Source organism: Ambystoma mexicanum, chromosome 2p, assembly GCF_040938575.1.
Source record: "Ambystoma mexicanum isolate Mex_15411 chromosome 2p, UKY_AmexF1_1, whole genome shotgun sequence".
Lineage (NCBI taxonomy): Eukaryota > Metazoa > Chordata > Amphibia > Caudata > Ambystomatidae > Ambystoma > Ambystoma mexicanum.
The window spans coordinates 1,508,181,370-1,508,253,458 of NC_090923.1; positions in this window are offsets into that span (position 1 = coordinate 1,508,181,370).

The window sequence follows — 72,089 nt, forward strand, 5'->3', positions numbered from 1 at the left end:
CCCATTCCAATCCTGAGACCCTTCCTATAGCATGAGATGTGATGTCTCAATTCTTCTAATACCAAACCTGAGATCCTTCCTATAACATGAGATGTGATATCCAACTCCTTCCCATTCCAATCCTGAGACCCTTATGATAGCATGAGATGTGATATCTCAATGCCTCTAATACCAAACCTGAGATACTTCTGATAGCATGAGATGTGATATCTCAATGCTTCTAATACCAAACCTGAGATCCTTCCTATAACATGAGATGTGATTTCCAAATCCTTCCACTTCCAAACCTGAGACTCTCCCTTTAGCATGAGATGTGATATCCAACTCCTTCCCATTCCAATCCTGAGACCCTTCTGATAGCATGAGATGTGATATTTCAATGCCTCTAATACCAAACCTAAGATCCTACCTCTAACATGAAATGTGATATCCATCTCCTTCCCTTTCCAAACCTTTACTAGCCTTTATGGTCAAGTGGGCTTTCCGAAGAGCCTGGAGCACAATCCCGAGGTGTTTCACATGGTCTTCCCAGGTGGCACTGAAAACTGCTATATCGTCCAGATATGCAAGACAGAATTCGTCCAACCCATTCAACACATGATTCACAAGCCTCTGGAAAGTGGCAGGTGCATTCTTCAACCCGAACGGCATTACCCGGAATTGGTAAAGGCCGTCTGGAGTAGAAAATGCTGTCTTCTCCTTGGCATGTTCTGCTAAAGCTATTTGCCAATAGCCAGCAGTGAGGTCAAACGTGCTGAGGTACTTGGAGGCACCCAAAGTATCCACCAGCTCATCTGTTCGAGGCAAGGGGTGTGCATCTGTCTTGGTGACGGCATTCAGAGCCCTGTAATCCACGCAGAACCTCAATTCAGAAGTGCCTGCCTTTGGAACCAACACCACAGGACTGGACCAAGGACTACTAGAGGGTTCAATCACCCCAAGATCTAACATCTTGTTGACCTCGGTCTTAATATAAGACCGTACTTTATCTGACATCCTGTATCCCCTACTTTTGGTAGGTACACTGTCTCCTGTGTCAATGTTATGTTTGCACCAAGGTGTCAAACCAGGGGACTGTGAAAACAGGGGGGAAAACTGCCTAAGCAAACTTTTCACCTCAGCCTGCTGATCAGAAGTCAGGTGAGGGGCCACTCGGACACCCTCAACGGAGCTATCTGAAGGACCGCTGTGGAACAGGTCGGGGAGAGGTTCTGACTCCTCTTCCTCAACGTCTGACGCCAGTAGCAGTGCTGCGATTTCGACTCTTGGGACGAAAGCCTTCAGCCTATTCACGTGAAACACTTTTGGAGCCTGTCCAGGCCTTCCAAGGTCCACTAAATAGTTCACCTCACCCAGGGGCTCCACCACTGTGTAAGGGCCTGACCATTTGTCCTGTAAAGCGCGAGGCCTTATTGGATTCATGATCAGGACTTGCTGACCAGGTGTAAAGTTGATGAGGGAAGCTTTCTGGTCGTACCAATGTTTCACCAGCGCTTGCCCTGCCTTCAATTTATCACTAGCCAAGCCCATCAGAAGTACCATCCTTTTTCTGAGCCCTAGCACATAGTCAACTACATTGGTAGTAACAGGGGGAGTGGGCATCTCCCATCCCTCCTTGACAATGGCTAAGGGTCCCCGTACGGGATGACCGAACAGAAGTTCGAAGGGGCTGAAGCCAACACCCTCCTGTGGTACCTCTCGGTAGGCAAACAGCAAGCATGGTAAAAGAAGATCCCATTTTCTTCTCTGGGGCTCCTCCAGAGCCCCAATCATGCTCTTTAACGTTCTGTTGAAGCGTTCCACCAGACCATTGGTCTGGGGGTGGTATGCAGAAGAGAACTTGTAGGTGACCCCACATTCTTTCCACATAGCCTGCATATACTTCGACATAAAGTTGCTGCCACGATCTGACACAACTTCTTTAGGGAAGCCAACCCTAGTAAATATGCCGAGTAAAGCTTTTGCAACTGACTTGGCAGTTACAGTTTTCAATGGGATGGCCTCAGGATACCTGGTTGCATGGTCGACCAGCACCAGGATAAACCTATTGCCCGAGGATGTTTGCGGGTCAAGGGGACCAACGATGTCGATCCCTACCCTTTCAAATGGTACCCCCACAACTGGGAGCGGTACCAACGGAGCTTGGATTGTCGCGCCAACCTTTCCAGACAACTGGCAGGAGGCACAACTCCTGCAGTGACTTTCTACTTGCACCCCCATCTTGGGCCAGTAGAAGTGCATGGATAACCTTTGCTTGGTCCTCTTCATACCAAGGTGACCAGCAAGGGGAACTTCATGCGCCAACTGCAGGAGGAAGGGCCTAACAGCAAGGGGAACCACCAACCTCCTATGGTCTCCTTCTGTAGACTCTGTGGGCTCACTATACAGGAGTCCACCTTCCCAGTAAATCCTATGCTTCCCAGGAGGTTCACCCTCAAGCTGGGAGCAGGCCTGTCTCCTTAGGCCTTCCAGAGATGGGCACTCACGTTGGCCTTTACTGAATTCGTCCCTATCAGGACCTCCTTCAACTAACAAGTCTTTTAGTTCAGGATGATCGTTGGGGTCGAATATTTCAGGCATCGCCACTTCCTCGTCAGGCTCGGGCGATTGACCAACTTCCTCCACCGCAGTGGTAGGCGAGCTCGGGGGAATATTCTCTTGACTTGTAGACTCCTTTCGCCTTGGGTTGCCCCTTCGGCTGGGGCGGCGTATTGGACTTGGCCAATGCTGCCCGTGCTTGAGACCGTGTGTAGGGTCGTTCGGCAGTGTCTCCTACGAGCCCTAAAGCTCTGAGATCATTACCTAATAAGACCTTTCCCGGGACGTTTCTCTGAATGCTCACTGGAATCCTGACTGCTGTACCATTTAAAGTTAGATTAACAGGGATCACGGGAAACATACGGAGGGGGCCGTCAGCCAACTTAGTGGGCATCAGAGTAGCTCTGGCAACTTCCTCTGAGTCTACCAAGGTAGAATCCACTACAGTTCGACTGCACCCACTATCCCTAAGAGCTGGAGTATCCACTCCATTGATCAGCACACTGTCTTTAAAGTAGTGCTTGGTATTATCCGGAATCCTAGCATACGCCTCTGCGACTTTAGGCTCCCAGGAACCCAGGGACACTAAAACTACCTCGGCCTCTATTCCGCTGGGAAATGAGTCCGAGGAGAAGGATGCTCCTGTAATCTCTTCTTCCTCGTAGGAGGAGAAGGCCAGATTAGCGGAGTGGACCCCCAAAGGTCTAACCTTACAACGGGGATCCCCCTTCACATGGTCAGTTGCTCCACAAGAAAAACAAGCCCCATTGGGTCTGTTTACGTAGGGAGGCTTATTATAACCAGAGTTCTGTTTCGGAGGCGCACCTCCACTACCCTGTGAGTTCTCTTGTGTCTTACCCTTGTTTTTCTTTTTGTGGCCCTTTTGGGAAGAAGATTTAGCAGATTCCCCACCCTCCATATCTTTGGACTTTTTCCCCTCCTCCTGCTTACCAGGATGAGTTTTGTCCTAATGGGACACTCGATGTGACACCCATAAGTCTGCTGCAATGGCCAGCTTCTTAGGATCTATCTCCTTCGAATCGGCCAAATGCTGCTTAAGCTCCGGGGAAGAAGAAGCAAAAATGTGTTCCAGCATGACAAGATTTATCAGGCCGTCGAAGGTAGAAACCTTATAGCCTTCGACCCAGCCAGTTAAGTTTTTCAAAGATTCAGCGACATAAGATACCCAAGTACCACCTTCCTTTTTCTTATACTCTCGAAAACGCTTTAAATATTGGGCCGGAGTCTTCCCAAACTTTAAAATGAGAGTCTGCTTTAACATTGCAAAATCAGCCCGCTCAGCCTTCGACATTTCCATAATGGCACTACAGCCAGAATGGGGCAGTCTACTGAGCAACCACGCAATCTTATCAGCATTGTCAACTTCCTGGACCTCGCATGCATACTCAAACGCATTCAGCCAGTCCATAATGTCATTCCTCTCTTCATACACACTGAGCAGATCTTTTGGAAACCGTGGATGAGAGGAGGCCCCAGACCCATGTCCAGGACCCTTGGACCCATTTGCAACCTGAAGCTTGGCCAGTTCCAACTGGTGATCCCTGTCTTTCTGTTTTTCTGCCTGTTCGATTTTTAGTTTGGCTATGCTGAATTCAAGCTCCTGCTGCCTAAACCGCAGCTCTTGCTTCTTGAATTCAAGCATAGCCTCCCCATCAGCACTGGCAGAGGAAACATTAGACATTACATCCTCCCTGTCCTCGTGGTCGCGATGGATCAGTGCAGCGGCAGAACCGTCGGTTCTGCCAGTGAGAGCAGCCCCACCACCTTCTGCACTGTCCTCGGAAGTTATAGCGTCAAGCTGCGCTTCTGGCCACGCCACGATACTCTGGATCATTTCCAATTTTGTGCCTTGAGAGGAAACACCTCTCTCCGCACACATCTTTTTCAGCGTTTCTGATTTGGAAGCATTTAAAGTTAACAACGTATTTGTTTCCATACTGTTTGATAGGACTATGGCCTTTTTAAAGTTATACTATAACAATTCACTACGTGTACTGTTTGGAATAACCTGAAATGCCTTAGTTCGAGCCCAACACTGGATACCTTCAGTCGTATCCCACCGCTGTACACCAATCTGTTAAGACGGATTTCTGAACTCTGTCCTGGTGGCGCAGAAGTTCAGAAGGCCAACCTAATTACTTGGAACAGGGTAACCTCTGGACAAGCCAGACCAATCAAGGTAGCGATCGCGGCGGTCAAGACTAGGTCTCAAGAGGGGTGAGGGTGACTGAAAGCCCGCAGTGAGCACACAAAGCAAGAGCGCTTACAAACTACTCCAAACAGTTGTTATATCAAAAATATAAACACATTTATTTTAAGGCCTTTAAAACAATGACCGTAGCGAGAAAATCACAATATCACAATATTAAACCAACACATACCATATCAACACAATATATATACAAATACACAGTCGCAAGCGTTTAAAGCACGAAATATGTAGTCCACCTGAAAGGAAAGGAAAACAGGCAGTGCGATAACGCTTTAGACTCAGTTCGCCTTCAGAGGCACCTAACTAGATGGAAGTCCGAGCCCTGCGAAGAGTGGAGCCTTGTGCTCAAAGTACCTGCCACGCCGGTGCCAACGGGCAAAAGGGGAAGCTCTTCGGAGGAAGTCAGGCAGTTCGGGTTAGTGCACAGCAGAAGGAGAACAGGTTCCGCAACTCAAGCGCAGCCTCCACAGCGGGCAGAAGCAGAGCGCGAGTACGGCCAAAAGGGTGCTGTTTTTACACAGCAGGGAAAAGCAATGGGATACTGCAGGAGGGCGACCAGATCCTAGCTAACTACTCACCGGTCCCCGAAGCAAGCAGACCCAGGCTTCTCCACGTTAGTTTCAGCAGCTGGCAGGTTCAGAAGAGCAGGGAACGCCTCGTAGTCGTGTAGAGCAAAAAGACGTCCCAATCGACGAAACCAGCACAGTTTTGTTGCCGCAGCAGGACAACGGAGCGGCCGTGTGTATTCAAGCCAAATGTACACTCCTCCCTTCAGACCTGGGGACGCCAAGCGTACGAAGCGTGGGAGAGTGACCAGGACTCGAAATACAACACAACCTGGCGGCAGTTACAGAGCAGGACTCCCTTGTAAGCTGGTCAGTCAACTGGATGGCCCAGAGACACTTCCGAAGGCTTACTTGGCAGGAGTTGATGAAGTCGCCGGGAATAGCTGTTCCTGCTATTCCAAAGGTCGAAGCACCAGTACAGGCCTTCTGGTTCGATCAAAGGAGGAAAGGGTTTCACAGGACGACAGCAGTGCAAAGGAGGATTCCTTCAGCGGGTCACCAGCGATTCCTCGGTCCAGCCTCTTGGTTGCAGGATACTTGGCTCCTGTATTCCTTCGTTCGTGAGAACTCAGGAGATCGACCTGGTAGTGGTGTTTCCAGCCCCCTCTTATCCACGGTTCCCTTCGCGCCAAAACGGAGGGGAGCCAATGGGAGATCCGCTCATCAAAACACATACCATACGTGGACCAATCACGGACCACGGTGGTCCCAGGCATTCACACCACCCTAGACTCTCTGGCACCCAGGATGTGTATTGGGACCAGACATCCCAGCCCACACCCTGGAGGCACACAAACGACATGTAGAAGCCCGCGAAAGCAACCACGTTTCGCGGGAAAGTACATGCCCAAATAAGGAAGGCCCCGGGTCGCCGGACCTGGGGAAGGTGAAGGGAGCAAGACGGACAGTGGACAGGACAAAGGAGCCTCGCGGCCTGGCCATTTTGGGAGCCAGGCCACCATTTTGGGTTCAGTGCAAAAACGTGCTCAGAACGCCAAAAGGAGCTCAAAATAAACAAAACGATCGCTGCCACCATTCCAGTCCCTGAATGACTTGCACCAATCAAATACCATCCTAAAAGAGTATCTAGGGCCCGTAGAAGGCTAGAGACCCAAGAGAGCTGTAACTTAGCTTACAGTGCCCTCTTGTGTCGTGTTGCACTAAAGCTGCGACACGATAAAAGAAACTACGGGAAACCACGTTCCCCGGTACTGACTGTCTTAAGGGCATGTCAGTTTCCCCGTAAGAAAGGAGCGAAAGCCCAGAGAAGTGCGGCAGAAGGCTGTACTTCTCTGGCAAAGTCAAGAACAAGGTTAAAAACAATAGCAAAAAGTTTAGGGGTTGCCACATGGAAGGAAAATTCCCTACAATTACGAAATCTTTCCTAACAATTCCTATAACATGAGATGGGATATCCAACTCCTTCCCATTCCAATCCTGAGACCCTTCCGATAGCAGAGATGTGATATCTCAATGCTTATACCAAACCTGAGACCCTTCCTATGGCCTGAGATGTCATATACAACTCCTTCCCATTCCAATCCTGAGAACCTTTCTTTAGCATGAGATGTGATATCTCAATGCTTATACCAAATCTGAGACCCTTCCTATAGCATGAGATGTGATATCCAATTCCTTCCCATTCCAATCCTGAGACCCTTCCTATAGCATGATATGTGATATCTCAATGCTTATACCAAACCTGAGAGCCTACCTATAGCATGAGATGTGATATCCAAGTCCATCCCATTCCAATCCTTAGACCCTTCCTACAGCATGCGATGTGATATCTCAATGATTCTAATACCAAACCAGAGACTCTTCCTATAACATGAGATGGGATATCCAACTCCTTCCCATTCCAATCCTGAGCCGCTTCCGATAGCAGAGATGTGATATCTCAATGCTTATACCAAACCTGAGACCCTTCCTATAACATGAGATGTGATATCCAACTCCTTCCCGTTCCAAACCTGAGACACTAACTATAGCATATGTGATATCCAACTGCTTCCCATTCCAAACATGAGACCCGTCCTATAGCAAGAAAGTAATATCCAACACCTACCCATTCCAATCCTGAGACCCTTCCTATAGCAAGAGATGTGATATCCAAATCCTTCCCATTCCAATCCTGAGACCCTTCCTATAACATGAGATGTGATATCCAACTCCTTCCCATTCAAATCCTGAGACCCTTCCTATAGCATGAGAAGGGATATCCAACTCCTTCCCAATCCAATCCTGAGACCCTTCCGATAGCAGAGACGTGATATCTCAATGCTTCTACCAAACCTGAGACCCTTCCTTTAGCATGAGATGTGATATCCAAATCCTTCCCTTTCCAAACCTAAGAGCCTATCTATAGCATGAGATGTGATATCCAAGTCCATCCCATTCCAATCCTTAGACCCTTCCTACAGCATGCGATGTGATATCTCAATGATTCTAATACCAAACCAGAGACTCTTCCTATAACATGAGATGGGATATCCAACTCCTTCCCATTCCAATCCTGAGCCGCTTCCGATAGCAGAGATGTGATATCTCAATGCTTATACCAAACCTGAGACCCTTCCTATAACATGAGATGTGATATCCAACTCCTTCCCGTTCCAAACCTGAGACACTAACTATAGCATATGTGATATCCAACTGCTTCCCATTCCAAACATGAGACCCGTCCTATAGCAAGAAAGTAATATCCAACTCCTACCCATTCCAATCCTGAGACCCTTCCTATAGCAAGAGATGTGATATCCAAATCCTTCCCATTCCAATCCTGAGACCCTTCCTATAACATGAGATGTGATATCCAACTCCTTCCCATTCAAATCCTGAGACCCTTCCTATAGCATGAGAAGGGATATCCAACTCCTTCCCAATCCAATCCTGAGACCCTTCCGATAGCAGAGACGTGATATCTCAATGCTTCTACCAAACCTGAGACCCTTCCTTTAGCATGAGATGTGATATCCAAATCCTTCCCTTTCCAAACCTAAGAGCCTATCTATAGCATGAGATGTGATATCCAAGTCCTTCCCATTCCAACCCTTAGACCCTTCCTACAGCATGCAATATGATATCTCAATGATTCTAATAACAAACCTGAGACCCGTCCTATAACATGAGATGGGATATCCAACTCCTTCCCATTCCAATCCTGAGACACTTCCGATAGCAGAGATGTGATATCTCAATGCTTATACCAAACCTGAGATGTGATATACAAATCCTTCCCGTTCCAAACCTGAGACCCTTCCTATAGCATGAGATGTGATATCTCAATGCTTCTAATACCAAACCTGAGATCCTTCCTCTAACATGAAATGTGATATCCAACTCCTTCCCGTTCCAAACCTGAGACACTAACTATAGCATATGTGATATCCAACTCCTTCCCATTCCAAACATGAGACCCTTCCTATAGCAAGAAAGTAATATCCAACTCCTACCCATTCCAATCCTGAGACCCTTCCTATAGCAAGAGATGTGATATCCAAATCCTTCCCATTCCAATCCTGAGACCCTTCCTATAACATGTGATGTGATATCCAACTCCTTCCCATTCCAACCTGAGACACTTCCTATAGCATGAGAAGGGATATCCAACTCCTTCCCAATCCAATCCTGAGACCCTTCCGATAGCAGAGATGTGATATCTCAATGCTTATACCAAACCTGCGACCCTTCCTATAGCATGAGAAGGGATATCCAACTCCTTCCCAATCCAATCCTGAGACCCTTCCGATAGCAGAGACGTGATATCTCAATGCTTCTACCAAACCTGAGACCCTTCCTTTAGCATGAGATGTGATATCCAAATCCTTCACATTCCAATCCTGAGACCCTTCCTATAGCATGAGAAGGGATATCTCAATGCTTCTAATACCAAACCTGAGATCCTTCCTATAACATGAGATGTGATATCCAATTCCTTCCCATTCCAATCCTGAGACCCTTCCGATAGCAGAGATGTGATATCTCAATGCTTATACCAAACCTGAGACCCTTCCTATGGCCTGAGATGTCATATACAACTCCTTCCCATTCCAATCCTGAGACCCTTCCTATAGCTTGAGGTGTGATATCCAACTCCTGCCCATTCCAATTCTGAGACCCTTCTTATACCATGAGACTTGATATCTCAATGCTTCTAATACCAAACCTGAGACCCGTCCTATAACATGAGATGTGATATCCAAATCCTTCCCCTTCCAAACCTTAGACCCTTCCTTTATCATGAGATGTGGTATCCAACTCCTTCCCATTCCAATCCTGAGACCCTTCCGATATCATGAGATTTGGTATCTCAATGCTTCTAATATCAAACTTGAGACCCTCCCTATAGCATGAGATGTGACATCCAAGTCCTTCCCATTCCAATCCTGAGACCCTTCCTATAGCATGAGATGTGATATCTCTATGCTTCTAATACCAAACCTGAGACCCTTCCTATAAGATGAGATGGGATATCCAACTCCTTCCCATTGCAATCCTGAGACCCTTCCGATAGCAGAGATGTGATATCTCAATGCTTATACCAAACCTGAGACCCTTCCTATGGCCTGAGATGTCATATACAACTCCTTCCCATTCCAATCCTAAGACCCTTCCTTTAGCATGAGATGTGATATCTCAATGCTTATACCAAATCTGAGACCCTTCCTATAGCATGAGATGTGATATCCAAATCCTTCCCATTCCAATCCTGAGACCCTTCCTATAGCATGAGATGTGATATCTCAATGCTTATACCAAACCTGAGAGCCTACCTATAGCATGAGATGTGATATCCAAGTCCATCCCATTCCAATCCTTAGACCCTTCCTACAGCATGCGATGTGATATCTCAATGATTCTAATACCAAACCAGAGACTCTTCCTATAACATGAGATGGGATATCCAACTCCTTCCCATTCCAATCCTGAGCCGCTTCCGATAGCAGAGATATGATATCTCAATGCTTATACCAAATCTGAGACCCTTCCTATAGCATGAGATGTGATATCCAAATCCTTCCCATTCCAATCCTGAGACCCTTCCTATAGCATGAGATGTGATATCTCAATGCTTATACCAAACCTGAGAGCCTACCTATAGCATGAGATGTGATATCCAAGTCCATCCCATTCCAATCCTTAGACCCTTCCTACAGCATGCGATGTGATATCTCAATGATTCTAATACCAAACCAGAGACTCTTCCTATAACATGAGATGGGATATCCAACTCCTTCCCATTCCAATCCTGAGCCGCTTCCGATAGCAGAGATATGATATCTCAATGCTTATACCAAACCTGAGACCCTTCCTATAACATGAGATGTGATATCCAACTCCTTCCCGTTCCAAACCTGAGACACTAACTAAAGCATATGTGATATCCAACTCCTTCCCATTCCAAACATGAGACCCTTCCTATAGCAAGAAAGTAATATCCAACGCCTACCCATTCCAATCCTGAGACCCTTCCTATAGCAAGAGATGTGATATCCAAATCCTTCCCATTCCAATCCTGAGACCCTTCCTATAACATGAGATGTGATATCCAACTCCTTCCCATTCCAACCTCAGACACTTCCTATAGCATGAGAAGGGATATCCAACTCCTTCCCAATCCAATCCTGAGACCCTTCCGATAGCAGAGATGTGATATCTCAATGCGTATACCAAACCTGAGACCCTTCCTATGGCATGAGATGTGATATCCAACTCCTTGCCATTCAAATCCTGAGACCCTTCCTATAGCATGAGAAGGGATATCCAACTCCTTCCCAATCCAATCCTGAGACCCTTCCGATAGCAGAGACGTGATATCTCAATGCTTCTACCAAACCTGAGACCCTTCCTTTAGCATGAGATGTGATATCCAAATCCTTCACATTCCAATCCTGAGACCCTTCCTATAGCATGAGATGTGATATCTCAATGCTTCTAATACCAAACCTGAGATCCTTCCTATAACATGAGATGTGATATCCAATTCCTTCCCATTCCAAACCTGAGACCCTTCCTATTGGATGAGATGTGATATCCAACTCCTTCCCATTCCAACCCTGAGACCCTTCCTATAGCATGAGATGTGATGTCTCAATGCTTCTAATACCAAACCTGAGATCCTTCCTATAACATGAGATGTGATATCCAACTCCTTCCATTCCAATCCTGAGACCCGTCCTATAGCATGAGATGTGATATCTCAATGCTTATACCAAACCTGAGACCCTTCCTATAGCATGAGATGTGATATCCAACTACTTCCCATTCCAATCCTGAGACCCTTCCTATAGCATGAGATGTGATATCTCAATGCTTCTAATACCAAACCTGAGATCCTTCCTCTAACATGAAATGTGATATCCAACTCCTTCCCTTTCCAAACCTAAGAGCCTATCTATAGCATGAGATGTGATATCCAAGTCCTTCCCATTCCAACCCTTAGACCCTTCCTACAGCATGCAATATGATATCTCAATGATTCTAATAACAAACCTGAGACCCGTCCTATAACATGAGATGGGATATCCAACTCCTTCCCATTCCAATCCTGAGACACTTCCGATAGCAGAGATGTGATATCTCAATGCTTATACCAAACCTGAGACCTTTCCTATAACATGAGATGTGATATCCAAATCCTTCCCGTTCCAAACCTGAGACCCTTCCTTTAGCATGAGATGTGATATCCAGCTCCTTCCCATTCCAATCCTGAGACCCTTCCTATAGCATGAGATGTGATATCTCAATGCTTCTAATACCAAACCTGAGATCCTTCCTCTAACATGAAATGTGATATCCAACTCCTTCCCGTTCCAAACCTGAGACACTAACTATAGCATATGTGATATCCAACTCCTTCCCATTCCAAACATGAGACCCTTCCTATAGCAAGAAAGTAATATCCAACTCCTACCCATTCCAATCCCGAGACCCTTCCTATAGCAAGAGATGTGATATCCAAATCCTTCCCATTCCAATCCTGAGACCCTTCCTATAACATGTGATGTGATATCCAACTCCTTCCCATTCCAACCTGAGACACTTCCTATAGCATGAGAAGGGATATCCAACTCCTTCCCAATCCAATCCTGAGACCCTTCCGATAGCAGAGATGTGATATCTCAATGCTTATACCAAACCTGAGACCCTTCCTATAGCATGAGAAGGGATATCCAACTCCTTCCCAATCCAATCCTGAGACCCTTCCGATAGCAGAGACGTGATATCTCAATGCTTCTACCAAACCTGAGACCCTTCCTTTAGCATGAGATGTGATATCCAAATCCTTCACATTCCAATCCTGAGACCCTTCCTATAGCATGAGAAGGGATATCTCAATGCTTCTAATACCAAACCTGAGATCCTTCCTATAACATGAGATGTGATATCCAATTCCTTCCCATTCCAATCCTGAGACCCTTCCGATAGCAGAGATGTGATATCTCAATGCTTATACCAAACCTGAGACCCTTCCTATGGCCTGAGATGTCATATACAACTCCTTCCCATTCCAATCCTGAGACCCTTCCTATAGCATGAGATGTGATATCTCAATGCTTATACCAAATCTGAGACCCTTCCTATAGCATGAGATGTGATATCCAACTCCTTCCCATTCCAATCCTGAGACCCTTCCTATAGCATGAGATGTGATGTCTCAATGCTTCTAATACCAAACCTGAGATCCTTCCAATAACATGAGATGTGATATCCAACTCCTTCCCATTCCAATCCTGAGACCCTTATGATAGCATGAGATGTGATATCTCAATGCCTCTAATACCAAACCTGAGATACTTCCGATAGCATGAGATGTGATATCTCAATGCTTCTAATACCAAACCTGAGATCCTTCCTATAACATGAGATGTGATTTCCAAATCCTTCCCCTTCCAAACCTGAGACCCTCCATTTAGCATGAGATGTGATATACAACTTCTTCCCATTCCAATCCTGAGACCCTTCTGATAGCATGAGATGTGATATCTCAATGCCTCTAATACCAAACCTGAGATCCTATCTCTAACATGAAATGTGATATCCATCTCCTTCCCTTTCCAAACCTGAGGCCCTGCCTATAGCATGAGATGTGATATCCAAGTCCTTCCCATTCCAATCCTGAGACCCTTCCTATAGCATGTGATGTGATATCTCAATGCTTATACCAAACCTGAGACCCTTCCTATGGCATGAGATGTCATATACAACTCCTTCCCATTCCAATCCTGAGACCCTTCCTATAGCATGAGATGTGATATCTCAATGCTTATACCAAACCTGAGACCCTTCCTATAGCATGAGATGTGATATCCAACTTCTTCCCATTCCAATCCTGAGACCCTTCCTATAACATGAGATGTGATGTCTCAATGCTTCTAATACCAAACCTGAGATATTTCCTATAACATGAGATGTGATAACCAACTCCTTCCCATTCCAATCCTGAGACCCTTCCTATAGCATGAGATGTGATATCTCAATGCTTATACCAAACCTGAGACCCTTCCTATAGCTTGAGATGTGATATCCAACTCCTTCCCATTCCAATCCTGAGACCCTTCCTATAACATGAAATGTGATATCCAACTCCTTCCCATTCCAACCTGAGACCCTTCCTATAGCATGAGATGTGATATCCAACTCCTTCCCATTCCAATCCTGAGACCCTTCCGATATCATGAGATTTGTTATCTCAATGCTTCTAATATCAAACTTGAGACCCTCCGTATAGCATGAGATGTGACATCCAAGTCCTTCCCATTCCAATCCTGAGACCCTTCCTATAGCATGAGATGTGATATCTCTATGCTTCTAATACCAAACCTGAGACCATTCCTATAACATGAGATGGGATATCCAACTCCTTCCCATTCCAATCCTGAGACCCTTCCGATAGCAGAGATGTGATATCTCAATGCTTATACCAAACCTGAGACCCTTCCTATGGCCTGAGATGTCATATACAACTCCTTCCCATTCCAATCCTGAGAACCTTTCTTTAGCATGAGATGTGATATCTCAATGCTTATACCAAATCTGAGAGCCTACCTATAGCATGAGATGTGATATCCAAGTCCATCCCATTCCAATCCTTAGACCCTTCCTACAGCATGCGATGTGATATCTCAATGATTCTAATACCAAACCAGAGACTCTTCCTATAACATGAGATGGGATATCCAACTCCTTCCCATTCCAATCCTGAGCCGCTTCCGATAGCAGAGATGTGATATCTCAATGCTTATACCAAACCTGAGACCCTTCCTATAACATGAGTTGTGATATCCAACTCCTTCCCGTTCCAAACCTGAGACACTAACTATAGCAAGAGATGTGATATCCAAATCCTCCCCATTCCAATCCTGAGACCCTTCCTATAACATGAGATGTGATATCCAACTCCTTCCCATTCAAATCCTGAGACCCTTCCTATAGCATGAGAAGGGATATCCAACTCCTTCCCAATCCAATCCTGAGACCCTTCCGATAGCAGAGACGTGATATCTCAATGCTTCTACCAAACCTGAGACCCTTCCTTTAGCATGAGATGTGATATCCAAATCCTTTACATTCTAATCCTGAGACCCTTCCTATAGCATGAGATGTGATATCTCAATGCTTCTAATACCAAACCTGAGATCCTTCCTATAACATGAGATGTGATATCCAATTCCTTCCCATTCCAATCCTGAGACCCTTCCGATAGCAGAGATGTGATATCTCAATGCTTCTAATACCAAACCTGAGACCCGTCCTATAACATGAGATGTGATATCCAAATCCTTCCCCTTCCAATCCTGAGACCCTTCCGATATCATGAGATTTGGTATCTCAATGCTTCTAATATCAAACTTGAGACCCTCCCTATAGCATGAGATGTGACATCCAAGTCCTTCCCATTCCAATCCTGAGACCCTTCCTATAGCATGAGATGTGATATCTCTATGCTTCTAATACCAAACCTGAGACCCTTCCTATAAGATGAGATGGGATATCCAACTCCTTCCCATTGCAATCCTGAGACCCTTCCGATAGCAGAGATGTGATATCTCAATGCTTATACCAAACCTGAGACCCTTCCTATGGCCTGAGATGTCATATACAACTCCTTCCCATTCCAATCCTGAGACCCTTCCTTTAGCATGAGATGTGATATCTCAATGCTTATACCAAATCTGAGACCCTTCCTATAGCATGAGATGTGATATCCAAATCCTTCCCATTCCAATCCTGAGACCCTTCCTATAGCATGAGATGTGATATCTCAATGCTTATACCAAACCTGAGAGCCTACCTATAGCATGAGATGTGATATCCAAGTCCATCCCATTCCAATCCTTAGACCCTTCTTACAGCATGCGATGTGATATCTCAATGATTCTAATACCAAACCAGAGACTCTTCCTATAACATGAGATGGGATATCCAACTCCTTCCCATTCCAATCCTGAGCCGCTTCCGATAGCAGAGATATGATATCTCAATGCTTATACCAAACCTGAGACCCTTCCTATAACATGAGATGTGATATCCAACTCCTTCCCGTTCCAAACCTGAGACACTAACTATAGCATATGTGATATCCAACTCCTTCCCATTCCAAACATGAGACCCTTCCTATAGCAAGAAAGTAATATCCAACTTCTACCATTCCAATCCTGAGACCCTTCCTATAGCAAGAGATGTGATATCCAAATCCTTCCCATTCCAATCCTGAGACCCTTCCTATAACATGAGATGTGATATCCAACTCCTTCCCATTCCAACCTGAGACACTTCCTATAGCATGAGAAGGGATATCCAACTCCTTCCCAATCCAATCCTGAGACCCTTCCGATAGCAGAGATGTGATATCTCAATGCGTATACCAAACCTGAGACCCTTCCTATGGCATGAGATGTGATATCCAACTCCTTGCCATTCAAATCCTGAGACCCTTCCTATAGCATGAGAAGGGATATCCAACTCCTTCCCAATCCAATCCTGAGACCCTTCCGATAGCAGAGACGTGATATCTCAATGCTTCTACCAAACCTGAGACCCTTCCTTTAGCATGAGATGTGATATCCAAATCCTTCACATTCCAATCCTGAGACCCTTCCTATAGCATGAGATGTGATATCTCAATACTTCTAATACCAAACCTGAGATCCTTCCTATAACATGAGATGTGATATCCAATTCCTTCCCATTCCAAACCTGAGACCCTTCCTATTGGATGAGATGTGATATCCAACTCCTTCCCATTCCAACCCTGAGACCCTTCCTATAGCATGAGATGTGATGTCTCAATGCTTCTAATACCAAACCTGAGATCCTTCCTATAACATGAGATGTGATATCCAACTCCTTCCATTCCAATCCTGAGACCCGTCCTATAGCATGAGATGTGATATCTCAATGCTTATACCAAACCTGAGACCCTTCCTATAGCATGAGATGTGATATCCAACTACTTCCCATTCCAATCCTTAGACCCTTCCTATAGCATGAGATGTGATATCTCAATGCTTCTAATACCAAACCTGAGATCCTTCCTCTAACATGAAATGTGAAATCCAACTCCTTCCCTTTCCAAACCTAAGAGCCTATCTATAGCATGAGATGTGATATCCAAGTCCTTCCCATTCCAACCCTTAGACCCTTCCTACAGCATGCAATATGATATCTCAATGATTCTAATAACAAACCTGAGACCCGTCCTCTAACATGAGATGGGATATCCAACTCCTTCCCATTCCAATCCTGAGACACTTCCGATAGCAGAGATGTGATATCTCAATGCTTATACCAAACCTGAGACCCTTCCTATAACATGAGATGTGATATCCAAATCCTTCCCGTTCCAAACCTGAGACCCTTCCTTTAGCATGAGATGTGATATCCAGCTCCTTCCCATTCCAATCCTGAGACCCTTCCTATAGCATGAGATGTGATATCTCAATGCTTCTAATACCAAACCTGAGATCCTTCCTCTAACATGAAATGTGATATCCAACTCCTTCCCGTTCCAAACCTGAGACACTAACTATAGCATATGTGATATCCAACTCCTTCCCATTCCAAACATGAGACCCTTCCTATAGCAAGAAAGTAATATCCAACTCCTACCCATTCCAATCCTGAGACCCTTCCTATAGCAAGAGATGTGATATCCAAATCCTTCCCATTCCAATCCTGAGACCCTTCCTATAACATGTGATGTGATATCCAACTCCTTCCCATTCCAACCTGAGACACTTCCTATAGCATGAGAAGGGATATCCAACTCCTTCCCAATCCAATCCTGAGACCCTTCCGATAGCAGAGATGTGATATCTCAATGCTTATACCAAACCTGAGACCCTTCCTATAGCATGAGAAGGGATATCCAACTCCTTCCCAATCCAATCCTGAGACCCTTCCGATAGCAGAGACGTGATATCTCAATGCTTCTACCAAACCTGAGACCCTTCCTTTAGCATGAGATGTGATATCCAAATCCTTCACATTCCAATCCTGAGACCCTTCCTATAGCATGAGAAGGGATATCTCAATGCTTCTAATACCAAACCTGAGATCCTTCCTATAACATGAGATGTGATATCCAATTCCTTCCCATTCCAATCCTGAGACCCTTCCGATAGCAGAGATGTGATATCTCAATGCTTATACCAAACCTGAGACCCTTCCTATGGCCTGAGATGTCATATACAACTCCTTCCCATTCCAATCCTGAGACCCTTCCTATAGCATGAGATGTGATATCTCAATGCTTATACCAAATCTGAGACCCTTCCTATAGCATGAGATGTGATATCCAACTCCTTCCCATTCCAATCCTGAGACCCTTCCTATAGCATGAGATGTGATGTCTCAATGCTTCTAATACCAAACCTGAGATCCTTCCTATAACATGAGATGTGATATCCAACTCCTTCCCATTCCAATCCTGAGACCCTTATGAAAGCATGAGATGTGTTATCTCAATGCTTCTAATACCAAACCTGAGATCCTTCCTATAACATGAGATGTGATTTCCAAATCCTTCCCCTTCCAAACCTGAGACCCTCCCTTTAGCATGAGATGTGATATCCAACTCCTTCCCATTCCAATCCTGAGACCCTTCTGATAGCATGAGATGTGATATCTCAATGCCTCTAATACCAAACCTGAGATCCTACCTCTAACATGAAATGTGATATCCATCTCATTCCCTTTCCAAACCTGAGACCCTGCCTATAGCATGAGATGTGATATCCAAGTCCTTCCCATTCCAATCCTGAGACCCTTCCTATAGCATGTGATGTGATATCTCAATGCTTATACCAAACCTGAGACCCTTCCTATGGCATGAGATGTCATATACAACTCCTTCCCATTCCAATCCTGAGACCCTTCCTATAGCATGAGATGTGATATCTCAATGCTTATACCAAACCTGAGACCCTTCCTATAGCATGAGATGTGATATCCAACTTCTTCCCATTCCAATCCTGAGACCCTTCCTATAACATGAGATGTGATGTCTCAATGCTTCTAATACCAAACCTGAGATCTTTCCTATAACATGAGATGTGATATCCAACTCCTTCCCATTCCAATCCTGAGACCCTTCCTATAGCATGAGATGTGATATCACAATGCTTATACCAAACCTGAGACCGTTCCTATATCTTGAGATGTGATATCCAACTCCTTCCCATTCCAATCCTGAGACCCTTCCTATAGCATGAGATGTGATATCTCAAGGCCTCTAATACCAAACCTGAGATCCTTCCTCTAACATGAAATGTGATATCCAACTCCTTCCCCTTCCAAACCTGAGAGCCTTCCTATAGCATGGGATATGATATCCAAGTCCTTCCCATTCCAATCCTGAGACCCTTCCTATAACATGAAATGCGATATCCAACTCCTTCCCATTCCAACCTGAGACTCTTCCTATAACATGAGATGGGATATCCAACTCCTTCCCATTCCAATCCTAAGACCCTTTCGATAGCAGAGATGTGATATCTCAATGCTTATACCAAACCTGAGACCCTTCCTACGGCATGAGATGTCATATACAACTCCTTCCCATTCCAATCCTGAGACCCTTCCTATAGCACGAGATGTGATATCTCAATGCTTATACCAAACCTGAGACCCTTCCTCTAGCATGAGATGTGATATCCAACTCCTTCCCATTCCAATCCTGAGACCCTTCCTATAGCATGAGATGTGATATCCAACTCCTTCCCATTCCAATCCTGAGACCCTTCCTATAGCCTGAGATCTGATATCTCAATGCCTCTAATACCAAACCTGAGATCCTTCCTCTAACATGAAATGTGATATCCAACTCCTTCCCTTTCCAAACCTGAGAGCCTATCTATAGCATGAGATGTGATATCCAAGTCCTTCCCATTCCAATCCTGAGACACTTCCGATAGCAGAGATGTGATATCTCAATGCTTATACCAAACCTGAGACCCTTCCTATAACATGAGATGTGATATCCAACTCCTTCCCGTTCCAAACCTGAGACCCTTCCTTTAGCATGAGATGTGATATCCAGCTCCTTCCCATTCCAATCCTGAGACCCTTCTGATAGCATGAGATGTGATATCTCAATGCTTCTAATATCAAAACTGAGACCCTCCCTATAGCATGATATGTGATATCTAAGTCCTTCCCATTCCAATCCTGAGACCCTTCCTATAGCATGAGATGTGATATCTCAATGCTTCTACCAAACCTGAGACCCTTCCTTTAGCATGAGATGTGATAAACAACTCCTTCCCATTCCAATCCTGAGACCCTTCCTATAGCATGAGATGTGATATCTCAATACTTCTAATACCAAACCTGAGATCCTTCCGATAACATGAGATGTGATATCCAAATCCTTCCCCTTCCAAACCTGAGACCCTCCCTTTAGCATGAGATGTGATATCCAACTCCTTCCCATTCCAATCCTGAGAACCTTCTGATAGCATGAGATGTGATATCTCAATGCTTCTATACCAAACCTGAGATCCTTCCGATAGCATGAGATGTGATATCTCAATGCTTCTAATACCAAACCTGAGATCCTTCCTATAACATGAGATGTGATATCCAAATCCTTCCCCTTCCAAACCTGAGACCCTCCCTTTAGCATGAGATGTGATATCCAACTCCTTCCCATTCCAATCCTGAGAACCTTCTGATAGCATGAGATGTGATATCTCAATGCTTCTATACCAAACCTGAGATCCTTCCGATAGCATGAGATGTGATATCTCAATGCTTCTAATACCAAACCTGAGATCCTTCCTATAACATGAGATGTGATATCCAAATCCTTCCCCTTCCAATCCTGAGACTCTTCTGATAGCATGAGATGTGATATCTCAATGCCTCTAATACCAAACCTGAGATCCTACCTCTAACATGAAATGTGATATCCAACTCTTTCCCCTTCCAAACCTGAGAGCCTTCCTACAGCATGAGATGTGATATCCAAGTCCTTCTAATTCCAATCCTGAGACCCTTCCTACAACATGAGATGTGATATCCAACTCCTTCCCATTCCAACCTGAGACCCTTCCTATAGCATGAGATGGGATATCCAACTCCTTCCAAATCCAATCCTGATACCCTTCCGATAGCATGAGATGTGATATCCCAATGCTTCTACCAAACCTGAGACCCACACTATGGCATGAGATGTGATATCAAACTCCTTCCCCTTCCAAACCTTAGACACTTCCTTTATCATGAGATGTGATATCCAACTCCTTCCCATTCCATCCCTGAGACCCTTCCGATAGCATGAGATGTGATATCTCAATGCTTCTAATATCAAACTTGAGACCCTCCTTATAGCATGAGATGTGATATCCAAGTCCTTCCCATTCCAATCCTGAGACCCTTCCTATAGCATGAGATGTGATATCCCAATGCTTCTAATACCAAACCTGAGACCCTTCCTATAACATGAGATGGGAATATCCAACTCCTTCCCATTCCAATCCTGAGACCCTTCCGATAGTAGAGATGTGATATCTCAATGCTTATACCAAACCTGAGATCCTTCCTATAACATGAGATGTGATATCCAACTCCTTCCCATTCCAATCCTGAGACACTTCCTATAGCATGAGATGTGATATCTCACTGCTTATACCAAACCTGAGACCCTTCCTATAGCATGAGATGTGATATCCAACTCCTTCCCATTCCAATCCTGAGACCCTTCCTATAGCATGAGATATGATATCTCAATGCTTCTAATATCAAACCTGAGACCCTTCCTATAGCATGAGATGTGATATCCAACTCCTTCCCATTCCAATCCTGAGACCCTTCCGATAGCATGAGATGTGATGTCTCAATGCTTCTAATACCAAACCTGAGATCCTTCCTATAACATGAGATGTGATATCCAACTCCTTCCCATTCCAATCCTGAGACCCTTTTTATAGCATGAGATGTGATATCTCAATGCTTATACCAAACCTGAGACCCTTCCTATAGCATGAGATGTGATATCCAACTCCTTCCCATTCCAATCCTGAGACCCTTCCTATAGCATGAGATGTGATATCTCAATGCCTCTAATACCAAACCTGAGATCCTTCGTCTAACATGAAATATGATATCCAACTCCTTCCCATTCCAATCCTGAGACACTTCCTATAGCATGAGATGTGATATCTAAATGCTTCTAATACCAAACTTGAGACTCTTCCTATAACATGAGATGGGATATCCAACTCCTTCCCATTCCAATCCTTAGACCCTTCCTACAGCATGCAATATGATATCTCAATGATTCTAATAACAAACCTGAGACCCGTCCTATAACATGAGATGGGATATCCAACACCTTCCCATTCCAATCCTGAGACACTTCCGATAGCAGAGATGTGATATCTCAATGCTTATACCAAACCTGAGACCCTTCCTATAACATGAGAAGTGATATCCAACTCCTTCCCGTTCCAAACCTGAGACCCTTCCTATAGCATATGTGATATCCAACACATTCCCATTCCAATCCTGAGACCATTCCTATAGCATGAGATGTGATATCTCAATGCTTCTAATACCAAACCTGAGATCCTTCCTATGACATGAGATGTGATATCCAATTCCTCCCCATTCCAAACCTGAGAACCTTCCTACAGCATGCAATGTGATATCTCAATGCTTCTAATACCAAACCTGAGACCAGTCCTATAACATGAGATTGGATATCCAACTCCTTCCCCTTCCAAACCTGAGACCCTTCCTATAGCATGAGATGTGATATCCAACTTCTTCCCATTCCAATCCTGAGACCCTTCCTATAACATGAGATGTGATGTCTCAATGCTTCTAATACCAAACCTGAGATCTTTCCTATAACATGAGATGTGATATCCAACTCCTTCCCATTCCAACCCTGAGACCCTTCCTATAGCATGAGATGTGCTATCTCAATGCTTATACCAAACCTGAGACCCTTCCTAAAGCTTGAGATGTGATATCCAACTCCTTCCCATTCCAATCCTGAGACCCTTCCTATAACATGAAATGTGATATCCAACTCCTTCGCATTCCAACCTGAGACCCTTCCTATAGCATGAGATGTGATATCTCAATGCTTATACCAAACCTGAGACCCTTCCTAAAGCTTGAGATGTGATATCCAACTCCTTCCCATTCCAATCATGAGACCCTTCCTATAACATGAAATGTGATATCCAACTTCTTCCCATTCCAACCTGAGACCCTTCCTATAGCATGAGATGGGATATCCAACTCCTTCCAAATCCAATACTGATACCCTTCCAATAGCATGAGATGTGATATCCCAATGCTTCTATCAAACCTGAGAACCATACTATGGCATGAGATGTGATATCAAACTCCTTCCCATTCCAATCCTGAGACTCTTCCTATAGCTTGAGATGTGATATCCAACTCCTTCCCATTCCAATTCTGAGACCCTTCCTATACCATGAGACTTGATATCTCAATGCTTCTAATACCAAACCTGAGACCCGTCCTATAACATGAGATGTGATATCCAAATCTTTCCCCTTCCAAACCTTAGACCCTTCCTTTATCATGAGATGTGATATCCAACTCCTTCCCATTCCAATCCTGAGACCCTTCCGATATCATGAGATTTGTTATCTCAATGCTTCAAATATCAAAATTGAGACCCTCCCTATAGCATGAGATGGGATATCCAACTCCTTCCCATTCCAATCCTGAGACCCTTCCGATAGCAGAGATGTGATATCTCAATGCTTATACCAAATCTGAGACCCTTCCTATAGCATGAGATGTGATATCCAACTCCTTCCCATTCCAATCCTGAGACCCTTCCTATAGCATGAGATGTGATGTCTCAATGCTTCTAATACCAAACCTGAGATCCTTCCTATAACATGAGATGTGATATCCAACTCCTTCCCATTCCAATCCTGAGACCCTTCCTATAGCATGAGATGTGCTATCTCAATGCTTATACCAAACCTGAGACCCTTCCTAAAGCTTGAGATGTGATATCCAACTCCTTCCCATTCCAATCCTGAGACCCGTCCTATAGCATGAGATGTGATATCTCAAGGCCTCTAATACCAAACCTGAGATCCTTCCTCTAACATGAAATGTGATATCCAACTCCTTCCCCTTCCAAACCTGAGAGCCTTCCTATAGCATGAGATATGATATCCAAGTCCTTCCCATTCCAATCCTGAGACCCTTCCTATAACATGACATGTGATATCCAACTCCTTCCCATTTCAACCTGAGACCCTTCCTATAGCATGAGATGGGATATCCAACTCCTTCCAAATCCAATACTGATACCCTTCCAATAGCATGAGATGTGATATCCCAATGCTTCTACCAAACCTAAGACCCATACTATGGCATGAGATGTGATATCAAACTCCTTCCCATTCCAATCCTGAGACTCTTCCTATAGCTTGAGATGTGATATCCAACTCCTTCACATTCCAATTCTGAGACCCTTCCTATGCCATGAGACTTGATATCTCAATGCTTCTAATACCAAACCTGAGACCCGTCCTATAACATGAGATGTGATATCCAAATCTTTCCCCTTCCAAACCTTAGACCCTTCCTTTATCATGAGATGTGATATCCAACTCCTTCCCATTCCAATCCTGAGACCCTTCCGATATCATGAGATTTGTTATCTCAATGCTTCTAATATCAAACTTGAGACCCTCCCTATAGCATGAGATGTGACATCCAAGTCCTCCCCATTCCAATCCTGAGACCCTTCCTATAGCATGAGATGTGATATCTCAATGCTTCTAATACCAAACCTGAGACCCTTCCTATAACATGAGATGGGATATCCAACTCCTTCCCATTCCAATCCTGAGACCCTTCCGATAGCAGAGATGTGATATCTCAATGCTTATACCAATCCTGAGACCCTACCTATGGCCTGAGATGTCAAATACAACTCCTTCCCAATCCAATCCTGAGACCCTTCCTATAGCATGAGATGTGATATCTCAATGCTTATACCAAATGTGAGACCCTTCCTATAGCATGAGATGTGATATCCAACTCCTTCCCATTCCAATCCTGAGACCCTTCCTATAGCATGAGATGTGATGTCTCAATGCTTCTAATACCAAACCTGAGATCCTTCCTATAACATGAGATGTGATATCCAACTCCTTCCCATTCCAATCCTGAGACCCTTCCTATAGCATGAGATGTGATGTCTCAATGCTTCTAATACCAAACCTGAGAACCTTCCTACAGCATGCGATGTGATGTCTCAATGCTTCTAATACCAAACCTGAGATCTTTCCTATAACATGAGATGTGATATCCAACTCCTTCCCATTCCAATCCTGAAACCCTTCCTATAGCATGAGATGTGCTATCTCAATGCTTATACCAAACCTGAGACCCTTCCTAAAGCTTGAGATGTGATATCCAACTCCTTCCCATTCCAATCCTGAGACCCTTCCTATAGCATGAGATGTGATATCTCAGGGCCTCTAATACCAAACCTGAGATCCTTCCTCTAACATGAAATGTGATATCCAACTCCTTCCCCTTCCAAACCTGAGAGCCTTCCTATAGCATGAGATATGATATCCAAGTCCTTCCCATTCCAATCCTGAGACCCTTCCTATAACATGAAATGTGATATCCAACTCCTTCCCATTCCAACCTGAGACCCTTCCTATAGCATGAGATGGGATATCCAACTCCTTCCAAATCCAATACTGATACCCTTCCAATAGCATGAATTGTGATATCCCAATGCTTCTACCAAACCTGAGACCCATACTATGGCATGAGATGTGATATCAAACTCATTCCCATTCCAATCCTGAGACACTTCCTATAGCTTGAGTTGTGATATCCAACTCCTTCCCATTCCAATTCTGAGACCCTTCCTATGCCATGAGACTTGATATCTCAATGCTTCTAATACCAAACCTGAGACCCGTCCTATAACATGAGATGTGATATCCAAATCTTTCCCCTTCCAAACCTTAGACCCTTCCTTTATCATGAGATGTGATATCCAACTCCTTCCCATTCCAATCCTGAGACCCTTCCGATATCATGAGATTTGTTATCTCAATGCTTCTAATATCAAACTTGAGACCCTCCCTATAGCATGAGATGTGACATCCAAGTCCTCCCCATTCCAATCCTGAGACCCTTCCTATAGCATGAGATGTGATATCTCAATGCTTCTAATACCAAACCTGAGACCCTTCCTATAACATGAGATGTCATATACAACTCCTTCCCAATCCAATCCTGAGACCCTTCCTATAACATGAAATGTGATATCCAACTCCTTCCCATTCCAACCTGAGACCCTTCCTATAGCATGAGATGGGATATCCAACTTCTTCCAAATCCAATACTGATACCCTTCCGATAGCATGAGATGTGATATCCCAATGCTTCTACCAAACCTGAGACCCATACTATGGCATGAGATGTGATATCATGAGATTTGTTATCTCAATGCTTCTAATATCAAACTTGAGACCCTCCCTATAGCATGAGATGTGACATCCAAGTCCTCCCCATTCCAATTCTGAGACCCTTCTTATACCATGAGACTTGATATCTCAATGCTTCTAATACCAAATCTGAGACCCGTCCTATAACATGAGATGTGATATCCAAATCCTTCCCCTTCCAAACCTTAGACCCTTCCTTTATCATGAGATGTGATATCCAACTCCTTCCCATTCCAATCCTAAGACCCTTCCGATATCATGAGATTTGTTATCTCAATGCTTCTAATATCAAACTTGAGACCCTCTCTATAGCATGAGATGTGACATCCAAGTCCTTCCCATTCCAATCCTGAGACCCTTCCTATAGCATGAGATGTGATATCTCTATGCTTCTAATACCAAACCTGAGACCATTCCTATAACATGAGATGGGATATCCAACTCCTTCCCATTCCAATCCTGAGACCCTTCCGATAGCAGAGATGTGATATCTCAATGCTTATACCAAACCTGAGACCCTTCCTATGGCCTGAGATGTCATATACAACTCCTTCCCATTCCAATCCTGAGACCCTTCCTTTAGCATGAGATGTGATATCTCAATGCTTATACCAAATCTGAGACCCTTCCTATAGCATGAGATGTGATATCCAATTCCTTCCCATTCCAATCCTGAGACCCTTCCTATAGCATGAGATGTGATATCTCAATGCTTATACCAAACCTGAGAGCCTACCTGTAGCATGAGATGTGATATCCAAGTCCATCACATTCCAATCCTTAGACCCTTCCTACAGCATGCGATGTGATATCTCAATGATTCTAATACCAAACCAGAGACTCTTCCTATAACGTGAGATGGGATATCCAACTCCTTCCCATTCCAATCCTGAGCCGCTTCCGATAGCAGAGATGTGATATCTCAATGCTTATACCAAACCTGAGACCCTTCCTATAACATGAGATGTGATATCCAACTCCTTTCCGTTCCAAACCTGAGACACTAACTATAGCATATGTGATATCCAACTGCTTCCCATTCCAAACATGAGACCCTTCCTATAGCAAGAAAGTAATATCCAACTCCTACCCATTCCAATCCTGAGACCCTTCCTATAGCAAGAGATGTGATATCCAAATCCTTCCCATTCCAATCCTGAGACCCTACCTATAGCATGAGAAGGGATATCCAACTCCTTCCCAATCCAATCCTGAGACCCTTCCGATAGCAGAGACGTGATATCTCAATGCTTCTACCAAACCTGAGACCCTTCCTTTAGCATGAGATGTGATATCCAATTCCTTCCCATTCCAAACCTGAGACCCTTCCTATTGGATGAGAGGTGATATTCAACTCCTTCCCATTCCAACCCTGAGACCCTTCCTATAGCATGAGATGTGATGTCTCAATGCTTCTAATACCAAACCTGAGATCCTTCCTATAACATGAGATGTGATATCCAACTCCTTCCATTCCAATCCTGAGACCCGTCCTATAGCATGAGATGTGATATCTCAATGCTTATACCAAACCTGAGACCCTTCCTATAGCATGAAATGTGATATCCAACTACTTCCCATTCCAATCCTGAGACCCTTCCTATAGCATGAGATGTGATATCTCAATGCTTCTAATACCAAACCTGAGATCCTTCCTCTAACATGAAATGTGATATCCAACTCCTCCCTTTCCAAACCTAAGAGCCTATCTATAGCATGAGATGTGATATCCAAGTCCTTCCCATTCCAATCCTTAGACCCTTCCTACAGCATGCAATATGATATCTCAATGATTCTAATAACAAACCTGAGACCCGTCCTATAGCATGAGATATGATATCCAAGTCCTTCCCATTCCAATCCTGAGACCCTCCCTATAACATGAAATGTGATATCCAACTCCTTCCCATTCCAACCTGAGACCCTTCCTATAGAATGAGATGGGATATCCAACTTCTTCCAAATCCAATACTGATACCCTTCCGATAGCATGAGATGTGATATCCCAATGCTTCTACCAAACCTGAGGCCCATACAATGGCATGAGATGTGATATCAAACTCCTTCCCATTCCAATCCTGAGACCCTTCCTATAGCTTGAGGTGTGATATCCAACTCCTTCCCATTCCAATTCTGAGACCCTTCTTATACCATGAGACTTGATATCTCAATGCTTCTAATACCAAACCTGAGACCCGTCCTATAACATGAGATGTGATATCCAAATCCTTCCCCTTCCAAACCTTAGACCCTTCCTTTATCATGAGATGTGGTATCCAACTCCTTCCCATTCCAATCCTGAGACCCTTCCGATATCATGAGATTTGTTATCTCAATGCTTCTAATATCAAACTTGAGACCCTCCCTATAGCATGAGATCTGACATCCAAGTCCTTCCCATTCCAATCCTGAGACCCTTCCTATAGCATGAGATGTGATATCTCTATGCTTCTAATACCAAACCTGAGACCCTTCCTATAACATGAGATGGGATATCCAACTCCTTCCCATTCCAATCCTGAGACCCTTCCGATAGCAGAGATGTGATATCTCAATGCTTATACCAAACCTGAGACCCTTCCTATGGCCTGAGATGTCATATACAACTCCTTCCCATTCCAATCCTGAGACCCTTCCTTTAGCATGAGATGTGATATCTCAATGCTTATACCAAATCTGAGACCCTTCCTATAGCATGAGATGTGATATCCAAATCCTTCCCATTCCAATCCTGAGACCCTTCCTATAGCATGGGATGTGATATCTCAATGCTTATACCAAACCTGAGAGCCTACCTATAGCATGAGATGTGATATCCAAGTCCATCCCATTCCAATCCTTAGACCCTTCCTACAGCATGCGATGTGATATCTCAATGATTCTAATACCAAACCAGAGACTCTTACTATAACATGAGATGGGATATCCAACTCCTTCCCATTCCAATCCTGAGCCGCTTCCGATAGCAGAGATGTGATATCTCAATGCTTATACCAAACCTGAGACCCTTCCTATAACATGAGATGTGATATCCAACTCCTTCCCGTTCCAAACCTGAGACACTAACTATAGCATATGTGATATCCAACTCCTTCCCATTCCAAACATGAGACCCTTCCTATAGCAAGAAAGTAATATCCAACGCCTACCCATTCCAATCCTGAGACCCTTCCTATAGCAAGAGATGTGATATCCAAATCCTTCCCATTCCAATCCTGAGACCCTTCCTATAACATGAGATGTGATATCCAACTCCTTCCCATTCCAACCTGAGACACTTCCTATAGCATGAGAAGGGATATCCAACTCCTTCCCAATCCAATCCTGAGACCCTTCCGATAGCAGAGATGTGATATCTCAATGCTTATACCAAACCTGAGACCCTTCCTATGGCATGAGATGTGATATCCAACTCCTTGCCATTTAAATCCTGAGACCCTTCCTATAGCATGAGAAGGGATATCCAACTCCTTCCCAATCCAATCCTGAGACCCTTCTGATAGCAGAGACGTGATATCTCAATGCTTCTACCAAACCTGAGACCCTTCCTTTAGCATGAGATGTGATATCCAAATCCTTCACATTCCAATCCTGAGACCCTTCCTATAGCATGAGATGTGATATCTCAATGCTTCTAATACCAAACCTGAGATCCTTCCTATAACATGAGATGTGATATCCAATTCCTTCCCATTCCAAACCTGAGACCCTTCCTATTGGATGAGATGTGATATCCAACTCCTTCCCATTCCAACCCTGAGACCCTTCCTATAGCATGAGATGTGATGTCTCAATGCTTCTAATACCAAACCTGAGATCCTTCCTATAACATGAGATGTGATATCCAACTCCTTCCATTCCAATCCTGAGACCCGTCCTATAGCATGAGATGTGATATCTCAATGCTTATACCAAACCTGAGACTCTTCCTATAGCATGAGATGTGATATCCAACTACTTCCCATTCCAATCCTGAGACCCTTCCTATAGCATGAGATGTGATATCTCAATGCTTCTAATACCAAACCTGAGATCCTTCCTCTAACATGAAATGTGATATCCAACTCCTTCCCTTTCCAAACCTAAGAGCCTATCTATAGCATGAGATGTGATATCCAAGTCCTTCCCATTCCAACCCTTAGACCCTTCCTACAGCATGCAATATGATATCTCAATGATTCTAATAACAAACCTGAGACCCGTCCTATAACATGAGATGGGATATCCAACTCCTTCCCATTCCAATCCTGAGACACTTCCGATAGCAGAGATGTGATATCTCAATGCTTATACCAAACCTGAGACCCTTCCTATAACATGAGATGTGATATCCAAATCCTTCCCGTTCCAAACCTGAGACCCTTCCTTTAGCATGAGATGTGATATCCAGCTCCTTCCCATTCCAATCCTGAGACACTTCCGATAGCATGAGATGTGATATCTCAATGCTTCTAATATATCAAAACTGAGACCCTCCCTATAGCATGATATGTGATATCTAAGTCCTTCCCATTCCAATCCTGAGACACTCCCTATAGCATGAGATGTGATATCCAACTCTTTCCCATTCCAATCCTGAGACCCTTCCTATAGCATGAGATATGATATCTCAATACTTCTAATACCAAACGTGAGATCCTTCCGATAACATGAGATGTGATATCCAAATCCTTCCCCTTCCAAACCTGAGACCCTCCCTTTAGCATGAGATGTGATATCCAACTCCTTCCCATTCCAATCCTGAGACCCTTCTGATAGCATGAGATGTGATATCTCAATGCTTCTAATACCAAACCTGAGATCCTTCCGATAGCATGAGATGTGATATCTCAATGCTTCTAATACCAAACCTGAGATCCTTCCTATAACATGAGATGTGATATCCAAATCCTTCCCCTTCCAAACATGAGACCCTCCCTTTAGCATGAGATGTGATATCCAACTCCTTCCCATTCCATTCCAGAGACCCTTCTGATAGCATGAGATGTGATATCTCAATGCCTCTAATACCAAACCTGAGATCCTACCTCTAACATGAAATGTGATATCCAACTCTTTCCCCTTCCAAACCTGAGAGCCTTCCTATAGCATGAGATGTGATATCCAAGTCCTTCCCATTCCAATCCTGAGACCCTTCCTATAGCTTGAGATGTGATATCCAACTCCTTCCCATTCTAATTCTGAGACCCTTCCTATACTCTGAGACTTGATATCTCAATGCCTCTAATACCAAACCTGAGACCCGTAATAAAACATGAGATGTGATATCCAAATCCTTCCCCTTCCAAACCTTAGACCCTTCCTTTATCATGAGATGTGATATCCAACTCCTTCCCATTCCAATCCTGAGACCCTTCCGATATCATGAGATGTGATATCTCAAAGCTTCTAATATCAAACTTGAGACCCTCCTTATAGCATGAGATGTGATATCCAAGTCCTTCCCATTCCAATCCTGAGACCCTTCCTATAGCATGAGATGTGATATCTCAATGCTTCTAATACCAAACCTGAGACCCTTCCTATAACATGAGATGGGAATATCCAACTCCTTCCCATTCCAATCCTGAGACCCTTCCGATAGCAGAGATGTGATATCTCAATGCTTATACCAAACCTGAGACCCTTCCTATGGCATGAGATGTGATATCCAACTCCTTGCCATTCAAATCCTGAGACCCTTCCTATAGCATGAGAAGGGATATCCAACTCCTTCCCAATCCAATCCTGAGACCCTTCCGATAGCAGAGACGTGATATCTCAATGCTTCTACCAAACCTGACACCCTTCCTTTAGCATGAGATGTGATATCCAAATCCTTCACATTCCAATCCTGAGACCCTTCCTATAGCATGAGATGTGATATCTCAATGCTTCTAATACCAAACCTGAGATCCTTCCTATAACATGAGATGTGATATCCAATTCCTTCCCATTCCAAACCTGAGACCCTTCCTATTGGATGAGATGTGATGTCTCAATGCTTCTAATACCAAACCTGAGATCCTTCCTATAACATGAGATGTGATATCCAACTCCTTCCATTCCAATCCTGAGACCCGTCCTATAGCATGAGATGTGATATCTCAATGCTTATACCAAACCTGAGACCCTTCCTATAGCATGAGATGTGATATCCAACTACTTCCCATTCCAATCCTGAGACCCTTCCTATAGCATGAGATGTGATATCTCAATGCTTCTAATACCAAACCTGAGATCCTTCCTCTAACATGAAATGTGATATCCAACTCCTTCCCTTTCCAAACCTAAGAGCCTATCTATAGCATGAGATGAGATATCCAAGTCCTTCCCATTCCAATCCTTAGACCCTTCCTACAGCATGCAATATGATATCTCAATGATTCTAATAACAAACCTGAGACCCGTCCTATAGCATGAGATATGATATCCAAGTCCTTCCCATTCCAATCCTGAGACCCTTCCTATAACATGAAATGTGATATCCAACTCCTTCCCATTCAAACCTGAGACCCTTCCTATAGCATGAGATGGGATATCCAACTTCTTCCAAATCCAATACTGATACCCTTCCGATAGCATGAGATGTGATATCCCAATGCTTCTACCAAACCTGAGACCCATACTATGGCATGAGATGTGATATCAAACTCCTTCCCATTCCAATCCTGAGACCCTTCCTATAGCTTGAGGTGTGATATCCAACTCCTTCCCATTCCAATTCTGAGACCCTTCTTATACCATGAGACTTGATATCTCAGTGCTTCTAATACCAAACCTGAGACCCGTCCTATAACATGAGATGTGATATCCAAATCCTTCCCCTTCCAAACCTTAGACCCTTCCTTTATCATGAGATGTGGTATCCAACTCCTTCCCATTCCAATCCTGAGACCCTTCCGATATCATGAGATTTGTTATCTCAATGCTTCTAATATCAAACTTGAGACCCTCCCTATAGCATGAGATCTGACATCCAAGTCCTTCCCATTCCAATCCTGAGACCCTTCCTATAGCATGAGATGTGATATCTCTATGCTTCTAATACCAAACCTGAGACCCTTCCTATAACATGAGATGGGATATCCAACTCCTTCCCATTCCAATCCTGAGACCCTTCCGATAGCAGAGATGTGATATCTCAATGCTTATACCAAACCTGAGACCCTTCCTATGGCCTGAGATGTCATATACAACTCCTTCCCATTCCAATCCTGAGACCCTTCCTTTAGCATGAGATGTGATATCTCAATGCTTATACCAAATCTGAGACCCTTCCTATAGCATGAGATGTGATATCCAAATCCTTCCCATTCCAATCCTGAGACCCTTCCTATAGCATGGGATGTGATATCTCAATGCTTATACCAAACCTGAGAGCCTACCTATAGCATGAGATGTGATATCCAAGTCCATCCCATTCCAATCCTTAGACCCTTCCTACAGCATGCGATGTGATATCTCAATGATTCTAATACCAAACCAGAGACTCTTACTATAACATGAGATGGGATATCCAACTCCTTCCCATTCCAATCCTGAGCCGCTTCCGATAGCAGAGATGTGATATCTCAATGCTTATACCAAACCTGAGACCCTTCCTATAACATGAGATGTGATATCCAACTCCTTCCCGTTCCAAACCTGAGACACTAACTATAGCATATGTGATATCCAACTCCTTCCCATTCCAAACATGAGACCCTTCCTATAGCAAGAAAGTAATATCCAACGCCTACCCATTCCAATCCTGAGACCCTTCCTATAGCAAGAGATGTGATATCCAAATCCTTCCCATTCCAATCCTGAGACCCTTCCTATAACATGAGATGTGATATCCAACTCCTTCCCATTCCAACCTGAGACACTTCCTATAGCATGAGAAGGGATATCCAACTCCTTCCCAATCCAATCCTGAGACCCTTCCGATAGCAGAGATGTGATATCTCAATGCTTATACCAAACCTGAGACCCTTCCTATGGCATGAGATGTGATATCCAACTCCTTGCCATTTAAATCCTGAGACCCTTCCTATAGCATGAGAAGGGATATCCAACTCCTTCCCAATCCAATCCTGAGACCCTTCTGATAGCAGAGACGTGATATCTCAATGCTTCTACCAAACCTGAGACCCTTCCTTTAGCATGAGATGTGATATCCAAATCCTTCACATTCCAATCCTGAGACCCTTCCTATAGCATGAGATGTGATATCTCAATGCTTCTAATACCAAACCTGAGATCCTTCCTATAACATGAGATGTGATATCCAATTCCTTCCCATTCCAAACCTGAGACCCTTCCTATTGGATGAGATGTGATATCCAACTCCTTCCCATTCCAACCCTGAGACCCTTCCTATAGCATGAGATGTGATGTCTCAATGCTTCTAATACCAAACCTGAGATCCTTCCTATAACATGAGATGTGATATCCAACTCCTTCCATTCCAATCCTGAGACCCGTCCTATAGCATGAGATGTGATATCTCAATGCTTATACCAAACCTGAGACTCTTCCTATAGCATGAGATGTGATATCCAACTACTTCCCATTCCAATCCTGAGACCCTTCCTATAGCATGAGATGTGATATCTCAATGCTTCTAATACCAAACCTGAGATCCTTCCTCTAACATGAAATGTGATATCCAACTCCTTCCCTTTCCAAACCTAAGAGCCTATCTATAGCATGAGATGTGATATCCAAGTCCTTCCCATTCCAACCCTTAGACCCTTCCTACAGCATGCAATATGATATCTCAATGATTCTAATAACAAACCTGAGACCCGTCCTATAACATGAGATGGGATATCCAACTCCTTCCCATTCCAATCCTGAGACACTTCCGATAGCAGAGATGTGATATCTCAATGCTTATACCAAACCTGAGACCCTTCCTATAACATGAGATGTGATATCCAAATCCTTCCCGTTCCAAACCTGAGACCCTTCCTTTAGCATGAGATGTGATATCCAGCTCCTTCCCATTCCAATCCTGAGACACTTCCGATAGCATGAGATGTGATATCTCAATGCTTCTAATATCAAAACTGAGACCCTCCCTATAGCATGATATGTGATATCTAAGTCCTTCCCATTCCAATCCTGAGACACTCCCTATAGCATGAGATGTGATATCCAACTCTTTCCCATTCCAATCCTGAGACCCTTCCTATAGCATGAGATATGATATCTCAATACTTCTAATACCAAACGTGAGATCCTTCCGATAACATGAGATGTGATATCCAAATCCTTCCCCTTCCAAACCTGAGACCCTCCCTTTAGCATGAGATGTGATATCCAACTCCTTCCCATTCCAATCCTGAGACCCTTCTGATAGCATGAGATGTGATATCTCAATGCTTCTAATACCAAACCTGAGATCCTTCCGATAGCATGAGATGTGATATCTCAATGCTTCTAATACCAAACCTGAGATCCTTCCTATAACATGAGATGTGATATCCAAATCCTTCCCCTTCCAAACATGAGACCCTCCCTTTAGCATGAGATGTGATATCCAACTCCTTCCCATTCCATTCCAGAGACCCTTCTGATAGCATGAGATGTGATATCTCAATGCCTCTAATACCAAACCTGAGATCCTACCTCTAACATGAAATGTGATATCCAACTCTTTCCCCTTCCAAACCTGAGAGCCTTCCTATAGCATGAGATGTGATATCCAAGTCCTTCCCATTCCAATCCTGAGACCCTTCCTATAGCTTGAGATGTGATATCCAACTCCTTCCCATTCTAATTCTGAGACCCTTCCTATACTCTGAGACTTGATATCTCAATGCCTCTAATACCAAACCTGAGACCCGTAATATAACATGAGATGTGATATCCAAATCCTTCCCCTTCCAAACCTTAGACCCTTCCTTTATCATGAGATGTGATATCCAACTCCTTCCCATTCCAATCCTGAGACCCTTCCGATATCATGAGATGTGATATCTCAAAGCTTCTAATATCAAACTTGAGACCCTCCCTATAGCATGAGATGTGATATCCAAGTCCTTCCCATTCCAATCCTGAGACCCTTCCTATAGCATGAGATGTGATATCTCAATGCTTCTAATACCAAACCTGAGACCCTTCCTATAACATGAGATGGGAATATCCAACTCCTTCCCATTCCAATCCTGAGACCCTTCCGATAGCAGAGATGTGATATCTCAATGCTTATACCAAACCTGAGACCCTTCCTATGGCATGAGATGTGATATCCAACTCCTTGCCATTCAAATCCTGAGACCCTTCCTATAGCATGAGAAGGGATATCCAACTCCTTCCCAATCCAATCCTGAGACCCTTCCGATAGCAGAGACGTGATATCTCAATGCTTCTACCAAACCTGACACCCTTCCTTTAGCATGAGATGTGATATCCAAATCCTTCACATTCCAATCCTGAGACCCTTCCTATAGCATGAGATGTGATATCTCAATGCTTCTAATACCAAACCTGAGATCCTTCCTATAACATGAGATGTGATATCCAATTCCTTCCCATTCCAAACCTGAGACCCTTCCTATTGGATGAGATGTGATGTCTCAATGCTTCTAATACCAAACCTGAGATCCTTCCTATAACATGAGATGTGATATCCAACTCCTTCCATTCCAATCCTGAGACCCGTCCTATAGCATGAGATGTGATATCTCAATGCTTATACCAAACCTGAGACCCTTCCAATAGCATGAGATGTGATATCCAACTACTTCCCATTCCAATCCTGAGACCCTTCCTATAGCATGAGATGTGATATCTCAATGCTTCTAATACCAAACCTGAGATCCTTCCTCTAACATGAAATGTGATATCCAACTCCTTCCCTTTCCAAACCTAAGAGCCTATCTATAGCATGAGATGAGATATCCAAGTCCTTCCCATTCCAATCCTTAGACCCTTCCTACAGCATGCAATATGATATCTCAATGATTCTAATAACAAACCTGAGACCCGTCCTATAGCATGAGATATGATATCCAAGTCCTTCCCATTCCAATCCTGAGACCCTTCCTATAACATGAAATGTGATATCCAACTCCTTCCCATTCAAACCTGAGACCCTTCCTATAGCATGAGATGGGATATCCAACTTCTTCCAAATCCAATACTGATACCCTTCCGATAGCATGAGATGTGATATCCCAATGCTTCTACCAAACCTGAGACCCATACTATGGCATGAGATGTGATATCAAACTCCTTCCCATTCCAATCCTGAGACCCTTCCTATAGCTTGAGGTGTGATATCCAACTCCTTCCCATTCCAATTCTGAGACCCTTCTTATACCATGAGACTTGATATCTCAATGCTTCTAATACCAAACCTGAGACCCGTCCTATAACATGAGATGTGATATCCAAATCCTTCCCCTTCCAAACCTTAGACCCTTCCTTTATCATGAGATGTGGTATCCAACTCCTTCCCATTCCAATCCTGAGACCCTTCCGATATCATGAGATTTGTTATCTCAATGCTTCTAATATCAAACTTGAGACCCTCCCTATAGCATGAGATGTGACATCCAAGTCCTTCCCATTCCAATCCTGAGACCCTTCCTATAGCATGAGATGTGATATCTCTATGCTTCTAATACCAAACCTGAGACCCTTCCTATAACATGAGATGGGATATCCAACTCCTTCCCATTCCAATCCTGAGACCCTTCCGATAGCAGAGATGTGATATCTCAATGCTTATACCAAACCTGAGACCCTTCCTATGGCCTGAGATGTCATATACAACTCCTTCCCATTCCAATCCTGAGACCCTTCCTTTAGCATGAGATGTGATATCTCAATGCTTATACCAAATCTGAGACCCTTCCTATAGCATGAGATGTGATATCTCAATGCTTATACCAAACCTGAGAGCCTACCTATAGCATGAGATGTGATATCCAATTCCATCCCATTCCAATCCTTAGACCCTTCCTACAGCATGCGATTTGATATCTCAATGATTCTAATACCAAACCAGAGACTCTTACTATAACATGAGATGGGATATCCAACTCCTTCCCATTCCAATCCTGAGCCACTTCCGATAGCAGAGATGTGATATCTCAATGCTTATACCAAACCTGAGACCCTTCCTATAACATGAGATGTGATATCCAACTCCTTCCCGTTCCAAACCTGAGACACTAACTATAGCATATGTGATATCCAACTCCTTCCCATTCCAAACATGAGACCCTTCCTATAGCAAGAAAGTAATATCCAACTCCTACCCATTCCAATCCTGAGACCCTTCCTATAGCAAGAGATGTGATATCCAAATCCTTCCCATTCCTATCCTGAGACCCTTCCTATAACATGAGATGTGATATCCAACTCCTTCCCATTCCAACCTGAGACACTTCCTATAGCATGAGAAGGGATATCCAACTCCTTCCCAATCCAATCCTGAGACCCTTCCGATAGCAGAGATGTGATATCTCAATGCTTATACCAAACCTGAGACCCTTCCTATGGCATGAGATGTGATATCCAACTCCTTACCATTCAAATCCTGAGACCCTTCCTATAGCATGAGAAGGGATATCCAACTCCTTCCCAATCCAATCCTGAGACCCTTCCGATAGCAGAGACGTAATATCTCAATGCTTCTACCAAACCTGAGACCCTTCCTTTAGCATGAGATGTGATATCCAAATCCTTCACATTCCAATCCTGAGACCCTTCCTATAGCATGAGATGTGATATCTCAATGCTTCTAATACCAAACCTGAGATCCTTCCTATAACATGAGATGTGATATCCAATTCCTTCCCATTCCAAACCTGAGACCCTTCCTATTGGATGAGATGGGATATCCAACTCCTTCCCATTCCAACCCTGAGACCCTTCCTATAGCATGAGATGTGATGTCTCAATGCTTCTGATACCAAACCTGAGATCCTTCCTATAACATGAGATGTGATATCCAACTCCTTCCATTCCAATCCTGAGACCCGTCCTATAGCATGAGATGTGATATCTCAATGCTTATACCAAACCTGAGACCCTTCCTATTGCATGAGATGTGATATCCAACTACTTCCCATTCCAATCCTGAGACCCTTCCTATAGCATGAGATGTGATATCTCAATGCTTCTAATACCAAACCTGAGATCCTTCCTCTAACATGAAATGTGATATCCAACTCCTTCCCTTTCCAAACCTAAGAGCCTATCTATAGCATGAGATGTGATATCCAAGTCCTTCCCATTCCAACCCTTAGACCCTTCCTACAGCATGCAATATGATATCTCAATGATTCTAATAACAAACCTGAGACCCGTCCTATAACATGAGATGGGATATCCAACTCCTTCCCATTCCAATCCTGAGACACTTCCGATAGCAGAGATGTGATATCTCAATGCTTATACCAAACCTGAGACCCTTCCTATAACATGAGATGTGATATCCAAATCCTTCCCGTTCCAAACCTGAGACCCTTCCTTTAGCATGAGATGTGATATCCAGCTGCTTCCCATTCCAATCCTGAGACACTTCCGATAGCATGAGATGTGATATCTCAATGCTTCTAATATCAAAACTGAGACCCTCCCTATAGCATGATATGTGATATCTCAATACTTCTAATACCAAACGTGAGATCCTTCCGATAACATGAGATGTGATATCCAAATCCTTCCCCTTCCAAACCTGAGACCCTCCCTTTAGCATGAGATGTGATATCCAACTCCTTCCCATTCCAATCCTGAGACCCTTCTGATAGCATGAGATGTGATATCTCAATGCTTCTAATACCAAACCTGAGATCCTTCCTATAACATGAGATGTGATATCCAAATCCTTCCCCTTCCAAACCTGAGACCCTCCCTTTAGCATGAGATGTGATATCCAACTCCTTCCTATTCCATTCCTGAGACCCTTCTGATAGCATGAGATGTGATATCTCAATGCCTCTAATACCAAACCTGAGATCCTACCTCTAACATGAAATGTGATATCCAACTCTTTCCCCTTCCAAACCTGAGAGCCTTCCTATAGCATGAGATGTGATATCCAAGTCCTTCCCATTCCAATCCTGAGACCCTTCCTATAGCTTGAGATCTGATATCCAACTCCTTCCCATTCCAATTCTGAGACCCTTCCTATACTCTGAGACTTGATATCTCAATGCTTCTAATACCAAACCTGAGACCCGTAATATAACATCAGATGTGATATCCAAATCCTTCCCCTTCCAAACCTTAGACCCTTCCTTTATCATGAGATGTGATATCCAACTCCTTCCCATTCCAATCCTGAGACCCTTCCGATATCATGAGATGTGATATCTCAAAGCTTCTAATATCAAACTTGAGACCCTCCCTATAGCATGAGATGTGATATCCAAGTCCTTCCCATTCCAATCCTGAGACCCTTCCTATAGCATGAGATGTGATATCTCAATGCTTCTAATACCAAACCTGAGACTCTTCCTATAACATGAGATGGGAATATCCAACTCCTTCCCATTCCAATCCTGAGACCCTTCCGATAGCAGAGATGTGATATCTCAATGCTTATACCAAACCTGAGACCCTTCCAATGGCATGAGATGTGATATCCAACTCCTTGCCATTCAAATCCTGAGACCCTTCCAATAGCATGAGAAGGGATATCCAACTCCTTCCCAATCCAATCCTGAGACCCTTCCGATAGCAGAGACGTGATATCTCAATGCTTCTACCAAACCTGAGACCCTTCCTTTAGCATGAGATGTGATATCCAAATCCTTCACATTCCAATCCTGAGACCCTTCCTATAGCATGAGATGTGATATCTCAATGCTTCTAATACCAAACCTGAGATCCTTCCTATAACATGAGATGTGATATCCAATTCCTTACCATTCCAAACCTGAGACCCTTCCTATTGGATGAGATGTGATATCCAACTCCTTCCCATTCCAACCCTGAGACCCTTCCTATAGCATGAGATGTGATGTCTCAATGCTTCTAATACCAAACCTGAGATCCTTCCTATAACATGAGATGTGATATCCAACTCCTTCCATTCCAATCCTGAGACCCGTCCTATAGCATGAGATGTGATATCTCAATGCTTATACCAAACCTGAGACCCTTCCTATAGCATGAGATGTGATATCCAACTACTTCCCATTCCAATCCTGAGACCCTTCCTATAGCATGAGATGTGATATCTCAATGCTTCTAATACCAAACCTAAGATCCTTCCTCTAACATGAAATGTGATATCCAACTCCTTTCCTTTCCAAACCTAAGAGCCTATCTATAGCATGAGATGTGATATCCAAGTCCTTCCCATTCCAATACTTAGACCCTTCCTACAGCATGCAATATGATATCTCAATGATTCTAATAACAAACCTGAGACCCGTCCTATAGCATGAGATATGATATCCAAGTCCTTCCCATTCCAATCCTGAGACCCTTCCTATAACATGAAATGTGATATCAAACTCCTTCCCATTCCAATCCTGAGACCCTTCCTATAGCTTGAGGTGTGATATCCAACTCCTTCCCATTCCAATTCTGAGACCCTTCTTATACCATGAGACTTGATATCTCAATGCTTCTAATACCAAACCTGAGACCCGTCCTATAACATGAGATGTGATATCCAAATCCTTCCCCTTCCAAACCTTAGACCCTTCCTTTATCATGAGATGTGATATCCAACACCTTCCCATTCCAATCCTGAGACCCTTCCGATATCATGAGATTTGTTATCTCAATGCTTCTAATATCAAACTTGAGACCCTCCCTATAGCATGAGATGTGACATCCAAGTCCTTCCCATTCCAATCCTGAGACCCTTCCTATAGCATGAGATGTGATATCTCTATGCTTCTAATACCAAACCTGAGACCCTTCCTATAACATGAGATGGGATATCCAACTCCTTCCGATTCCAATCCTGAGACCCTTCCGATAGCAGAGATGTGATATCTCAATGCTTATACCAAACCTGAGAACCTTCCTATGGCCTGAGATGTCATATACAACTCCTTCCCATTTCAATCCTGAGACCCTTCCTTTAGCATGAGATGTGATATCTCAATGCTTATACCAAATCTGAGACCCTTCCTATAGCATGAGATGTGATATCCAATTCCTTCCCATTCCAATCCTGAGACCCTTCCTATAGCATGAGATGTGATATCTCAATGCTTATACCAAACCTGAGAGCCTACCTATAGCATGAGATGTGATATCCAAGTCCATCCCATTTCAATCCTTAGACCCTTCCTACAGCATGCGATGTGATATCTCAATGATTCTAATACCAAACCAGAGACTCTTCCTATAACATGAGATGGGATATCCAACTCCTTCCCATTCCAATCCTGAGCCGCTTCCGATAGCAGAGATGTGATATCTCAATGCTTATACCAAACCTGAGACCCTTCCTATAACATGAGATGTGATATCCAACTCCTTCCCGTTCCAAACCTGAGACACTAACTATAGCATATGTGATATCCAACTCTTTCCCCTTCCAAACCTGAGAGCCTTCCTATAGCAAGAAAGTAATATCCAACTCCTACCCATTCCAATCCTGAGACCCTTCCTATAGCAAGAGATGTGATATCCAAATCCTTCCCATTCCAATCCTGAGACCCTTCCTATAACATGAGATGTGATATCCAACTCCTTCCCATTCCAACCTGAGACACTTCCTATAGCATGAGAAGGGATATCCAACTCCTTCCCAATCCAATCCTGAGACCCTTCCGATAGCAGAGATGTGATATCTCAATGCTTATACCAAACCTGAGACCCCTCCTATGGCATGAGATGTGATATCCAACTCCTTGCCATTCAAATCCTGAGACCCTTCCTATAGCATGAGATGTGATATCTCTATGCTTCTAATACCAAACCTGAGACCCTTCCTATAACATGAGATGGGATATCCAACTCCTTCCCATTCCAATCCTGAGACCCTTCCGATAGCAGAGATGTGATATCTCAATGCTTATACCAAACCTGAGAACCTTCCTATGGCCTGAGATGTCATATACAACTCCTTCCCATTCCAATCCTGAGACCCTTCCTTTAGCATGAGATGTGATATCTCAATGCTTATACCAAATCTGAGACCCTTCCTATAGCATGAGATGTGATATCCAATTCCTTCCCATTCCAATCCTGAGACCCTTCCTATAGCATGAGATGTGATATCTCAATGCTTATACCAAACCTGAGAGCCTACCTATAGCATGAGATGTGATATCCAAGTCCATCCCATTCCAATCCTTAGACCCTTCCTACAGCATGCGATGTGATATCTCAATGATTCTAATACCAAACCAGAGACTCTTCCTATAACATGAGATGGGATATCCAACTCCTTCCCATTCCAATCCTGAGCCGCTTCCGATAGCAGAGATGTGATATCTCAATGCTTATACCAAACCTGAGACCCTTCCTATAACATGAGATGTGATATCCAACTCCTTCCCGTTCCAAACCTGAGACACTAACTATAGCATATGTGATATCCAACTCCTTCCCATTCCAAACATGAGACCCTTCCTATAGCAAGAAAGTAATATCCAACTCCTACCCATTCCAATCCTGAGACCCTTCCTATAGCAAGAGATGTGATATCCAAATCCTTCCCATTCCAATCCTGAGACCCTTCCTATAACATGAGATGTGATATCCAACTCCTTCCCATTCCAACCTGAGACACTTCCTATAGCATGAGAAGTGATATCCAACTCCTTCCCAATCCAATCCTGAGACCCTTCCGATAGCAGAGATGTGATATCTCAATGCTTATACCAAACCTGAGACCCCTCCTATGGCATGAGATGTGATATCCAACTCCTTGCCATTCAAATCCTGAGACCCTTCCTATAGCATGAGATGTGATATCTCTATGCTTCTAATACCAAACCTGAGACCCTTCCTATAACATGAGATGGGATATCCAACTCCTTCCCATTCCAATCCTGAGACCCTTCCGATAGCAGAGATGTGATATCTCAATGCTTATACCAAACCTGAGAACCTTCCTATGGCCTGAGATGTCATATACAACTCCTTCCCATTCCAATCCTGAGACCCTTCCTTTAGCATGAGATGTGATATCTCAATGCTTATACCAAATCTGAGACCCTTCCTATAGCATGAGATGTGATATCCAATTCCTTCCCATTCCAATCCTGAGACCCTTCCTATAGCATGAGATGTGATATCTCAATGCTTATACCAAACCTGAGAGCCTACCTATAGCATGAGATGTGATATCCAAGTCCATTCCATTCCAATCCTTAGACCCTTCCTACAGCATGCGATGTGATATCTCAATGATTCTAATACCAAACCAGAGACTCTTCCTATAACATGAGATGGGATATCCAACTCCTTCCCATTCCAATCCTGAGCCGCTTCCGATAGCAGAGATGTGATATCTCAATGCTTATACCAAACCTGAGACCCTTGCTATAACATGAGATGTGATATCCAACTCCTTCCCGTTCCAAACCTGAGACACTAACTATAGCATATGTGATATCCAACTCCTTCCCATTCCAAACATGAGACCCTTCCTATAGCAAGAAAGTAATATCCAACTCCTACCCATTCCAATCCTGAGACCCTTCCTATAGCAAGAGATGTGATATCCAAATCCTTCCCATTCCAATCCTGAGACCCTTCCTATAACATGAGATGTGATATCCAACTCCTTCCCATTCCAACCTGAGACACTTCCTATAGCATGAGAAGGGATATCCAACTCCTTCCCAATCCAATCCTGAAACCCTTCCGATAGCAGAGATGTGATATCTCAATGCTTATACCAAACCTGAGACCCTTCCTATGGCATGAGATGTGATATCCAAGTCCTTCCCAATCCAATCCTGAGACCCTTCCGATAGCAGAGACGTGATATCTCAATGCTTCTAATACCAAACCTGAGATCCTTCCTATAACATGAGATGTGATATCCAATTCCTTCCCATTCCAAACCTGAGACCCTTCCTATTGGATGAGATGTGATATCCAACTCCTTCCCATTCCAACCCTGAGACCCTTCCTATAGCATGAGATGTGATGTCTCAATGCTTCTAATACCAAACCTGAGATCCTTCCTATAACATGAGATGTGATATCCAACTCCTTCCATTCCAATCCTGAGACCCGTCCTATAGCATGAGTTGTGATATCTCAATGCTTATACCAAATCTGAGACCCTTCCTATAGCATGAGATGTGATATCCAACTGCTTCCCATTCCAATCCTGAGACCCTTCCTATAGCATGAGATGTGATATCTCAATGATTCTAATACCAAACCAGAGACTCTTCCTATAACATGAGATGGGATATCCAACTCCTTCCCATTCCAATCCTGAGCCGCTTCCGATAGCAGAGATGTGATATCTCAATGCTTATACCAAACCTGAGACCCTTCCTATAACATGAGATGTGATATCCAACTCCTTCCCGTTCCAAACCTGAGACACTATCTATAGCATATGTGATATCCAACTCTTTCCCCTTCCAAACCTGAGAGCCTTCCTATAGCAAGAAAGTAATATCCAACTCCTACCCATTCCAATCCTGAGACCCTTCCTATAGCAAGAGATGTGATATCCAACTCCTTCCCATTCCAACCTGAGACACTTCCTATAGCATGAGAAGGGATATCCAACTCCTTCCCAATCCAATCCTGAGACCCTTCCGATAGCAGAGATGTGATATCTCAATGCTTATACCAAACCTGAGACCCCTCCTATGGCATGAGATGTGATATCCAACTCCTTGCCATTCAAATCCTGAGACCCTTCCTATAGCATGAGATGTGATATCTCTATGCTTCTAATACCAAACCTGAGACCCTTCCTATAACATGAGATGGGATATCCAACTCCTTCCCATTCCAATCCTGAGACCCTTCCGATAGCAGAGATGTGATATCTCAATGCTTATACCAAACCTGAGAACCTTCCTATGGCCTGAGATGTCATATACAACTCCTTCCCATTCCAATCCTGAGACCCTTCCTTTAGCATGAGATGTGATATCTCAATGCTTATACCAAATCTGAGACCCTTCCTATAGCATGAGATGTGATATCCAATTCCTTCCCATTCCAATCCTGAGACCCTTCCTATAGCATGAGATGTGATATCTCAATGCTTATACCAAACCTGAGAGCCTACCTATAGCATGAGATGTGATATCCAAGTCCATCCCATTCCAATCCTTAGACCCTTCCTACAGCATGCGATGTGATATCTCAATGATTCTAATACCAAACCAGAGACTCTTCCTATAACATGAGATGGGATATCCAACTCCTTCCCATTCCAATCCTGAGCCGCTTCCGATAGCAGAGATGTGATATCTCAATGCTTATACCAAACCTGAGACCCTTCCTATAACATGAGATGTGATATCCAACTCCTTCCCGTTCCAAACCTGAGACACTAACTATAGCATATGTGATATCCAACTCCTTCCCATTCCAAACATGAGACCCTTCCTATAGCAAGAAAGTAATATCCAACTCCTACCCATTCCAATCCTGAGACCCTTCCTATAGCAAGAGATGTGATATCCAAATCCTTCCCATTCCAATCCTGAGACCCTTCCTATAACATGAGATGTGATATCCAACTCCTTCCCATTCCAACCTGAGACACTTCCTATAGCATGAGAAGGGATATCCAACTCCTTCCCAATCCAATCCTGAAACCCTTCCGATAGCAGATATGTGATATCTCAATGCTTATACCAAACCTGAGACCCTTCCTATGGCATGAGATGTGATATCCAAGTCCTTCCCAATCCAATCCTGAGACCCTTCCGATAGCAGAGACGTGATATCTCAATGCTTCTAATACCAAACCTGAGATCCTTCCTATAACATGAGATGTGATATCCAATTCCTTCCCATTCCAAACCTGAGACCCTTCCTATTGGATGAGATGTGATATCCAACTCCTTCCCATTCCAACCCTGAGACCCTTCCTATAGCATGAGATGTGATGTCTCAATGCTTCTAATACCAAACCTGAGATCCTTCCTATAACATAAGATGTGATATCCAACTCCTTCCATTCCAATCCTGAGACCCGTCCTATAGCATGAGTTGTGATATCTCAATGCTTATACCAAATCTGAGACCCTTCCTATAGCATGAGATGTGATATCCAACTGCTTCCCATTCCAATCCTGAGACCCTTCCTATAGCATGAGATGTGATATCTCAATGCTTCTAAAACCAAACCTGAGATCCTTCCTCTAACATGAAATGTGACATCCAACTCCTTCCCTTTCCAAACCTAAGAGCCTATCTATAGCATGAGATGTGATATCCAAGTCCTTCCCATTCCAACCCTTAGACCCTTCCTACAGCATGCAATATGATATCTCAATGATTCTAATAACAAACCTGAGACCCTTCCTATAACATGAGATGGGATATCCAACTCCTTCCCATTCCAATCCTGAGACACTTCCGATAGCAGAGATGTGATATCTCAATGCTTATACCAAACCTGAGACCCTTCCTATAACATGAGATGTGATATCCAAATCCTTCCCGTTCCAAACCTGAGACCCTTCCTTTAGCATGAGATGTGATATCCAGCACCTTCCCATTCCAATCCTGAGACACTTCCGATAGCATGAGATGTGATATCTCAATGCTTCTAATATCAAAACTGAGACCCTCCCTATAGCATGATATGTGATATCTAAGTCCTTCCCATTCCAATCCTGAGACCCTCCCTATAGCATGAGATGTGATATCCAACTCCTTCCCATTCCAATCCTGAGACCCTTCCTATAGCATGAGATATGATATCTCAATACTTCTAATACCAAACGTGAGATCCTTCCGATAACATGAGATGTGATATCCAAATCCTTCCCCTTCCAAACCTGAGACCCTCCCTTTAGCAGGAGATGTGATATCCAACTCCTTCTTATTCCAATCCTGAGACTCTTCTGATAGCATGAGATGTGATATCTCAATGCTTCTAATACCAAACCTGAGATCCTTCCGATAGCATGAGATGTGATATCTCAATGCTTCTAATACCAAACCTGAGATCCTGCCTCTAACATGAAATGTGATATCCAACTCTTTCCCCTTCCAAACCTGAGAGCCTTCCTATAGCATGAGATGTGATATCCAAGTCCTTCCCATTCCAATCCTGAGACCCTTCCTATAGCTTGAGATGTGATATCCAACTCCTTCCCATTCCAATTCTGAGACCCTTCCTATACTATGAGACTTGATATCTCAATGCTTCTAATACCAAACGTGAGACCCGTAATATAACATGAGATGTGATATCCAAATCCTTCCCCTTCCAAACCTTAGACCCTTCCTTTATCATGAGATGTGATATCCAACTCTTTCCCATTCCAATCCTGAGACCCTTCCGATATCATGAGATGTGATATCTCAAAGCTTCTAATATCAAACTTGAGACCCTCCCTATAGCATGAGATGTGATATCCAAGTCCTTCCCATTCCAATCCTGAGACCCTTCCTATAGCATGAGATGTGATATCTCAATGCTTCTAATACCAAACCTGAGACCCTTCCTATAACATGAGATGGGAATATCCAACTCCTTCCCATTCCAATCCTGAGACCCTTCCGATAGCAGAGATGTGATATCTCAATGCTTATACCAAACCTGAGATCCTTCCTATAACATGAGATGTGATATCCAACTCCTTCCCATTCCAATCCTGAGACACTTCCTATAGCATGAGATGTGATATCTCACTGCTTATACCAAACCTGAGACCCTTCCCATAGCATGAGATGTGATATCCAACTCCTTCCCATTCCAATCCTCTATAGCATGAGATGTGATATCTCAATGCTTCTAATATCAAACTTGAGACCCTACCTATAGCATGAGATGTGATATCCAAGTCCTTCCCATTCCAATCCTGAGACACTTCCTATAGCATGAGATGTGATATCCACTTCCTTCCCATTCCAATCCTGAGACCCTTCCTATAGCATGAGATATGATATCTCAATACTTCTAATACCAAACGTGAGATCCTTCCGATAACATGAGATGTGATATGCAAATCCTTCCCCTTCCAAACCTGAGACCCTCCCTTTAGCATGAGATGTGATATCCAACTCCTTCCCATTCCAATCCTGAGACCCTTCTGATAGCATGAGATGTGATATCTCAATGCTTCTAATACCAAACCTGAGATCCTTCCGATAGCATGAGATGTGATATCTCAATGCTTCTAATACCAAACCTGAGATCCTTCCTATAACATGAGTTGTGATATCCAAATCCTTCCCCTTCCAAACCTGAGACCCTCCCTTTAGCATGAGATGTGATATCCAACTCCTTCCCATTCCATTCCTGAGACCCTTCTGATAGCATGAGATGTGATATCTCAATGCCTCTAATACCAAACCTGAGATCCTACCTCTAACATGAAATGTGATATCCAACTCTTTCCCCTTCCAAACCTGAGAGCTTCCCATTCCAATCCTGAGACCCTTATGATAGCATGAGATGTGATATCTCAATGCCTCTAATACCAAACCTGAGATCCTTCCTATAACATGAGATGTGATTGCCAAATCCTTCCCCTTCCAAACCTGAGACCCTCCATTTAGCATGAGATGTGATATACAACTCCTTCCCATTCCAATCCTGAGACCCTTCTGATAGCATGAGATGTGATATCTCAATGCCTCTAATACCAAACCTGAGATCCTATCTCTAACATGAAATGTGATATCCATCTCCTTCCCATTCCAATCCTGAGACCCTTCCGATATCATGAGATGTGATATCTCAAAGCTTCTAATATCAAACTTGAGACCCTCCCTATAGCATGAGATTTGATATCCAAGTCCTTCCCATTCCAATCCTGAGACCCTTCCTATAGCATGAGATGTGATATCTCAATGCTTCTAATACCAAACCTGAGACCCTTCCTATAACATGAGATGGGAATATCCAACTCCTTCCCATTCCAATCCTGAGACCCTTCCGATAGCAGAGATGTGATATCTCAATGCTTATACCAAACCTGAGATCCTTCCTATAACATGAGATGTGATATCCAACTCCTTCCCATTCCAATCCTGAGACACTTCCTATAGCATGAGATGTGATATCTCACTGCTTATACCAAACCTGAGACCCTTCCCATAGCATGAGATGTGATATCCAACTCCTTCCCATTCCAATCCTCAGACCCTTCCTATAGCATGAGATGTGATATCTCAATGCTTCTAATATCAAACTTGAGACCCTACCTATAGCATGAGATGTGATATCCAAGTCCTTCCCATTCCAATCCTGAGACACTTCCTATAGCATGAGATGTGATATCTCACTGCTTATACCAAACCTGAGACCCTTCCCATAGCATGAGATGTGATATCCAACTCCTTCCCATTCCAATCCTCAGACCCTTCCTATAGCATGAGATGTGATATCTCAATGCTTCTAATATCAAACTTGAGACCCTTCCTATAGCATGAGATATGATATCTCAATACTTCTAATACCAAACGTGAGATCCTTCCGATAACATGAGATGTGATATGCAAATCCTTCCCCTTCCAAACCTGAGACCCTCCCTTTAGCATGAGATGTGATATCCAACTCCTTCCCATTCCAATCCTGAGACCCTTCTGATAGCATGAGATGTGATATCTCAATGCTTCTAATACCAAACCTGAGATCCTTCCGATAGCATGAGATGTGATATCTCAATGCTTCTAATACCAAACCTGAGATCCTTCCTATAACATGAGTTGTGATATCCAAATCCTTCCCCTTCCAAACCTGAGACCCTCCCTTTAGCATGAGATGTGATATCCAACTCCTTCCCATTCCATTCCTGAGACCCTTCTGATAGCATGAGATGTGATATCTCAATGCCTCTAATACCAAACCTGAGATCCTACCTCTAACATGAAATGTGATATCCAACTCTTTCCCCTTCCAAACCTGAGAGCTTCCCATTCCAATCCTGAGACCCTTATGATAGCATGAGATGTGATATCTCAATGCCTCTAATACCAAACCTGAGATCCTTCCTATAACATGAGATGTGATTGCCAAATCCTTCCCCTTCCAAACCTGAGACCCTCCATTTAGCATGAGATGTGATATACAACTCCTTCCCATTCCAATCCTGAGACCCTTCTGATAGCATGAGATGTGATATCTCAATGCCTCTAATACCAAACCTGAGATCCTATCTCTAACATGAAATGTGATATCCATCTCCTTCCCTTTCCAAACCTGAGGCCCTGCCTATAGCATGAGATGTGATATCCAAGTCCTTCCCATTCCAATCCTGAGACCCTTCCTATAGCATGTGATGTGATATCTCAATGCTTATACCAAACCTGAGACCCTTCCTATGGCATGAGATGTCATATACAACTCCTTCCCATTCCAATCCTGAGACCCTTCCTATAGCATGAGATGTGATATCACATCTCATGTTATTGGAAGGATCTCAGGTTTGGTATTAGAAGCATTGAGATATCACATCTCATGCTATAGGAAGGGTCTCAGATTTGGTATAAGCATTGAGATATCACATCTCATGCTATAGGAAGGGTCTCAGGATTGGATTGGGAAGGAGTTGTATATGACATCTCAGGCCATAGGAAGGGTCTCAGGATTGGTATAAGCATTGAGATATCACATCTCTGCTATCGGAAGGGTCTCAGGATTGGAATGGGAAGGAGTTGGATATCCCATCTCATGTTATAGGAAGGGTCTCAGGTTTGGTATTAGAAGCATTGAGATATCACATCTCATGCTATAGGAAGGGTCTCAGGATTGGAATGGGGAGGACTTGGATGTCACATCTCATGCTATAGGGAGGGTCTCAAGTTTGATATTAGAAGCATTGAGATAACAAATCTCATGATATCGGAAGGGTCTCAGGATTGGAATGGGAAGGAGTTGGATATCACATCTCATGCTATAGGAAGGGTCTCAGGTTAGGAAGGGGAAGGAGTTGGATATCCAATCTCATGTTATAGGACTGGTCTCAGGTTTGGTATTAGAAGCATTGAGATATCACATCGCATGCTGTAGGAAGGTTCTCAGGTTTGGAATGGGGAGGAATTGGATATCACATCTCATGTCATAGGAAGGATCTCAGGTTTGGTATTAGAAGCATTGAGATATCACATCTCATGCTATAGGAATGGTCTCAGGATTGGAATGGGAAGGAGTTGGATATTACATTCCTGCTATAGGAAGGGTCTCATGTTTGGAATGGGAATGTGTTGGATATCACATATGCTATAGGAAGGGTCTCAGGTTTGGAACGGGAAGGAGTTGGATATCACATCTCATGTTATAGGAAGGGTCTCAGGTTTGGTATAAGCATTGAGATATCACATCTCTGCTATCGGAAGTGTCTCAGGATTGGAATGGGAAGGTGTTGGATATCCCATCTCATGTTATAGGACGGGTCTCAGGTTTGTTATTAGAATCATTGAGATATCATATTGCATGCTGTAGGAAGGGTCTAAGGATTGGAATGGGAAGGAGTTGGATATCCCATCTCATGTTATAGGAAGAGTCTCAAGTTTGGTATTAGAAGCATTTAGATATCACATCTCATGCTATAGGAAGTGTCTCAGGATTGGAATGGGAAGGAGTTGGATATCACATTTCATGTTAGAGGAAGGATCTCAGGTTTGGTATTAGAGGCATTGAGATATCACATCTCATGCTATAGGAAGGGTCTCAGGATTGGAATGGGAAGGAGTTGGATATCCAATCTCATGTTATAGGACTGGTCTCAGGTTTGGTATTAGAAGCATTGAGATATCACATCGCATGCTGTAGGAAGGTTCTCAGGTTTGGAATGGGGAGGAATTGGATATCACATCTCATGTCATAGGAAGGATCTCAGGTTTGGTATTAGAAGCATTGAGATATCACATCTCATGCTATAGGAATGGTCTCAGGATTGGAATGGGAAGGAGTTGGATATTACATTCCTGCTATAGGAAGGGTCTCATGTTTGGAATGGGAATGTGTTGGATATCACATATGCTATAGGAAGGGTCTCAGGTTTGGAACGGGAAGGAGTTGGATATCACATCTCATGCTATAGGAAGGGTCTCAGGTTTGGTATAAGCAGTGAGATATCACATCTCATGCTATAGGAAGTGTCTCAGGTTTGGTATAAGCATTAAGATATCACATCTCTACTATCGGAAGGGTCTCAGGATTGGAATGGGAAGGAGTTGGATATTCCCATCTCATGTTATAGGAAGGGTCTCAGGTTTGGTATTAGAAGCATTGAGATATCACATCTCATGCTATAGGAAGGGTCTCAGGATTGGAATGGGAAGGACTTGAATATCACATCTCATGCTATAAGGAGGGTCTCAAGTTCGATATTAGAAGCATTGAGATATCACATCTCATGATATCGGAAGGGTCTCAGGGATGGAATGGGAAGGAGTTGGATATCACATCTCATGATAAAGGAAGTGTCTAAGGTTTGGAAGGGGAAGGAGTTTGATATCACATCTCATGCCATAGTATGGGTCTCAGGTTTGGTAGAAGCATTGGGATATCACATCTCATGCTATCGGAAGGGTATCAGGATTGGATTTGGAAGGAGTTGGATATCCCATCTAATGCTATAGGAAGGGTCTCAGGATTGGAATTAGAAGGACTTGGATATCACATCTCATGCTATAGGAAGGCTCTCAGGTTTGGAAAGGGGAAAGAGTTGGATATCACATCTCATGTTACAGGAAGGATCTCAGGTTTGGTATTAGAAGCATTGAGATATCACATCTCATGCTATCGGAAGGATCTCAGGTTTGGTATAGAAGCATTGAGATATCACATCTCATGCTATCAGAAGAGTCTCAGGATTGGAATGGGAAGGAGTTGGATATCACATCTCATGCTAAAGGGAGGGTCTCAGGTTTGGAAGGGGAAGGATTTGGATATCACATCTCATGTTACAGGAAGGATCTCAGGTTTGGTATTAGAAGCATTGAGATATCACATCTCATGCTATCGGAAGGATCTCAGGTTTGGTATAGAAGCATTGAGATATCACATCTCATGCTATCAGAAGGTTCTCAGGATTGGAATGGGAAGGAGTTGGATATCACATCTCATGCTAAAGGGAGGGTCTCAGGTTTGGAAGGGGAAGGATTTGGATATCACATCTCACGTTATCGGAAGGATCTCAGGTTTGGTATTAGAAGTATTGAGATATCACATCTCATGCTATAGGAAGGGTCTCAGGATTGGAATGGGAAGGAGTTGGTTATCACATCTCATGCTAAAGGAAGGGTCTCAGGTTTGGTAGAAGCATTGAGATATCACATCTCATGCTATAGGAAGGGTCTCAGGATTGGAATGGGAAGGACTTAGATATCACATATCATGCTATAGGGAGGGTCTCAGTTTTGATATTAGAAGCATTGAGATATCACATCTCATGCTATCGGAAGTGTCTCAGGATTGGAATGGGAAGGAGCTGGATATCACATCTCATGTTATAGGAAGAGTCTCAGGTTTGGTATTAGAAGCATTGAGATATTCCATCTCATGATATAGGAAGGGTCTCAGGTTGGAATGGGAAGGAGTTGGATATCACATTTCATGTTATAGGAAGGGTCTCAGGATTGGAATGGGAAGGACTTGGATATCATATCCGATGCTATAGGAAGGGTCTCAGGTTTGGAACGGGAAGGAGTTGGATATCACATTTCATGTTATAGGAAGGGTCTCAGGTTTGGTATAAGAATTGAGATATCACATCTCTGCTATCGGAAGTGTCTCAGGATTGGAATGGGAAGGACTTGGATATCACACCTCATGCTATAGATAGGCTCTCAGGTTTGGAAAGGGAAGGAGTTGGATATCACATTTCATGTTAGAGGAAGGATCTCAGGTTTGGTATTAGAGGCATTGAGATATCAGATCTCAGGCTATAGGAAGGGTCTCAGGATTGGAATGGGAAGGAGTTGGCTATCACATCTCATGCTATAGGAAGGGTCTCAGGATTGGAATGGGAAGGAGTTGGATATCACATCTCATGCTAGAGGAAGGGTCTCAGGTTTGGTATAAGCATTGAGATATCACATCTCGTGCTATAGGAAGGGCCTCAGGATTGGAATGGGAAGGAGTTGTATATGACATCTCATGCCGTAGGAAGGGTCTCAGGTTTGGTATAAGCATTCAGATATCACATCACATGCTATAGAAAGGGTCTCAGGATTGGAATGGGAAGGACTTGGATATCACATCTCATGCTATAGGCAGGGTCTCAGGTTTGGAAAGGGAATGAGATGGATATCACATTTCATGTTAGAGGTAGGATCTCAGGTTTTGTATTAGAGGCATTGAGATATCACATCTCATGCTATCAGAAGGGTCTCAGGATTGGAATGGGAAGGAGTTGGATATCACATCTCATGCTATAGGAAGGGTCTCAGGTTGGAATGGGAAGGAGTTGGATATCACATTTCATGTTATAGGAAGGGTCTCAGGATTGGAATGGGAAGGACTTGGATATCATATCTCATGCTATAGGAAGGCTCTCAGGTTTGGAAGGAGAAGGAGTTGGATATCACATTTCATGTTAGAGGAAGGATCTCAGGTTTGGTATTAGAGGCCTTGAGATATCACATCTCATGCTATAGGAAGGGTCTCAGATTGGAATGGGAAGGAGTTGGATATCACATTTCATGTTATAGGAAGGGTCTCAGGATTGGAATGGGAAGGAGTTGGATATCACATCTCAAGCTTTAGGAAGGGTCTCAGGTTTGGTATAAGCATTGAGATAGCACATCTCATGCTATGGGAAGGGTCTCAGAATTGGAATGGGAAGGAGGTGGATATCACATCTCATGTTATAGGAAAGATCTCAGGTTTGGTATTAGAAGCATTGAGACATCACATCTCATGTTATAGGAAGGGTCTCAGGATTGGAATGGGAAGAAGTTGGATATCACATCTCATGCTATAGGAAGGGTCTCAGGTTTGGAAGGGGAAGGAGTTGGATATCCAATCTCATGTTATAGGACTGGTCTCAGGTTTGGTATTAGAAGCATTGAGATATCACATCACATGCTGTAGGAAGGTTCTCAGGTTTGGAATGGGGAGTAATTGGATATCACATCTCATGTCATAGGAAGGATCTCAGGTTTGGTATTAGAAGCATTGAGATATCACATCTCATGCTAAAGGAATGGTCTCAGGATTGGAATGGGAAGGAGTTGGATATTACATTCCTGCTATAGGAAGGGTCTCATGTTTGGAATGGGAATGTGTTGGATATCACATATGCTATAGGAAGGGTCTCAGGTTTGGAACGGGAAGGAGTTGGATATCACATCTCATGTTATAGGAAGGGTCTCAGGTTTGGTATAAGCATTGAGATATCACATCTCTGCTATCGGAAGTGTCTCAGGATTGGAATGGGAAGGTGTTGGATATCCCATCTCATGTTATAGGACGGGTCTCAGGTTTGTTATTAGAATCATTGAGATATCATATTGCATGCTGTAGGAAGGTTCTAAGGATTGGAATGGGAAGGAGTTGGATATCCCATCTCATGTTATAGGAAGAGTCTCAAGTTTGGTATTAGAAGCATTTAGATATCACATCTCATGCTATAGGAAGTGTCTCAGGATTGGAATGGGAAGGAGTTGGATATCACATTTCATGTTAGAGGAAGGATCTCAGGTTTGGTATTAGAGGCATTGAGATATCACATCTCATGCTATAGGAAGGGTCTCAGGATTGGAATGGGAAGGAGTTGGATATCACATCTCATGCTATAGGAAGGGTCTCAGGTTTGGTATAAGCTTTGAGATATCACATCTAATGCTATAGGAAGGGTCTCAGGATTGGAATGGGAAGGAGTTGGATATCACATTTCATGTTATAGGAAGGATCTCAGGTTTGGTATTAGAAGCATTGAGACATCACATCTCATGCTATCGGAAGGGTCTCAGGATTGGAATGGGAAGGACTTGGATATCACATCTCATGCTAAAGGAAGGGTCTCAGGTTTGGTATAAGCAGTGAGATATCACATCTCATGCTATAGGAAGTGTCTCGGGATTGGAATGGGAAGGAGTTGGATATCACATCTCATGTTATAGGAAGGATCTCAGGTTTGGTATTAGAAGCATTGAGATATCACATCTCATGCTATAGGAAGGGTCTCAGGATTGGAATGGGAAGGACTTGAATATCACATCTCATGCTATAAGGAGGGTCTCAGGTTTGGTATTAGAAGCATTGAGATATCACATCTCATGATATCGGAAGGGTCTCAGGGATGGAATGGGAAGGAGTTGGATATCACATCTCATGATAAAGGAAGTGTCTAAGGTTTGGAAGGGGAAGGAGTTTGATATCACATCTCATGCCATAGTATGGGTCTCAGGTTTGGTAGAAGCATTGGGATATCACATCTCATGCTATCGGAAGGGTATCAGGATTGGATTTGGAAGGAGTTGGATATCCCATCTCATGCTATAGGAAGGGTCTCAGGTTGGAATGGGAAGGAGTTGGATATCACATCTCATGTTATAGGAAGGGTCTCAGGATTGGAATTAGAAGGACTTGGATATCACATCTCATGCTATAGGAAGGCTCTCAGGTTTGGAAGGGGAAAGAGTTGGATATCACATTTCATGTTAGAGGTAGGATCTCAGGTTTGGTATTAGAGGCATTGAGATATCACATCTCATGCTATCAGAAGAGTCTCAGGATTGGAATGGGAAGGAGTTGGATATCACATCTCATGCTAAAGGGAGGGTCTCAGGTTTGGAAGGGGAAGGATTTGGATATCACATCTCATGTTATAGGAAGGATCTCAGGTTTGGTATTAGAAGCATTGAGATATCACATCTCATGCTATCGGAAGGATCTCAGGTTTGGTATAGAAGCATTGAGATATCACATCTCATGCTATCAGAAGGTTCTCAGGATTGGAATGGGAAGGAGTTGGATATCACATCTCATGCTAAAGGGAGGGTCTCAGGTTTGGAAGGGGAAGGATTTGGATATCACATCTCACGTTATCGGAAGGATCTCAGGTTTGGTATTAGAAGTATTGAGATATCACATCTCATGCTATAGGAAGGGTCTCAGGATTGGAATGGGAAGGAGTTGGTTATCACATCTCATGCTAAAGGAAGGGTCTCAGGTTTGGTAGAAGCATTGAGATATCACATCTCATGCTATAGGAAGGGTCTCAGGATTGGAATGGGAAGGACTTAGATATCACATATCATGCTATAGGGAGGGTCTCAGTTTTGATATTAGAAGCATTGAGATATCACATCTCATGCTATCGGAAGTGTCTCAGGATTGGAATTGGAAGGAGCTGGATATCACATCTCATGTTATAGGAAGAGTCTCAGGTTTGGTATTAGAAGCATTGAGATATCCCATCTCATGATATAGGAAGGGTCTCAGGTTGGAATGGGAAGGAGTTGGATATCACATTTCATGTTATAGGAAGGGTCTCAGGATTGGAATGGGAAGGACTTGGATATCATATCCCATGCTATAGGAAGGGTCTCAGGTTTGGAACGGGAAGGAGTTGGATATCACATTTCATGTTATAGGAAGGGTCTCAGGTTTGGTATAAGCATTGAGATATCACATCTCTGCTATCGGAAGTGTCTCAGGATTGGAATGGGAAGGACTTGGATATCACATCTCATGCTATAGATAGGCTCTCAGGTTTGGAAAGGGAAGGAGTTGGATATCACATTTCATGTTAGAGGAAGGATCTCAGGTTTGGTATTAGAGGCATTGAGATATCAGATCTCAGGCTATAGGAAGGGTCTCAGGATTGGAATGGGAAGGAGTTGGCTATCACATCTCATGCTATAGGAAGGGTCTCAGGATTGGAATGGGAAGGTGTTGGATATCACATCTCATGCTAGAGGAAGGGTCTCAGGTTTGGTATAAGCATTGAGATATCACATCTCGTGCTATAGGAAGGGCCTCAGGATTGGAATGGGAAGGAGTTGTATATGACATCTCATGCCGTAGGAAGGGTCTCAGGTTTGGTATAAGCATTGAGATATCACATCTCTGCTATCGAAAGGGTCTTAGGATTGGAATGGGAAGGAGTTGGATATCCCATCTCATGTTATAGGAAGAGTCTCAGGTTTGGTATTAGAAGCATTGAGATATCCCATCTCATGATATAGGAAGGGTCTCAGGTTGGAATGGGAAGGAGATGGATATCACATTTCATGTTATAGGAAGGGTCTCAGGATTGGAATGGGAAGGACTTGGATATCATATCCCATGCTATAGGAAGGCTCTCAGGTTTGGAAGGGGAAGGAGTTGGATATCACATTTCATGTTAGAGGAAGGATCTCAGGTTTGGTATTAGAGGCCTTGAGATATCACATCTCATGCTATAGGAAGGGTCTCAGGATTGGAATGGGAAGGAGTTGGATATCACATCTCAAGCTATAGGAACGGTCTCAGGTTTGGTATAAGCATTGTGATATCACATCTCATGCTATAGGAAGGGTCTCAGGATTGGAATGGGAAGGAGTTGGATATCACATCTCATGTTATAGGAAAGATCTCAGGTTTGGTATTAGAAGCATTTAGACATCACATCTCATGTTATAGGAAGGGTCTCAGGATTGGAATGGGAAGAAGTTGGATATCACATCTCTTGCTATAGGAAGGGTCTCAGATTTGGTATAAGCATTGAGATATCACATCTCATGCTATAGGAAGGGTCTCAGGATTGGAATGGGAAGGAGTTGTATATGACATCTCATGCCATAGGAAGGGTCTCAGGTTTGGTATAAGCATTGAGATATCACATCTCTGCTATCGGAAGGGTCTCAGGATTGGAATGGGAAGGAATTGGATATCACATCTCATGTTATAGGAAGGATCTCAGGTTTGGTATTAGAAGCATTGAGATATCCCTTCTCATGCTATAGGAAGGGTCTCAGGATTGGAATGTGAAGGATTTGGATATCACATCTCATGCTAAAGGCAGGGTCTCAGGTTTGGTAGAAGCATTGAGATATCACGTCTCTGCTATCGGAAGGGTCTCAGGATTGGATTGGGAAGGAGTTGGATATCCCTTCTCATGCTATAGGAAGGGTCTCAGGTTTGGTATAAGCATTGAGATATCACATCTCTGCTATCGGAAGGGTCTCAGGATTGGATTGGGAAGGAGTTGGATATCCCTTCTCATGCTATAGGAAGTGTCTCAGGTTGGAATGGGAAGGAGTTGGATATCACATCTCATGTTATAGGAAGGGTCTCAGATTTGGTATAAGCATTGAGATATCACATCTCATGCTATAGGAAGGGTCTCAGGATTGGAATGGGAAGGAGTTGTATATGACATCTCAGGCCATAGGAAGGGTATCAGGTTTGGTATAAGCATTGAGATATCACATCTCTGCTATCGGAAGGGTCTCAGGATTGGAATGGGAAGGAATTGGATATCACATCTCATGTTATAGGAAGGATCTCAGGTTTGGTATTAGAAGCATTGAGATATCCCTTCTCATGCTATAGGAGGGGTCTCAGGATTGGAATGTGAAGGATTTGGATATCACATCTCATGCTAAAGGAAGGGTCTCAGGTTTGGTAGAAGCATTGAGATATCACGTCTCTGCTATCGGAAGGGTCTCAGGATTGGATTGGGAAGGAGTTGGATATCCCTTCTCATGCTATAGGAAGGGTCTCAGGTTTGGTATAAGCATTGAGATATCACATCTCTGCTATCGGAAGGGTCTCAGGTTGGAATGGGAAGGAGTTGGATATCACATCTCATGTTATAGGAAGGGTCTCAGGATTGGAATTGGAAGGATTTGGATATCACATCTCTTGCTATGGGAAGGGTCTCAGGATTGGAATGGGTAGGAGTTGGATATTACTTTCTTGCTTTAGGAAGAGTCTCATGTTTGGAATGGGAAGGAGTTGGATATCACATATGCTATAGTTAGTGTTTCAGGTTTGGAACGGGAAGGAGTTGGACATCACATCTCATGTTATAGGAAGGGTCTCAGGTTTGGTATAAACATTGAGATATCACATCTCTGCTATCGGAAGTGGCTCAGGATTGGAATGGGAAGGAGTTGGATATCCCATCTCATGTTATAGGAGGAGTCTCTGGTTTGGTATTAGAATCATTGAGATATCACATCGCATGCTGTAGGAAGGGTCTAAGGATTGGAATGGGATGGACTTGGATATCACATCTCATGCTATAGGTAGGCTCTCAGGTTTGGTATAAGCATTGAGATATCACATCTCATGCTATAGGAAGGGTCTCAGGATTGGAATGGGAAGGAATTGGATATCACATCTCATGCTATAGGAAGGGTCTCAGATTTGGTATAAGCATTGAGATATCACATCTCTGCTATCGGAAGGGTCTAAGGATTGGAATGGGATGGACTTGGATATCACATCTCATGCTATAGGTAGGCTCTCAGGTTTGGTATAAGCATTGAGATATCACATCTCATGCTATAGGAAGGGTCTCAGGATTGGAATAGGAAGGAATTGGATATCACATCTCATGCTATAGGAAGGGTCTCAGATTTGGTATAAGCATTGAGATATCACATCTCTGCTATCAGAAGGGTCTCAGGATTGGAATGGGAAGGAGTTGGATATCCCATCTCATGTTATAGGAAGGGTCTCAGGTTTGGTATTAGAAGCATAGAGATATCACATCTCATGCTATAGGAAGGGTCTCAGGATTGGAATGGGAAGGACTTGGATGTCACATCTCATGCTATAGGGAGGGTCTCAAGTTTGATATTAGAAGCATTGAGATAACAAATCTCATGATATCGGAAGGGTCTCAGGATTGGAATGGGAAGGAGTTGGATATCACATCTCATGATAAAGGAAGGGTCTGAGGTTTGGAAGGGGAAGGATTTGGATATCACATCTCATGTTATAGGACAGGTCTCAGGTTTGGTATTAGAAGCATTGAGATATCAAGTCTCATGGTATAAGAAGGGTCTCAGAATTGGAATGGGAAGGTGTTGGATATCACACCTCAAGCTATAGGAAGGGTCTCAGGATTGGAATGGGAAGGAGTTTGATATCACATCTCATGCCATAGTATGGGTCTCAGGTTTGGTAGAAGCATTGGGATATCACATCTCATGCTATCGGAAGGGTATCAGTATTGGATTTGGAAGGAGTTGGATATCCCATCTCATGCTATAGGAAGGGTCTCAGGTTGGAATGGGAAGGAGTTGGATATCACATTTCATGTTATAGAAAGGGTCTCAGGATTGGAATGGGAAGGACTTGGATATCATATCTCATGCTATAGGAAGGCTCTCAGGTTTGGAAGGGGAAGGAGTTGGATATCACATTTCATGTTAGAGGAAGGATCTCAGGTTTGGTATTAGAGGCCTTGAGATATCACATCTCATGCTATAGGAAGGGTCTCTGGATTGGAATGGGAAGGAGTTGGATATCACATCTCAAGCTATAGGAAGGGTCTCAGGTTTGGTATAAGCATTGAGATATCACATCTCATGCTATAGGAAGGGTCTCAGGATTGGAATGGGAAGGAGTTGGATATCACATCTCATATTATAGGAAATATCTCAGGTTTGGTATTAGAAGCATTGAGACATCACATCTCATGTTATAGGAAGGGTCTCAGGATTGGAATGGGAAGAAGTTGGATATCACATCTCATGCTATAGGAAGGGTCTCAGGTTTGGTATATGCATTGAGATATCACATCTCATGCTATAGGAAGGGTCTCAGGATTGGAATGGGAAGGAGTTGTATATGACATCTCATGCCATAGGAAGGGTCTCAGGTTTGGAATAAGCATTGAGATATCACATCACATGCTATAGGAAGGGTCTCAGGATTGGAATGGGAAGGACTTGGATATCACATCTCATGCTATAGGCAGGGTCTCAGGTTTCGAAAGGGAAGGAGGTGGATATCAAATTTCATGTTAGAGATAGGATCTCAGGTTTGGTATTAGAGGCATTGAGATATCACATCTCATGCTATCAGAAGGGTCTCAGGATTGGAATGGGAAGGAGTTGTATATCACATCTCATGCTAAAGGGAGGGTCTCAGGTTTGGAAGGGGAAGGATTTGGAAATCACATCTCATGTTATAGGAAGGGTCTCAGGTTTGGTATTAGAAGCATTGAGATATCACATCTCATGCTATAGGAAGGGTCTCAGGATTGGAATGGGGAGGACTTGGATATCACATCTCATGCTATAGGGAGGGTCTCAGGTTCGGTATTAGAAGCATTGAGATATCAAGTCTCATGGCATAGGAAGGGTCTCAGAATTGGAATGGGAAGGAGTTGGATATCACATCTCAAGCTATAGGAAGAGTCTCAGGATTGGAATGGGAATGAGTTTGATATCACATCTCATGCCATAGTATGGGTCTCAGGTTTGGTAGAAGCCTTGGGATATCACATCACATGCTATTGGAAGGGTATCAGTATTGGATTTGGAAGGAGTTGGATATCCCATCTCATGCTATAGTATGGGTCTCAGGTTTGGTAGAAGCATTGGGATCACACATCTCATGCTATTGGAAGGGTATCAGTATTGGATTTGGAAGGAGTTGGATATCCCATCTCATGCTATAGGAAGGGTCTCAGATTAGGTATAAGCATTGAGATATCACATCTCATGCTATAGGAAGGGTCTCAGGATTGGATTGGGATGGAGTTGTATATGACATCTCAGGCCATAGGAAGGGTCTCAGGATTGGTATAAGCATTGAGATATCACATCTCTGCTATCGGAAGGGTCTCAGGATTGGAATGGGAAGGAGTTTGATATCACATCTCATGCCATAGTATGGGTCTCAGGTTTGGTAGAAGCATTGGGATATCACATCTCATGCTATCGGAAGGGTATCAGTATTGGATTTGGAAGGAGTTGGATATCCCATCTCATGCTATAGGAAGGGTCTCAGGTTGGAATGGGAAGGAGTTGGATATCACATTTCATGTTATAGAAAGGGTCTCAGGATTGGAATGGGAAGGACTTGGATATCATATCTCATGCTATAGGAAGGCTCTCAGGTTTGGAAGGGGAAGGAGTTGGATATCACATTTCATGTTAGAGGAAGGATCTCAGGTTTGGTATTAGAGGCCTTGAGATATCACATCTCATGCTATAGGAAGGGTCTCTGGATTGGAATGGGAAGGAGTTGGATATCACATCTCAAGCTATAGGAAGGGTCTCAGGTTTGGTATAAGCATTGAGATATCACATCTCATGCTATAGGAAGGGTCTCAGGATTGGAATGGGAAGGAGTTGGATATCACATCTCATATTATAGGAAATATCTCAGGTTTGGTATTAGAAGCATTGAGACATCACATCTCATGTTATAGGAAGGGTCTCAGGATTGGAATGGGAAGAAGTTGGATATCACATCTCATGCTATAGGAAGGGTCTCAGGTTTGGTATATGCATTGAGATATCACATCTCATGCTATAGGAAGGGTCTCAGGATTGGAATGGGAAGGAGTTGTATATGACATCTCATGCCATAGGAAGGGTCTCAGGTTTGGAATAAGCATTGAGATATCACATCACATGCTATAGGAAGGGTCTCAGGATTGGAATGGGAAGGACTTGGATATCACATCTCATGCTATAGGCAGGGTCTCAGGTTTCGAAAGGGAAGGAGGTGGATATCAAATTTCATGTTAGAGATAGGATCTCAGGTTTGGTATTAGAGGCATTGAGATATCACATCTCATGCTATCAGAAGGGTCTCAGGATTGGAATGGGAAGGAGTTGTATATCACATCTCATGCTAAAGGGAGGGTCTCAGGTTTGGAAGGGGAAGGATTTGGAAATCACATCTCATGTTATAGGAAGGGTCTCAGGTTTGGTATTAGAAGCATTGAGATATCACATCTCATGCTATAGGAAGGGTCTCAGGATTGGAATGGGGAGGACTTGGATGTCACATCTCATGCTATAGGGAGGGTCTCAGGTTCGGTATTAGAAGCATTGAGATATCAAGTCTCATGGCATAGGAAGGGTCTCAGAATTGGAATGGGAAGGAGTTGGATATCACATCTCAAGCTATAGGAAGAGTCTCAGGATTGGAATGGGAATGAGTTTGATATCACATCTCATGCCATAGTATGGGTCTCAGGTTTGGTAGAAGCCTTGGGATATCACATCACATGCTATTGGAAGGGTATCAGTATTGGATTTGGAAGGAGTTGGATATCCCATCTCATGCTATAGTATGGGTCTCAGGTTTGGTAGAAGCATTGGGATCACACATCTCATGCTATTGGAAGGGTATCAGTATTGGATTTGGAAGGAGTTGGATATCCCATCTCATGCTATAGGAAGGGTCTCAGATTAGGTATAAGCATTGAGATATCACATCTCATGCTATAGGAAGGGTCTCAGGATTGGATTGGGATGGAGTTGTATATGACATCTCAGGCCATAGGAAGGGTCTCAGGATTGGTATAAGCATTGAGATATCACATCTCTGCTATCGGAAGGGTCTCAGGATTGGAATGGGAAGGAATTGGATATCCCATCTCATGTTATAGGAAGGGTCTCAGGTTTGGTATTAGAAGCATTGAGATATCACATCTCATGCTATAGGAAGGGTCTCAGGATTGGAATGGGGAGGACTTGGATGTCACATCTCATGCTATAGGGAGGGTCTCAAGTTTGATATTAGAAGCATTGAGATAACAAATCTCATGATATCGGAAGGGTCTCAGGATTGGAATGGGAAGGAGTTGGATATCACATCTCATGATAAAGGAAGGGTCTAAGGTTTGGAAGGGGAAAGATTTGGATATCACATCTCATGTTATAGGACGGGTCTCAGGTTTGGTATTAGAAGCATTGAGATATCAAGTCTCATGGCATAGGAAGGGTCTCAGAATTGGAATGGGAAGGAGTTGGATATCACATCTCAAGCTATAGGAAGAGTCTCAGGATTGGAATGGGAAGGAGTTTGATATCACATCTCATGCCATAGTATGGGTCTCAGGTTTGGTAGAAGCATTGGGATATCACATCTCATGCTATTGGAAGGGTATCAGTATTGGATTTGGAAGGAGTTGGATATCCCATCTCATGCTATAGGAAGGGTCTCAGGTTGGAATGGGAAGGAGTTGGATATCACATTTCATGTTATAGGAAGAGTCTCAGGATTGGAATGGGAAGGACTTGGATATCATATCTCATGCTATAGGAAGGCTCTCAGGTTTGGAAGGGGAAGGAGTTGGATATCACATTTCATGTTAGAGGAAGGATCTCAGGTTTGGTATTAGAGGCCTTGAGATATCACATCTCATGCTATAGGAAGGGTCTCAGGATTGGAATGGGAAGGAGTTGGATATCACATCTCAAGCTTTAGGAAGGGTCTCAGGTTTGGTATAAGCATTGAGATAGCACATCTCATGCTATAGGAAGGGTCTCAGGATTGGAATGGGAAGGAGTTGGATATCACATCTCATGTTATAGGAAAGATCTCCGGTTTGGTATTAGAAGCATTGAGACATCACATCTCATGTTATAGGAAGGGTCTCAGGATTGGAATGGGAAGAAGTTGGATATCACATCTCATGCTATAGGAAGTGTCCCAGGTTTGGAAGGGGAAGGAGTTGGATATCCAATCTCATGTTATAGGACTGGTCTCAGGTTTGGTATTAGAAGCATTGAGATATCAAATCGCATGCTTTAGGAAGGTTCTCAGGTTTGGTATTAGAAGCATTGAGACATCACATCTCATGCTATAGGAAGGGTCTCAGGATTGGAATGGGAAGGAGTTGGATATCACATCTCATGTTATAGGAAGGATCTCAGGTTTGGTATTAGAAGCATTGAGACATCACATCTCATGCTATAGGAAGGGTCTCAGGATTGGAATGGGAAGGAGTTGGATATCACATCTCATGCTATAGGAAGGGTCTCAGATTTGGTATAAGCATTGAGATATCACATCTCATGCTATAGGAAGGGTCTCAGGATTGGATTGGGAAGGAGTTGTATATGACATCTCAGGCCATAGGAAGGGTCTCAGGATTGGTATAAGCATTGAGATATGACATCTCTGCTATCGGAAGGGTCTCAGGATTGGAATGGGAAGGAGTTGGATATCCCATCTCATGTTATAGGAAGGGTCTCAGGTTTGGTATTAGAAGCATTGAGATATCACATCTCATGCTATAGGAAGGGTCTCAGGATTGGAATGGGGAGGACTTGGATGTCACATCTCATGCTATAGGGAGGGTCTCAAGTTTGATATTAGAAGCATTGAGATAACAAATCTCATGATATCGGAAGGGTCTCAGGATTGGAATGGGAAGGAGTTGGATATCACATCTCAAGCTATAGGAAGAGTCTCAAGATTGGAATGGGAAGGAGTTTGATATCACATCTCATGCCATAGTATGGGTCTCAGGTTTGGTAGAAGCATTGGGATATCACATCTCATGCTATTGGAAGGGTATCAGTATTGGATTTGGAAGGAGTTGGATATCCCATCTCATGCTATAGGAAGGGTCTCAGGTTGGAATGGGAAGGAGTTGGATATCACATTTCATGTTATAGGAAGGGTCTCAGGATTGGAATGGGAAGGACTTGGATATCATATCTCATGCTATAGGAAGGCTCTCAGGTTTGGAAGGGGAAGGAGTTGGATATCACATTTCATGTTAGAGGAAGGATCTCAGGTTTGGTATTAGAGGCCTTGAGATATCACATATCATGCTATAGGAAGGGTCTCAGGATTGGAATGGGAAGGAGTTGGATATCACATCTCAAGCTTTAGGAAGGGTCTCAGGTTTGGTATAAGCATTGAGATAGCACATCTCATGCTATAGGAAGGGTCTCAGGATTGGAATGGGAAGGAGTTGGATATTACATCTCATGTTATAGGAAAGATCTCAGGTTTGGTCAGGGCTTTAAGTGGGGTAAGAAATCGAGGGGGGCCCTCATTTGGGGGCGTGGCTTGTGGGGGGCGTGGCCTAAAACGTACGCAAATCGTAAGGTATGCACACACACATATATATGCATGTTATATATCTGTGTGCGTACCTTACTATGGTTTGTGTACTTTGCAAGCCATCTTTTCTAAACATAGAAATATGTATTTTTATGTTTAGAAAAGATGGCTTGCAAAGAACACAAACCATAGTAAGGTACGCACACAGATATATAACATGCATATATGTGTGTGTGTGCATACCTTACGGTTTGCCTACTTTTCAGGCCATTTTTTTAAAAAAACATTTCGGTTTTATAAAAGATGGCTTTGAAAGTACACAATTCAAGCCATCTTTTATAAAGCTTTGACTACGGACAAAATTGTCCGTCGGCAAAGCTTTATAAAAGATGGCTTGAATTGTGTACTTTTCAAGCCATCTTTCATAAACCTCGAAAAATATCAAGGAATCCCCAGGTTCGCCGAGGGTTAAAGACGCCTCGGCGACCTGGGGAAACAAAGGGACAGTAACTGCCTCTGGTGACCCCTCGTGCGAGAGGTCACCAGAGGCAGTTACTATGATTTACAGAAGTGGCAGCCAGCCACAGCATTGCTGTGGCTGGCTGCCACTTCTGTCAGATCGCCTGACTTCATGGCAGGCGCATATCCCGTCGCGGCTGCTGCCGCGACGGGATAATGCATCCCGCCAATGTTGCGTGTGGTGGGACGGGGGCCCCGGCAGGCCCCGGCCCACTTAAAGCCCTGGGTTTGGTATTAGAAGCATTGAGACATCACATCTCATGTTATAGGAAGGGTCTCAGGATTGGAATGGGAAGAAGTTGGATATCACATCTCATGCTATAGGAAGGGTCTCAGGTTTGGAAAGGGAAGGAGTTGGATATCCAATCTCATGTTATAGGACTGGTCTCAGGTTTGGTATTAGAAGCATTGAGATATCACATCGCATGCTGTAGGAAGGTTCTCAGGTTTGGTATTAGAAGCATTGAGACATCACATCTCATGCTATAGGAAGGGTCTCAGGATTGGAATGGGAAGGAGTTGGATATCACATCTCATGTTATAGGAAGGATCTCAGGTTTGGTATTAGAAGCATTGAGACATCACATCTCATGCTATAGGAAGGGTCTCAGGATTGGAATGGGAAGGAGTTGGATATCACATCTCATGCTATAGGAAGGGTCTCAGATTTGGTATAAGCATTGAGATATCACATCTCATGCTATAGGAAGGGTCTCAGGATTGGATTGGGAAGGAGTTGTATATGACATCTCAGGCCATAGGAAGGGTCTCAGGATTGGTATAAGCATTGAGATATCACATCTCTGCTATCGGAAGGCTCTCAGGATTGGAATGGGAAGGAGTTGGATATCCCATCTCATGATAAAGGAAGGGTCTAAGGTTTGGAAGGAGAAAGATTTGGATATCACATCTCATGTTATAGGACGGGTCTCAATTTTGATATTAGAAGCATTGAGATAACAAATCTCATGATATCGGAAGGGTCTCAGGATTGGAATGGGAAGGAGTTGGATATCACATCTCATGATAAAGGAAGGGTCTAAGGTTTGGAAGGGGAAAGATTTGGATATCACATCTCATGTTATAGGACGGGTCTCAGGTTTGGTATTAGAAGCATTGAGATATCAAGTCTCATGGTATAGGAAGGGTCTCAGAATTGGAATGGGAAGGATTTCGGATATCACATCTCAAGCTATAGGAAGAGTCTCAGGATTGGAATGGGAAGAAGTTTGATATCACATCTCATGCCATAGTATGGTTCTCAGGTTTGGTAGAAGCATTGGGATATCACATCTCATGCTATTGGAAGGGTATCAGTATTGGATTTGGAAGGAGTTGGATATCCCATCTCATGCTATAGGAAGGGTCTCAGGTTGGAATGGGAAGGAGTTGGATATCACATTTCATGTTATAGGAAGGGTCTCAGGATTGGAATGGGAAGGACTTGGATATCATATCTCATGCTATAGGAAGGCTCTCAGGTTTGGAAGGGGAAGGAGTTGGATATCACATTTCATGTTAGAGGAAGGATCTCAGGTTTGGTATTAGAGGCCTTGAGATATCACATATCATGCTATAGGAAGGGTCTCAGGATTGGAATGGGAAGGAGTTGGATATCACATCTCAAGCTTTAGGAAGGGTTTCAGGTTTGGTATAAGCATTGAGATAGCACATCTCATGCTATAGGAAGGGTCTCAGGATTGGAATGGGAAGGAGTTGGATATTACATCTCATGTTATAGGAAAGATCTCAGGTTTGGTCAGGGCTTTAAGTGGGGTAAGAAATCGAGGGGGGGCCCTCATTTGGGGGCGTGGCTTGTGGGGGGCGTGGCCTAAAACGTACGCAAATCGTAAGGTATGCACACACACATATATATGCATGTTATATATCTGTGTGCGTACCTTACTATGGTTTGTGTACTTTGCAAGCCATCTTTTCTAAACATAGAAATATGTATTTTTATGTTTAGAAAAGATGGCTTGCAAAGAACACAAACCATAGTAAGGTACGCACACAGATATATAACATGCATATATGTGTGTGTGTGCATACCTTACGGTTTGCCTACTTTTCAGGCCATTTTTTTAAAAAAACATTTCGGTTTTATAAAAGATGGCTTTGAAAGTACACAATTCAAGCCATCTTTTATAAAGCTTTGACTACGGACAAAATTGTCCGTCGGCAAAGCTTTATAAAAGATGGCTTGAATTGTGTACTTTTCAAGCCATCTTTCATAAACCTCGAAAAATATCAAGGAATCCCCAGGTTCGCCGAGGGTTAAAGACGCCTCGGCGACCTGGGGAAACAAAGGGACAGTAACTGCCTCTGGTGACCCCTCGTGCGAGAGGTCACCAGAGGCAGTTACTATGATTTACAGAAGTGGCAGCCAGCCACAGCATTGCTGTGGCTGGCTGCCACTTCTGTCAGATCGCCTGACTTCATGGCAGGCGCATATCCCGTCGCGGCTGCTGCCGCGACGGGATAATGCATCCCGCCAATGTTGCGTGTGGTGGGACGGGGGCCCCGGCAGGGCCCCGGCTCAGTCCCACTTTTTGGAGACTGCCGGGGCCCAGCCCCGGCAGGCCCCGGCCCACTTAAAGCCCTGGGTTTGGTATTAGAAGCATTGAGACATCACATCTCATGTTATAGGAAGGGTCTCAGGATTGGAATGGGAAGAAGTTGGATATCACATCTCATGCTATAGGAAGGGTCTCAGGTTTGGAAAGGGAAGGAGTTGGATATCCAATCTCATGTTATAGGACTGGTCTCAGGTTTGGTATTAGAAGCATTGAGATATCACATCGCATGCTGTAGGAAGGTTCTCAGGTTTGGTATTAGAAGCATTGAGACATCACATCTCATGCTATAGGAAGGGTCTCAGGATTGGAATGGGAAGGAGTTGGATATCACATCTCATGTTATAGGAAGGATCTCAGGTTTGGTATTAGAAGCATTGAGACATCACATCTCATGCTATAGGAAGGGTCTCAGGATTGGAATGGGAAGGAGTTGGATATCACATCTCATGCTATAGGAAGGGTCTCAGATTTGGTATAAGCATTGAGATATCACATCTCATGCTATAGGAAGGGTCTCAGGATTGGATTGGGAAGGAGTTGTATATGACATCTCAGGCCATAGGAAGGGTCTCAGGATTGGTATAAGCATTGAGATATCACATCTCTGCTATCGGAAGGCTCTCAGGATTGGAATGGGAAGGAGTTGGATATCCCATCTCATGATAAAGGAAGGGT